This window comes from Salmo salar, unplaced genomic scaffold (genome assembly GCF_965601325.2).
Source record: "Salmo salar unplaced genomic scaffold, fSalSal1 ptg000360l, whole genome shotgun sequence".
NCBI lineage: Eukaryota > Metazoa > Chordata > Actinopteri > Salmoniformes > Salmonidae > Salmo > Salmo salar.
The window spans coordinates 1,746,170-1,818,258 of NW_027675360.1; the positions used below are offsets into that span (position 1 = coordinate 1,746,170).

The 72,089-nt window shown below is 41.3% G+C and overlaps 1 protein-coding gene and 1 pseudogene across 2 annotated transcripts; one reads left to right on the forward strand and one right to left on the reverse strand.

Annotated features, from left to right (window-relative positions):
• Positions 1–19,090: 19,090 nt before the first annotated feature.
• LOC123734126 (NLR family CARD domain-containing protein 3-like) lies at positions 19,091–29,462 on the reverse strand. Of its 2 annotated transcripts, XM_082971652.1 has the most exons (7): positions 29,261–29,462; positions 28,476–28,574; positions 22,697–22,813; positions 22,291–22,375; positions 21,933–22,161; positions 19,807–21,571; positions 19,091–19,530 (listed from the first exon to the last, which is right to left on the reverse strand). In XM_082971652.1, the coding sequence occupies exons 2-7, from the start codon at positions 28,556–28,558 to the stop codon at positions 19,341–19,343; spliced, it is 2,469 nt and encodes an 822-aa protein (XP_082827778.1). In that variant the 5' UTR covers positions 28,559–28,574; positions 29,261–29,462; the 3' UTR covers positions 19,091–19,340. The 2 variants fall into 2 exon arrangements, with proteins under 2 accessions (XP_082827778.1, XP_082827779.1); XM_082971653.1 differs by lacking the exons at positions 22,697–22,813; positions 28,476–28,574; positions 29,261–29,462 and adding an exon at positions 22,674–22,694.
• Positions 29,463–49,757: 20,295 nt separating this feature from the next.
• LOC145875832 (uncharacterized) overlaps positions 49,758–72,089 on the forward strand; it is a 36,365-nt pseudogene continuing 14,033 nt past the window's right edge.

The window sequence follows — 72,089 nt, forward strand, 5'->3', positions numbered from 1 at the left end:
CTCCATGCAGATCTCCTCTAGAGCAGTGATGTTTTGGGGCTGTCGCTGGGCAACACAGACTTTCAACTCCCTCCAAAGATTTTCTATGGGGTTGAGATCTGGAGACTGGCTAGGCCACTCCAGGACCTTGAAATGCTTCTTACGAAGCCACTCCTTCATTGCCCGGGCGGTGTGTTTGGGATCATTGTCATGCTGAAAGACCCAGCCACGTTTCATCTTCAATGCCCTTGCTGATAGAAGGAGGTTTTCACTCAAAATCTCACGATACATGGCCCCATTTATTCTTTCCTTTACACGGATCAGTCGTCCTTGTCCCTTTGCAGAAAAACAGCCCCAAAGCATGATGTTTCCACCCCCATGCTACACAGTAGGTATGGTGTTCTTTGGATGCAACTCAGCATTCTTTGTCTTCCAAACACGACAAGTTGAGTTTTTACCAAAAAGTTCTATTTTGGTTTCATCTGACCATATGACATTCTCCCAATCCTCTTCTGGATCATCCAAATGCTCTCTAGCAAACTTCAGACGGGCCTGGACATGTACTGGCTTAAGCAGGGGGACACGTCTGGCACTGCAGGATTTGAGTCCCTGGCGGCGTAGTGTGTTACTGATGGTAGGCTTTGTTACTTTGGTCCCAGCTCTCTGCAGGTCATTCACTAGGTCCCCCCGTGTGGTTCTGGGATTTTTGCTCACCGTTCTTGTGATCATTTTGACCCCACGGGGTGAGATCTTGCGTGGAGCCCCAGATCGAGGGAGATTATCAGTTGTCTTGTATGTCTTCCATTTCCTAATAATTGCTCCCACAGTTGATTTCTTCAAACCAAGCTGCTTACCTATTGCAGATTCAGTCTTCCCAGCCTGGTGCAGGTCTACAATTTTGTTTCTGGTGTCCTTTGACAGCTCTTTGGTCTTGGCCATAGTGGAGTTTGGAGTGTGACTGTTTGAGGTTGTGGACAGGTGTCTTTTATAGTGATAACAAGTTCAAACAGGTGCCATTAATACAGTTAACGAGTGGAGGACAGAGGAGCCTCTTAAAGAAGAAGTTACAGGTCTGTGAGAGCCAGAAATCTTGCTTGTTTGTAGGTGACCAAATACTTATTTTCCACCATAACTTGCAAATAAATTCATAAAAAATACTACAATGTGATTTTCGGATTTTTTTTCTCATTTTGTCTGTCATAGTTGACGTGTACCTATGATGAAAATTACAGGCCTCTCTCATCTTTTTAAGTGGGAGAACTTGCACAATTGGTGGCTGACTAAATACTTTTTTGCCCCACTGTACACCTTAGCCAAATACATTTAACCTGTTTGGGCTAGGGGGCAGTATTGAGAATTTTGGAAAAAATATGTGCCCATTTTTAACTGCCTCCTACACCAACTCAGAAGCTAGAATATGCATATTATTGTTCAGGTTTGGATAGAAAAACACCCTAAAGTTTCTAAAACTGTTTGAATGGTGTCTGTGAGTATAACAGAACTCCTATGGCAGGCAAAAACCTGACAAGGTTTCATGCAGGAAGTGGCCTGTTTGACAAGGAGTCGTGCGTCTTGCATCTGTTTATTGAAGAGTAAGGATCTTAGCTGTAACGTGACAATTCCCAGGGCTCCAATAGGCTCTCAGGACCCGGGAAAATCATGAAGGTTGACGAGGCAGCCTCAGGCTGAAACAGATTATCACCTTATCCAAGTGTCCCATTAGGTGACAATGGAATGAGGCGCGTGCGCGATTAGCCCCCGTGGAGTATTTTAATTCGTCTGTTTGGTTTATTGCAGATTCCCGGTCGGAATATTATCGCTTTTCTACGAGATAAATGGCATAAAAATTGGTTTTAACCTGTTTAGGATAGGGGGCAGTATTGACACGGCTGGATAAAAAACATACCCGATTTAATCTGGTTACCACTCCTACCCAGTAACTAGAATATGCATATACTTATTACATATGGATAGAAAACACCCTAAATTTTCTAAAACTGTTTGAATGGTGTCTGTGAGTATAACAGAACTCAAATGGCAGGTCAAAACCTGAGAGATTCCTTTACAGGAAGTGGCCTGTCTGACCATTTCTTGAACTTCTTTTCCATCTCTATCATTTACTAAGGATCTCTGCTCTAACGTGACACTTCCCACGTCGTCCATAGGCGCTCAGAGCCCGGGAAAAAACAGAATGTCGTCATTCCAGCCCCAGGCTGAAACACATTATCGCCTTTCTCAAGTGGCCGATCAAGGGACACTGGGCTTATGCTCGTGACCCGACCGCCCCCGCCTTTGGGATTTTTTCCTCTGTTTGCCGAAAAGGAGATTCCCTGTCGGAATATTATCGCTTTTCTACGAGAAAAATGTCGTAAAAATTGATTTTAAACAGCGGTTGACATGCTTCGAAGTACGGTAATAATTTAGTAAAATGTTAGCGAATTCCCCGGAAGTATGCTAGTTCTGAACGTCACATGCTAATGTAAAAAGCTGGTTTTTGATATAAATATGAACTTGATTGAACAAAACATGCATGTATTGTATAACATAATGTCCTAGGGTTGTCATCTGATGAAGATCATCAAAGGTGAGTGCTGCATTTAGCTGTCTTCTGGGTTTTGGTGACATTATATGCTGGCTTGAAAAATGGGTGTCTGATTATTTCTGGCTTGGTACTCTGCTGACATAATCTAATGTTTTGCTTTCGTTGTAAAGCCTTTTTGAAATCGGACAGTGTGGTTAGATTAACGAGAGTCTTGTCTTTAAATAGCTGTAAAATAGTCATATGTTTGAGAAATTGAAGTAATAGGATTTTTAAGGTTTTGAAAATCGCGCCACAGGCTGCCAGTGGCTGTTACGTAGGTGGGACGAATTCGTCCCGCCTAGCCCAGAGAGGTTAAACAGCGGTTGACATGCTTCGAAGTACGGTAATGGAATATTTAGACATTTTTTGTCACGCCATGCGCCATGCGCACGACCGTGGATTACCATTCGTATAGTGTCTAGAACGCACGAACAAAACGACGCTATTTGGATATAACTATGGATTATTTGGGACCAAACCTATATTTGTTATTGAAGTAGAAGTCCTGGGAGTGCATTCTGACGAAGAACAGGAAAGGTAAGAACATTTTTCTTATAGGAAATGTTATTATGGTGAAGGCTAATCTTGCCGGGTGTCTAAATAGCTAGCCGTGATGGCTGGGCTATGTACTTAGAATATTGCAAAATGTGCTTCATCCGAAAAGCTATTTTAAAATCGGACATATCGAGTGCATAGAGGAGTAATGTATCTATAATTCTTAAAATAATTGTTATGCTTTTTGTGAACGTTTATCGTGAGTAATTTAGCAAACTGTTAGTTATTTCCCCGGAAGTTTGCGGGGGGTATGCTTTTTCTGAACGTCACATGCTAATGTAAAAAGCTGTTTTTTGATATAAATATGAACTTGATTGAACAGACATGCATGTATTGTATAACATAATGTCCTAGGTGTGTCATCTGATGAAGATCATAAAAGGTTAGTGCTGCATTTAGCTGTGGTTTGGGTTTTTGGTGACATTATATGCTAGCTTGAAAAATGGGTGTCTGATTATTTCTGGCTGGGCACTCTCCTGACATAATCTAATGTTTTGCTTTCGTTGTAAAGCCTTTTTGAAATCGGACAGTGTGGTTAGATAAACGAGAGTCTTGTCTTTAAATAGCTGTAAAATAGTAATATGTTTGAGAAATTGAAGTAATAGTATTTCAAACGATTCAAAAATCGCGCCACTGGATTAGACTGGCTGTTACGTAGGTGGGACGAATTCGTCCCGCCTAGCCCATAGAGGTTAAACTCAATTTTTACAATTCCTGACATTTAATCCTCGTTAAAATCCCCTGTTTTAGGTCAGTTAGGATCACCACTTTATTTTAAGAATGTGAAATGTCAGAATAATAGTAGAGAGAATGATTAATTTCAGCTTTTATTTCTTTCATCCCATTCCCAGTTGGTCAGAAGTTTACATACACTCAATTAGTATTTGGTAGCATTGCCTTTAAATGGTTTAACTTGGGTTAAACGTTTCGGGTAGCCTTCCACAAGCTTCCCACAATAAGTTGGGTGAATTTTGGCCCATTCCTCCTGACAGAGCTGGTGTAACTGAGTCAGGTTTGTAGGCCTCTTGTTCGCACACACTTTTTCAGTTCTGCCCACACATTTTCTATAGGATTGAGGTCAGGGCTTTGTGATGGCCACTCCAATACCTTGACATTGTTGTCTTTAAGCCATTTTGCCACAACTTTGGAAGTATCGTTGGGGTCATTGTCCATTTGGAAGACCCATTTGTGACCAAGCTTTAACTTCCTGACTGATGTCTTGAGATGTTGCATCAATATATCCAAGTAATTTTCTTCACTCATGATGCCATCTATTCTCTGAAGTGCACCAGTCCCTCCTGCAGCAAAACACCCCCACAACATGATGCTGCCACCCCCGGGCTTCACGGTTGGGATGGTGTTCTTCGGCTTGCAAGCCTCCCCCTTTTTCCTCCAAACATAACGATGGTCATTATGGCCAAACAGTTCTTGTATTGTTTCATCTGACCAGAGGACATTTATCCAAAAAGTACGATCTTTGTCCCCATGTGCAGTTGCAAACCGTAGTCTGGCTTTTTTTATGGTGGTTTTGGAGCAGTGGCTTCTCCCTTGCTGAGCAACCTTTCAGATTATGTCGATATATGACTCGTTTTACTGTGGATATAGATACTTTAGTACCTGTTTCCTCCAACATCTTCACAAGGTCCTTTGCTGTTGTTCTGGGATTGATTTGCACCAAAGTAAGTTAATCTCTAGGAGACAGAACGCGTCTCCTTCCTGAGCGGAATGGCGGCTGTGTGGTCCCAAGGTGTTTAGACTTGCGTACTATTGTTTGAACAGATGAACGTGTTACCTTCAGGCGTTTGGAAATTGTTCCCAAGGATGAAACATACTTGTGGAGGTCTACACATTTTTTTCTGAGATCTTGGCTGATTTCTTTTCATTTTCCCATGATGTCAAGCAAAGAGGCATTGAGTTTGAAGGTAGACCTTGAAATACATACAAATTATGTCAATTAGCCTACCAGATGCTTCTAAAGCCATAACATAATTTTCTGGAATTTTCCATGCTGTTTAAAGGCACAGTCAACTTAGTGTATGTAAACTTCTGACCCACTGGAATTGTGATACAGTGAATTATAAGTGAAATAATCTGTCTGTAAACAATTGTTTCAAAAATTACTTGTGTCATGCACAAAGTAGATGTCCTAACCGACTTGCCAAAACTCTAGTTTGTTAACAAGAAATTTGTGGAGAGGTTCAAAAACACGTTTTAATGACTCCAACCTAAGTCTATGTACACTTCCGACTTCAACTGTATGTGTTTCACGATTAAAAATTTAATTCTGATGATGCCATGATTAAGAAAAATCATGAATGAATCATGAATCAGAATGAGTGAGAAATTTACAGAGGCCACAACAAAACATGCTAACCTCTCACCAGTACCAATAAGAGAAGCTACAACAAAACAGCTAATCTCTCACCATTACCAATAACAGAGGCTACAACAAAACATGCTATCCTCTCACCATTACCAAAAACAGAGGCTACAACAAAACATGCTAACCTCTCACCATTACCAATTACAGAAGCTACAATAAAACATGCTAACCTCTCACCATTACCAATAACAGAGGGGGTATGATCCTTGTGCCGCTGTAACTTTCTCATTCATCATCATTCTCGATTCATTCTTATTCTTACTGACAATACAAGTGAAGTGACTCCAAAATGACAGGACATTATTCACCAATCAGTTTCTATTAGGAAAAACATAATCCAAAATATAACCAAAACAAACTGCAAATGATTTCAACAAGTTTGTAGAATCACAAGCTTGATGTAATCACTGCAGGCATGGAATATGGTACAACTACTAAACTTATGACTACTTTAATACAATATAAGTGAATTTGTCCAAATAATTAAGACTTCTTCAAATGGGAGAACTACGTACAGAAAGTGCTTTAATTTCTAAATGGTAAAACAGATATGTGTGAAAATACCCTCAGATAAAACGTGACATTCTGTAAGGTCACCTAATATGAAACAACTCAAATCCAAAATGCTGGAGCATAGCACCAAATTTAAAACTGTAAGCTTCACTGTCCAAACACATATGGCGTGGACTAAGTGTGGCTGGTAAACACATGTGGATCTGGTGAACAGTTATCACTTGTTGACCAACTACAGGAATACTGACCTCAGAGTCTCCAGTCTGCAGTGTGGATCCTCCAGTCCAGCAGAGAGCAGCTTCACTCCTGAATCCTTCAGGTCATTGTTACTCAGGTCCAGCTCTCTCAGGTGTGAGGGGTTTGACCTCAGAGCTGAGACCAGAGAATCACAGCCTTCCTCTGTGACTCCACAGCCTGACAGCCTGCAAAGAATCAAATCATATTAAAATCACACTGCTATGCTTTGGTGGTGAAAATAGTGGCAGTATAATTTTTCAACATTTTTCAGATATCAGTGTCCTGAAACCTTCCATATCTATTCGGAAATGAATGTATCATCATTAAAAATGACAAATGATCAAAGTATTGCCTGCAGATAGAAACATATATAGTATGAATATTTGAGTAGACTGACCAGACCAGTTTAAAAAGCAGTATCAGTCAGAAGACAGACAGTGAGGTATCAGATTTAGATTGTATTGAGTATACAGTCCACACCATAGCTATTTTGACAGTGAAGCAAACATTTTAAATGTGGCTCTAAACTCCAACATTTTGGATTTCAGATCAAATGTTTCATATGAGGTGACAGTGTATAATGTCACCTTTTATTTGAGGGTATTTTAATACATACAGTTGAAGTCAGAAGTTTACATACACCTTAGCCAAATACATTTAAACTGAATTTTTACAATTCCTGACATTTAATCCTAGTAAAAATCCCCTGTCAAAGGTCAGTTAGGATCACCACTTTATTTTAAGAATGTGAAATGTCAGAATAATAGTAGAGAGAATGATTAATTTCAGCTTTTATTTCTTTCATCACATTCCCAGTGGGTCAGAAGTTTACATACACTCAATTAGTATTTGGTAGCATTGCCTTTAAATGGTTTAACTTGGGTTAAACGTTTCGGGTAGCCTTCCACAAGCTTCCCACAATAAGTTGGGTGAATTTTGGCCCATTTCTCCTGACAGAGCTGGTGTAACTGAGTCAGGTTTGTAGGCCTCTTGCTCGCACACACTTTTTCAGTTCTGCCCACAAATGTTCTATAGGATTGAGGTCAGGGTTTTGTGATGGCCACTCCAATACCTTGACTTTGTTGTCCTTAAGCCATTTTGACACAACTTTGGAAGTATCGTTGGGGTCATTGTCCATTTGGAAGACCCATTTGTGACCAAGCTTTAACTTCCTGACTGATGTCTTGAGATGTTGCATCAATATATCCACATAATTTCCCTCCCTCAGGATGCCATCTATTTTGTGAAGTGCACCAGTCCCTCCTGCAGCAAAACATCCCCACAACATGATGCTGCCACCCCCGGGCTTCACGGTTGGGATGGTGTTTTTTGGATTGCAAGCCTCCCCCTTTTTCCTCCAAACATAACGATGGTCATTATGGCCAAACAGTTCTTGTATTGTTTCATCTGACCAGAGGACATTTCTCCAAAAATTACGATCTTTGTCCCCATGTGCAGTTGCAAACCGTAGTCTGGCTTTTTTATGGTGGTTTTGGAGCAGTGGCTTCTTCCTTGCTGAGCAACCTTTCAGATTATGTCGATATAGGACATGTTTTACTGTGGATATAGATACTTTTGTACCTGTTTCCTCCAACATCTTCACAAGGTCCTTTGGTGTTGTTCTGGTATTGATTTGCACCAAAGTAAGTTCATCTCTAGGAGACAGAACGCGACTCCTTCCTGAGCGGAATGGCGGCTGTGTGGTCCCATGGTGTTTAGACTTACGTACTATTGTTTGAACAGATGAACGTGTTACCTTCAGGCGATTGGAAATTGTTCCCAAGGATGAACCATACTTGTGGAGGTCTACAATTTTTTTTGTGAGATCTTGGCTGATTTCTTTTCATTTTCCCATGATGTCAAGCAAAGAGGCACTGAGTTTGAAGCTAGGCCTTGAAATACATCCAAATGATGTCAATTAGCCTACCAGACGCTTCTAAAGCGATAACATAATTTTCTGGAATTTTCCATGCTGTTTAAAGGCACAGTCAACTTAATGTATGTAAACTTCTGACCCACTGGAATTGTGATACAGTGGATTATACGTGAAATAATCTGTCTGTGAACAATTGTTTAAAAAATTACTTGTGTCATGCACAAAGTAGATGTCCTAACCGACTTGCCAAAACTATATAGTTTGTTAACAAGAAATTTGTGGAGAGGTTCAAAAACACGTTTTAATGACTCCAACCTAAGTCTATGTACACTTCCGACTTCAACTGTATGTGATTCACGATTAAAAATTAAATTCTGATGATGCCATGATTAAGAAAAATCATGAATAAATCATGAATCAGAATGAGTGAGAAAGTTACAGAGGCCACAACAAAACATGCTAACCTCTCACCATTACCAATAACAGAGGCTACAACAAAACATGCTAACCTCTCAACATTACCAATAACAGAGGATACAACAAAACATGCTAACCTCTCACCTTTACCAATAACAGAGGCTACAATAAAACATGCTAACCTCTCACCATTACCAATAACAGAGGCTACAACAAAACATGCTAACCTCTCACCATTACCAATAACAGAGGCTACAACAAAACATGCTAACCTCTCACCATTACCAATAACAGGGGCTACAACAAAACATGCTAACCTCTCACCATTACCAATATCAGAGGCTACAACAAAACATGCTAACCTCTCACCATTACCAATAACAGAGGCTACAACAAAACATGCTAACCTCTCACCATTACTGTCACGTCCTGACCATCAGATGGAGCTGTTGTAGTAGTTTTGGGGTCAGGACGTGGCAGTCTTGTGTGTGTGTGAATGTTCTGTGTTGGTCTTGTGACTCCTGATCAGGAACAGCTGGGGATCGTTGTTCCTGATTGGGAGTCATATATGTAGGAGTATGTTTGTCACTTGGTTTTGTGGGTAGTTGTTTTTGCACTGCGTTGGTGAGCCTGAAAAACTGTTTCGTGTCGTGGGTATCATTTATTGTTTTGTCAAGTGGATGCTTTACTCTTTTTTTGGTAATTAAAATATGAGTATCCACAACTCCGCTGCATTTTGGTCTTCCCTGCAACACCACGACATAATCTGTGACAGAACTACCCACCACCAAAGGACCAAGCAGCGGAGAAGAGGACAGAGGCAAGTGAGGGAGGAATGTTGGAAGCAGCGCGCTCGGGAGGTGATGGATTCCTGATCGCTGGAAGTATTGACGGAAAGGATTGACTGGACATGGGAGCAGTTGCGGGTCCACTGTGACAACCTGCCTGGGAGGCAGGTAGAACCCGAGAGGCAGCCCCAATAATTTTTTAGGGGGGGGCACAAGGGCTATTTGGTGGGGCGAGATTGGAGCCCCAGGCCAGCTCCCCGTACCCTTGTAGGGCAGACTGGACAGGTCCCGTGGGTTGGGGCTGTGGTGAACCCTGGGATTTTCAGGCCGGTAAGCACAGTACCAGCGCCCCGCATGTGCCAGGGTGAAGTAGGCTTCGAGCCGGAAGGGGTAATGCCAACCCTGCGCTCAAGACCGCCAGTGCGCCCTTTCGGTCCGGTGTTTCCCGCTAGACGCACTAGCATGGAGGTGCGTGTCTCCAGGCTGGCACGTCCAGTACCATAACCACGCATCATGAGTCTAGTGCGTCAGCCCAGCCTCGCCAGTCAACAGTCACCAGAGCTGCCCGCCAGTCGTAAGTCGCCAGAGCTGCCCGCCAGTGGTAAGTCGCCAGAGCTGCCCGCCAGTGGTAAGTCGCCAGAGCTGCCCACCAGTCGTAAGTCGCCAGAGCTGCCCGCCAGTCGTAAGTCGCCAGAGCTGCCCGCCAGTCGTAAGTCGCCAGAGCTGCCCGCCAGTCGTAAGTCGCCAGAGCTGCCCGCCAGTCGTAAGTCGCCAGAGCTGCCCGCCAGTCGTACGTCGCCAGAGCTGCCCGCCAGTCGTAAGTCGCCAGAGCTGCCCGCCAGTCAACAGTCACGAGAACTGCCCGCCAGTCGTACGTCACGAGAACTGCCCGCCAGTCGTACGTCACGAGAGCCGCCCGCCAGTCGTACGACACGAGAGCCGCCCGCCAGTCGTACGTCACCAGAGCCGCCCGCCAGTCAGGAGCCGCCAGAGCCGCCAGCCAGTCAGGAGCCGCCAGAGCCGCCTGCCAGTCAGGAGCCGCCAGAGCCGCCCGCCAGTCAGGAGCCGCCAGAGCCGCCCGCCAGTCAGGAGCCGCCAGAGCCGCCCGCCAGTCAGGAGCCGCCAGAGCCGCCCGCCAGTCGTAAGTCACCAGAGCTGCCCGCCAGTCGTACGTCGCCAGAGCTGCCCGCCAGTCGTAAGTCGCCAGAGCTGCCCGCAAGTCAACAGTCACGAGAACTGCCCGCCAGTCAACAGTCACGAGAACTGCCCGCCAGTCGTACGTCACGAGAGCTGCCCGCCAGTCGTACGTCACGAGAGCCGCCCGCCAGTCAGGAGCCGCCAGAGCCGCCCGCCAGTCAGGAGCCGCCAGAGCGGCCCGACTGCCCCCCGAGCCGCCAGAGCGGCCCGACTGCCCCCCGGCCCAGCCCGAGGGGCCCTCCTGTCCTCCGGCCCAGCCCGAGGGGCCCTCCTGTCCTCCGGCCCAGCCCGAGTGGCCGTCTGCCTGCACCTGAGCCACCTCCAGGATAGGTGGGTTGGGGAGGGAGGGAGGGTGTAGCACAGTGCCGTCATTGACGGCAGCCACCCTCCCTTCCCTCCCTTATTGTTTAGGGGTTATTGTTTATGGGTTTTGTTGGGGATTTTGTTTGTTGGTGTTTTTTGTTGTTAGGTGCATTCCGGGGTCTGCACCTTGAGGGGGGGGCACTGTCACGTCCTGACCAGCAGATGGAGCTGTTGTAGTAGTTTTGGGGTCAGGACGTGGCAGTCTTGTGTGTGTGTGAATGTTCTGTGTTGGTCTTGTGACTCCTGATCAGGAACAGCTGGGGATCGTTGTTCCTGATTGGGAGTCATATATGTAGGAGTATGTTTGTCACTTGGTTTTATGGGTAGTTGTTTTTGCACTGCGTTGGTGAGCCTGCAAAACTGTTTCGTGGGTATCATTTATTGTTTTGTCAAGTGGATGCTTTACTCTTTTTTTTGGTAATTAAAATATGAGTATCCACAACTCCGCTGCATTCTGGTCTTCCCTGCAACACCACGACATAATCTGTGACAATTACCAATAACAGAGGCTACAACAAAACATGCTAACCTCTCACCATTACCAATAACAGAGGCTACAACAAAACATGACAACCTCTCACCATTACCAATAACAGAGGCTTCAACAAAACATGCTAACCTCTCACCATTACCAATAACAGAGAATACAACTAAACATGCTAACCTCTCACCATTACCAATAACAGAGGCTACAACAAAACATGCTAACCTCTCACCATTACCAATAACAGAGGCTACAACAAAACATGCTAACCCATCACCATTACCAATAACAGAGGGGGTATGATCATTGTGCCGCTGTAACTTTCTCATTCATCATCATTCTCGATTCATTCTTATTCTTACTGACAATACAAGTGAAGTGACTCCAAAATGACAGGACATTATTCACCAATCAGTTTCTATTAGGAAAAACATAGTCCAAAATATAACCAAAACAAACTGCAAATGATTTCAACAAGTTTGTAGAATCACAAGCTTGATGTAATCACTGCAGGCATGGAATATGGGACCAAATACTAAACTTATGACTACTTTAATACAATATAAGTGAATTTGTCCAAATAATTAAGACTTCTTCAAATGGGAGAACTACAGTGCCTTGCAAAAGTATTCATCCCCCTTGGCGTTTTCCCATTTTGTTGCATTACAACATGTAATTTAAATTGATTTTATTTGGATTTCATGTAATGGACAAACACAAAATAGTCCAAATTGGTCAAGAGAGAAAAAAAAAAGACTTGTTTAAAAAATAAAGTTAAAAACAGAAAAGTGGTGCGTGCATATGTATTCACCCCCATTGCTATGTAGCCCATAAATCATATCTGGTGCAACCAATTACCTTCAGAAGTCACATCATTAGTTAAATGAACTCCACATGTGTGCAATCTAAGTGTCACATGATCTGTCACATGATCTCAGTATATATACACCTGTTCTGAAAGGCCCCAGATTCTACAACACCACTAAGCAAGAGGCACCACCAAGCAAGCGGTACCATGAAGACCAAGGAGCTCTCCAAACAGGTCAGGGACAAAGTTGTGGAGAAGTACAGATCAGGGTTGGGTTATAAATAAATATCAGAAACTTTGAACATCCCATGGAGCACCATTAAATCCATTATTAAAAAATGGAAAGAATATGGCACCACAACAAACCTGCCAAGAGAGGGCCGCCCACCAAAACTCACAGACCAGGCAAGGGGGGCATTAACCTGTTTAGGATAGGGGGCAGTATTTTCACGGCCGGATAAAAAACATACCCGATTTAATCTGGTTATTACTCCTGCCCAGAAACTAGAATATGCATATAATTAGGAAATGTGGATAGAAAACACCCTAAAGTTTCTAAAACTGTTTGAATGGTGTCTGTGAGTATAACAGAACTCATGTGGCAGGCCAAAACCTGAGAAGATTCCATACAGGAAGTGCCCTCTCTGACCATTCCTTGTCCTTCTATAGCCTCTTTATGTAAAATAGAGGATCTCTGCTGTAATGTGACATTTTCTAAGGCTCCCATAGGCTCTCAGAAGGTGCCAGAACGCGGAATGATGACTCTGCAGTCCCTGGGCGAAAAACAGTAGGACATTTGGAAAGTGGTCGCTCTGAGAACAATGACACGAGGTGCGCGTGCGTGTGAAGACTCCATTTTCAACTTTCAGTGTTTGAACGAAAACAAGGTCTCCCGGTCGGAATATTATCGCTATTTTACAAGAAAAATCGCATAAAAATTGATTTTAAACAGCGTTTGACATGCTTCGAAGTACGGTAATGGAATATTTAGAATTTTTTTGTCACGATATGCGCCGGCGCATCACCCTTCGTTACCCTTCGGATAGTGTCTTGAACGCAAGAACAAAACGCCGCTATTTGGATATAACTATGGATTATTTGGAACCAAAACAACATTGGGTGTTGAAGTAGAAGTCCTGGGAGTGCATTCTGAAGAAGAACAGCAAAGGTAATCCAATTTTTCTTATAGTAAATCTGAGTTTGGTGAGTTCAAACTTGGTGGGTGTCAAAACATCTAGCCATGATGGCCGGGCTATCTACTCAGAATATTGCAAAATGTGCTTTCCCCGAAAAGCTATTTTAACCTGTTAGGGCTAGGGGGCAGCATTTGCACGTCTGGATAAAAAAATGTACCCGATTTAATCTGGTTACTGATCCTACCCAGTAACTAGAATATGCATATACTTATTATATATGGATAGAAAACACTCTAAAGTTTCTAAAACTGTTTGAATGGTGTCTGTGAGTATAACAGAACTCATTTGGCAGGCAAAACCCTGAGACATTTTCTGACAGGAAGTGGATACCTGATGTGTTGTATTACCTTTAAACCTATCCCATTGAAAAACACAGGGGCTGAGGAATATTTTGGCACTTCCTATTGCTTCCACTAGATGTCACCAGCCTTTACAAAGTGTTTTGAGTCTTCTGGAGGGAGATCTGACCGAACAAGAGCCATGGAACGATGATGTCCCATTAGACACCTGGCGCGCGAGTTCATGTTGGGTACCCTCGTTCCAATACGTTATAAAAGAGTATGCATTCGTCCACCTTGAATATTATTCATGTTCTGGTTAAAAAAGGCCCTAATGATTTATGCTATACAACGTTTGACATGTTTGAACGAACGTAAATATATTTTTTCCCCTCGTTCATGACGAGAAGTCCGGCTGGCTTAGATCATGTGCTAACAAGACGGAGATTTTTGGACATAAATGATGAGCTTTTTTGAACAAAACTACATTCGTTATGGACCTGTGATACCTGGAAGTGACATCTGATGAAGAGAATCAAAGGTAATGGATTATTTACATAGTATTTTCGATTTTAGATCTCCCCAACATGACGTCTAGTCTGTATTGCAACGCGTATTTTTCTGGGCGCAGTGCTCAGATTATTGCAAAGTGTGATTTCCCGGTAAGGTTATTTTTAAATCTGGCAAGTTGATTGCGTTCAAGAGATGTAAATCTATAATTCTTTAAATGACAATATAATATTTTACCAATGTTTTCTAATTTTAATTATTTAATTTGTGACGCTGACTTGACTGCCGGTTATTGGAGGGAAACGATTTCCTCAACATCAATGCCATAGTAAAACGCTGTTTTTGGATATAAATATGAACTTGATAGAACTAAAAATGCATGCATTGTCTAACATAATGTCCTAGGAGTGTCATCTGATGGAGATTGTAAAAGGTTAGTGCATCATTTTAGCTGGTTTTATGGTTTTGGTGACCCTGTCTTTGACTTGACAAAACATTACACACAACTCTTGTAAATGTACTGTCCTAACATACTCTAAATTTATGCTTTCGCCGTAAAACCTTTTTTGAAATCGTAAAACGTGGTTAGATTAACCTGTTGGGTCTAGGGGGCAGCATTTGCACGTCTGGATAAAAAAAATGTACCCGATTTAATCTGGTTACTAATCCTACCCAGTAACTACAATATGCATATACTTATTATATATGGATAGAAAACACTCTAAAGTTTCCAAAACTGTTTGAATGGTGTCTGTGAGTATAACAGAACTCATTTGGCAGGCAAAACCCTGAGACATTTTCTGACAGGAAGTGGATACCTGATGTGTTGTATTGACTTTAAACCTATCCCATTGAAAAACACAGGGGTTTAGGAATATTTTGGCACTTCCTATTGCTTCCACTAGATGTCACCAGCCTTTACAAAGTGTTTTGAGTCTTCTGGAGGGAGATCTGACCGAACAAGAGCCATGGAACGTTGATGTCCCATTAGACACCTGGCGCGCTAGTTCATGTTGGGTACCCTCGTTCCAATACGTTATAAAAGAGTATGCATTTGTCCACCTTGAATATTATTCATGTTCTGGTTAAAAAAGGCCCTAATGATTTATGCTATACAACGTTTGACATGTTTGAACGAACGGAAATATATTTTTTCCCCTCGTTCATGACGAGAAGTCCGGCTGGCTTACATCATGTGCTAACGAGACGGAGATTTTTGGACATAAATGATGAGCTTTTTTGAACAAAACTACATTCGTTATGGACCTGTGATACCTGGAAGTGACATCTGATGAAGAGAATCAAAGGTAATGGATTATTTACATAGTATTTTCGATTTTAGATCTCCCCAACATGACGTCTAGTCTGTATCGCAACGCGTATTTTTCTGGGCGCAGTGCTCAGATTATTGCAAAGTGTGATTTCCCAGTAAGGTTATTTTTAAATCTGGCAAGTTGATTGCGTTCAAAAGATGTAAATCTATAATTCTTTAAATGACAATATAATATTTTACCAATGTTTTCTAATTTTAATTATTTAATTTGTGACGCTGACTTGACTGCCGGTTATTGGAGGGAAACGATTTCCTCAACATCAATGCCATAGTAAAACGCTGTTTTTTGATATAAATATGAACTTGATAGAACTAAAAATGCATGCATTGTCTAACATAATGTCCTAGGAGTGTCATCTGATGGAGATTGTAAAAGGTTAGTGCATCATTTTAGCTGGTTTTATGGTTTTGGTGACCCTGTCTTTGACTTGACAAAACATTACACACAACTCTTGTAAATGTACTGTCCTAACATACTCTAAATTTATGCTTTCGCCGTAAAACCTTTTTGAAATCGTAAAACGTGGTTAGATTAAGGAGATGTTTATCTTTCAAATGGTGTAACATAGTTGTATTTTTGAAAAATTTGAATTTTTACATTTATTTGGATTCAAATTTGCCGCTCTTGAAATGCACCTGCTGTTGATGGAGTGCACCACGGGTGGCACGCTAGCGTCCCACCTAGCCCCAAGAGGTTTTAAGGAGATGTTTATCTTTCAAAGGGTGTAAAATAGTTGTATGTTTGAAAAATTTGAATTTTTACATTTATTTGGATTCAAATTTGCCGCTCTTGAAATGCACCTGCTGTTGATGGAGTGCACCACGGGTGGCACGCTAGCGTCCCACCTAGCCCATAGAGGTTAAAATCGGACACCGCAATTGCATAAAGGAGTTCTGTATCTATAACGCTTATCGTGAGTAATTTAGTAAATTCACCAGAAGTTTTCGGTATGTTTGCTAGTTCTGAACGTCACATGCTAATGTAAAAAGCTGGTTTTTGATATAAATATGAACTTGATTGAACAAAACATGCATGTATTGTATAACATAATGTCCTAGGAGGGTCATCTGATGAAGATCATCAAAGGTCAGTGCTGCATTTAGCTGTGGTTTTGGTTTTTGAGACATTATATGCTAGCTTGAAAAATGGGTGTGTGATTATTTCTGGCTGGGTACTCTCCTGACATAATCTAATGTTTTTCTTTCGTTGTAAAGCCTTTTATAATCGGACAATGTGGTTAGATAAAGGAGAGTCTTGTCTTTAACCTGTTAGGGCTAGGGGGCAGTATTTGCACGGCTGGATAAAAAAAATGTACCCGATTTAATCTGGTTACTAATCCTACCCAGTAACTAGAATATGCATATACTTATTATATATGGATAGAAAACACTCTAAAGTTTCTAAAACTGTTTGAATGATGTCTGTGAGTATAACAGAACTCATTTGGCAGGCAAAACCCTGAGACATTTTCTGACAGGAAGTGGATACCTGATGTGTTGTATTACCTTTAAACCTATCCCATTGAAAAACACAGGGGCTGAGGAATATTTTGGCACTTCCTATTGCTTCCACTAGATGTCACCAGCCTTTACAAAGTGTTTTGAGTCTTCTGGAGGGAGATCTGACCGAACAAGAGCCATGGAACGATGATGGCCCATTAGACACCTGGCGCGCGAGTTCATGTTTTGGTTACCCTCGTTCCAATACGTTATAAAAGAGTATGCATTCGTCCACCTTGAATATTATTCATGTTCTGGTTAAAAAAGGCCCTAATGATTTATGCTATACAACGTTTGACATGTTTGAACGAACGTAAATATATTTTTTCTCCTCGTTCATGACGAGAAGTCCGGCTGGCTTAGATCATGTGCTAACAAGACAGAGATTTTTGGACATAAATGATGAGCTTTTTTGAACAAAACTACATTCGTTATGGACCTGTGATACCTGGAAGTGACATCTGATGAAGAGAATCAAAGGTAATGGATTATTTACATAGTATTTTCGATTTTAGATCTCCCCAACATGACGTCTAGTCTGTATCGCAACGCGTATTTTTCTGGGCGCAGTGCTCAGATTATTGCAAAGTGTGATTTCCCAGTAAGGTTCTTTTTAAATCTGGCAAGTTGATTGCGTTCAAGAGATGTAAATCTATAATTCTTTAAATGACAATATAATATTTTACCAATGTTTTCTAATTTTAATTATTTAATTTGTGGTGTTGACTTGACTGCCGGTTATTGGAGGGAAACGATTTCCTCAACATCAATGCCATAGTAAAACGCTGTTTTTGGATATAAATATGAACTTGATAGAACTAAAAATGCATGCATTGTCTAACATAATGTCCTAGGAGTGTCATCTGATGGAGATTGTAAAAGGTTAGTGCATCATTTTAGCTGGTTTTATGGTTTTGGTGACCCTGTCTTTGAATTGACAAAACATTACACACAACTCTTGTAAATGAACTGTCCTAACATACTCTAAATTTATGCTTTCGCCGTAAAACCTTTTTGAAATCGTAAAACGTGGTTAGATTAAGGAGATGTTTATCTTTCAAAGGGTGTAAAATAGTTGTATGTTTGAAAAATTTGAATTTTGACATTTATTTGGATTCAAATTTGCCGCTCTTGAAATGCACCTGCTGTTGATGGAGTGCACCACGGGTGGGACGCTAGCGTCCCACCTAGCCCATAGAGGTTAAAATGGTGTAAAATAGTCATATTTTTGAAAAATGGAAGTTTTTGGATTTTTGAGGAGTTTGTAATTCGCGCCACGCTCTATCATTGGATATTGGCGAGGCATTCCGCTAGCGGCACATCTAGATGTAAGAGGTTAATCAGAGAGGCAAACATAACCCTGAAGGAGCTGCAATGCTACACAGCAGAGATTGGAGTATCTGTCCATAGGACCACTTTAAGCCATACACTACATAGAGCTGGGATTTATGGAAGAGTGGCCAGAAAAAAAGCCATTGCTTATAGAAAGAAATAAGCAAACATGTTTGGTGTTCACCCAAAGGCAGGTGGGAGACTCCCCAAACATATGGAAGAAGGTACTCTGGTCAGATGAGACTAAACTTCTGCTTTTTGGCCATCAAGGAAAACACTATGTCTGGCGCAAACACAACACCTCTCATCACCCCGAGACACCATCCCCAGCAGCATCATGCTGTGGGGATGTTTTTCATCGGCAGGGACTGGGAAACTGGTCAGATTTGAAGGAATGATGGCTGGGGCTAAATACAGGGAAATTCTTGAGTGAAACCTGTTTCAGACTTCCAGAGATTTAGAGACCACTAAAGCAACACTCGAGTGGTTTAAGGGGAAAAATGTAAATGTCTTGGAATGGTCAACTCAAAGCATAGACCTCAATCCAATTGAGAATCTGTGGAATGACTTACAGATTGCTGTACACCAGTGGAACCCATCCAACTTGAAGGAGCTGGAGCAGTTTTGCCTTGAAAAATTGTCAAAAATCCCAGTGGCTAAATGTGCCAACCTTATAGAGACATACCCAAGAGACTTGCAGCTGTAATTGCTGCAAAAGGTGGCTCTACAAAGTATTGACTTTGGGGGGGGGGGGGGGGGGGGGGGGGTGAAGCCACTGTATATACATACAATTCTTTCATTTGTAAATGGTAAAACATGAATACTCTCAAAAAAAAGGTGACATTCTGTACTGTCACCTAATATGAAACATTCGATCTCAAATCCAACATCCTGGAGCATATCACCAAAATGTAAACTGTAAGCTTCACTGTCCAAACACATATGGTGTGGACTATGTGTGCCTGGTAAACACATGTGGATCTGGTGAACAGTTATCACTTGTTCACCAACTACAGGAATACTGACCTCAGAGTCTCCAGTTTACAGTGGGGATTCCCCAGTCCAGCAGAGAGCAGCTTCACTCCTGAATCCTTCAGGTCATTGTTACTCAGATCCAGCTGTCTCAGGTGTGAGGGGTTTGACTCCAGAGCTGAGACCAGAGAAGCACAGCCTTTCTCTGTGACTCCACAGCCTGACAGCCTGCAAAGAGATCATCATGACTTCACAAACACACTGTTAATTTAACGAGTAGTGTAGAAGGACAATGGTAGATGCATTTGGTTTATTTTCCCAAACAACACATATATTCTTCTTCCGTCTCCTAGAATTGTATGGTCATATTGTTATAATAAATTTAATATCTGATTCAATATGTTGTTCAATATAATATTATATACATATTACAATACATATTTTTCTCTAAACTGAATATTTCTTCCTGATGATAAGTTCTTAAATGTCATTTCATTTACTCACAGAACAGCTCTGGAGGCTTTGACCACTGGCAGCAGCCTCAGAAGACCTTCCTCTGATATGGAGTATTTCTTCAGGTCAAACACATCCAGCTCCTTTTCTGAAGTCAGCAACACAAAGACCAGAGCTGACCACTGTGCAGGTGACAGGTTGGGTTTTGAGAGACTTCCTGAGCTCAGGAAGCTTTGGATCTCCTCCACTAGAGAATGGTCATTCAGTTCATTCAGACAGTGGAACAGATTGATGCTCCTCTCTGGAGAGGGAATCTCCCTGATCTTCTCCTTGATGTACTTGACTGTTTCTTCATGGCTCTGTGAGGTGCTTCTTGTCTTTGTCAGTAGACCTCGTAAGAGCTTCTGATTGGACTCCAGTGAGAGGCCCAGAAGGAAGCGGAGGAACAGGTCCAGGTTTCCTGTCTCACGTTGTAAGGCTTTATCCACAGCACTCTTGTAGAAAGTAACTTCAGGCTCGTCTTTTGTTTTCAGTTTGTCCATTAGATTCTCATTGTTGTTGATGAATGAGAGGAAAACATATACAGCAGCCAGAAACTCCTGAATGCTCAGATGAACAAAGCAGTACACCTTGTCCTGGAACAGCCCACATTCCTCTTTAAAGAGCTGTGTGCACAATCCTGAGTACACTGAGGCTTCATTGACATCAATGCCAGCCTCTTTCAGGTCTTCTTCATAGAAAATCAGATTGCCATTCACAAGCTGTTGAAAAGCCAGTTTTCCCAGTGACAGAATGCTCTCGTTATTCAAGTGTGGATCTGTCTCTTCTTTCCCAAGATACTTTTCATTCTTCTGTTTGGTATGAAACACCACAAGGTGTGTGTACATCTCAGTCAGAGTCTTGGGCATCTCTTCTCTCTTATGTTTCAGCATGTGTTCGAGGACTGTTGCAGAAATCCAACAGAAGACTGGAATGTGGCACATGATGTGGAGGCTCCTTGATGTCTTTATGTGTGAGATGATTCTGTTGGCCAGGTCCTCATCACTGAATCTCTTTCTGAAGTACTCCTCCTTCTGTGGGTCATTGAACCCTCGTACCTCTGTCACCTGGTCAACACACCCTGAAGGGATCTTATTGGCTGCTGCAGGTCGGGTAGTTATCCAGAGGAGAGCAGAGGGAAGCAGATTTCCCTTGATGAGATTTGTCAGCAGAACATCCACTGAGGTTGACTCTGTGACGTCACAACAGATCTTGTTCTTCTGGAAGTCTAGGGGCAGTCGACACTCATCCAGACCATCAAAGATGAACAGAACTTTGTACTTGTTGTAGTTGGAGATTCTTGATTCTTTGGTTTCCATTGAGAAGTGATTGAGAAGTTCAATCAAAGTGTGTTTGTCCCCTTTCATCAAATTCAGCTCCCGAAAAGGGAATGAAAACACAAATTGAACATCCTGATTTGCTTTTCCTTCAGCCCAGTCCAGAATGAACTTCTGGACAGAGACTGTTTTTCCAATGCCAGCGACTCCCTTTGTCAGCACAGTTCTGATGAGTTTGTCTTGTCCAGTTAAGGGTTTGAAGATGTCGTTACATTTGACTGCAGTCTCTGGTCTTGCTTGTTTCCTGGTTGTTGTCTCAATCTGTCTCAGCTCATGTTCATTATTGACCTCTCCTGTTCCACCCTCTGTGATGTAGAGCTCTGTGTAGATCTTATTGAGAAGTGTTGGGTTTCCTTGTTTCGCGATCCCCTCAAATACACATTGAAACTTCTTCTTTAGATTAGATTTGAGTTCACGTTGGCAAATCACAGCAAGTTCATCTGAATGAAGAAATAACAAGGAGGATATTAATATTACATTTGTTTTAATGCCTACAGTATTGTAGGACTGTTATAAAGTTAAATTATAATCATTTATTCTCTTAATTAACTGTCTGTATAAATGTGTAAATGTTTTCATAATGCATTACAGACTGGTGTGACTGATTATAATAATATTGGTGTTATTGATGGTATTATTAATGTTGTCTCTCTCTCTCTCTGCTGCTACATGATGAGGTCACTAGGTGTTGTGTTAAGGCTGCTACAATATCATTGAGTTACACAGCTACTTTAGCTGTACTTTAGCTACAGCTTTTAAATGTTATAAAACAGCATTCAACATGAGGCAGACAGATCTTACATTTCTCCAGTGTGTCAGCAAGCTCCTTCTGGTTCATTTTCCTCAGGACGTGCAGTGTGATCTTCAGAGCCCCCTCTCTGGCACTGCTCTCCTGCTTCTCATCTTCAGCATCCACCACTTCCTTATCCTGCTTCTGACTCTCAAAGCCTTCTGGGAGTTCTGGACTAAGAATCCTCTTGAACATCTTCAGCTCGTTCTTCACAAATGTCATAATATTCTCTTCAAGCATCTGAAATAAATAAATAAAATAAGTTAAGCAAGAGAAGAAATGCTTTCTCATTAACACATTATTGAATGCTTGACAGATCAACTTTACTCGAGGTTAACAAAAACAAATGTACATAACAGGACCACATACATTGAATATGGAGGCCAGGTCTGTTTGATGACTCTGGGAAGACTGACCACTGAGAATCTCTGACTCTGATCTGTCCTGTTGGTTTCTGTGGACAAAACATGAGATTACATCTCCTCATCCAGGGAGTACACACACACACACACACACACACACACACACACACACACACACACACACACACACACACACACACACACACACACACACACACACACACACACACACACACACACACAGGGAGGGAACGTTGTGTTTGTTTAATATTGTTTTAGGACTATGAAAATGGACAAAAGTATTAGCCTATGGATTATGAAAACAACCAAAAGAAACGGGAAAATGGGAGAGGAGAAATGTCTAGAGACAGTGTTGTTTAACTCACTGACCATGACCCATGAGTTCTTCTTACCTTTGTTCAGTAGAAACGTCTCCCTCTCTAAAGTTTGGAGGACGACCCATAGACCGGTCACTCTTCATGGACACACAGCTGGGAACAGGGGAGGCTGGTCTCTCCTGCTTGATTGGACTTCAACACAAGAGAGACAAACATTACATCTCTCATCTACTCTGATCTCAGATGGGGAATCATAAGAAGAGTTTCATTACAAAACGCTATGTATCACTTTCAGAAACGTTCATGTATTAGCTTTTAGGGTAGGGGCAGAATTTTGAAGTTTCGATGACAAACGTGACCAAAGTAAACTGCCTGTTACTCAGGCCCAGAAGCTAGGATATGCATATGCATGGTAGTATTGGATAGAAAACACCCTGACATTTCTAAAACTGTTTAACTTCTATGGGCTACGTGGGACGCTAGCGCAAAAATCTAATAATTTCAATTTCTCAAATATATGACTATTTTACACCATTTTAAAGATACACTTCTCCTTGATGTAACCACATTGTCCGATTTCAAAAAGGCTTTACAGTGAAAGCAAAAGATTAGATTATGTTAGGAGAGTACATAGACAAAAATAATCACACAGCCATTTTCCAAGCAAGGACATGTGTCAATAAAACCCAAAACACAGCTAAATGAAGCACTAACCTTTGACGATCTTCATCAGATGACACTCCTAGGACATTATGTTACACAATACATGTATGTTTTGTTCGATAAAGTTCATATTTATATCCAAAAACAGGATTTTACATTGGCGCGTGATGTTCAGAAAATGTATTCCCACCAAAACCATCGGTGAATGTGCACATCAATTTACAAAAATACTCATCATAAAAGTTGACAAAATATATAACAATTATTTAACTTCTTGGGGCTAGGGGGAAGTATTTTCACGGCCGGATGAAAAACGTACCCAATTTAAACTGGTTACTACTCTTGCCCAGGAAATAGAATATGCATATTATTAGTAGATTTGGATAGAAAACACTCTGAAGTTTCTAAAACTGTTTGAATGGTGTCTGTGAGTATAACAGAACTCATACTGCAGGCAAAAACCTGAGAACATTTCAACCAGGAAGTGTAAGGTCTGAGAATTGTAGTTCTTATTTCTAGTCCCATTTCGAAACTACAGTATCTGTGGTTCAGGACGTGCACTCTGCCTTCTCGAGCAAAACGAGGGGCATGTTGAGATAATTTTCTAACCACGAGGGTTGTACGATGTAATTTATTGGCAGGATGGAAGATGCAGTCTTGTCTTTTCTATTCCGAGGTTGTTTACTCACAATATCAGATATTTAAAATGATTTTCTATAATGTATCCTAATCCCAGTGCTAAGGTTGAGGTTCTGACTAGTGATTATTTACCCGGGGTTCAATACCTGCTATAGTCACTGTTTATTTGCTCTCCCAAAAGCAACACAGCCCTAATACCAGATATATAGCTACCTAAAGTAATGAGTGACCATTTTAGAAAATCATGGGACATATAGTCTGGGGTTGCATGCTATTTTATGTCAATCATATTGCTGCTTGTAGCCTATAACTGATGCTTCGTGGTCTTATGCTGCCATCTATGGGAAATATTTAGCATTTAAAAGTTATTAATTCACATAAAGACGTAGGTGAGGCAGCTGAGAAATAAAGTGTATTTTTCTTGTAAATTCATTAGATCAGTCTCAAACCTGCCTCACCTATCCCACACCAATTGCTTGCTTGCGCGCCAGGAGGCTAGTTCCTTTTGGCCATTTATGCAAGTATATGGCGAAGCGCGTTACGCATATCTATGAGTTATGAAAGTTATGAAAACAAAGTGTTTTGCAAATTTTGAACTTACAATATGGCTACTAATACTGGAAAAGCTAAATCAATGTCCAAGCATAGAGATTTTTGACGATATTCTTGCATACATTTTTTTTGAGACAACAGCTAAAGGAGAGGACGCTAACGTTACCTGCTAACGTTACATTAGACTGGTAAGTGAAATACGAGTCTTCATATTTATATTCTTTTATATTGAAAGCCACAACATGTCAAAGTCAACATACAATATACATTGGCACCCGACTGGCACAGTTGTCTAACACACTGCAAGTACCTGGTTCGAATCCGTCCGTGATTGGGAGTCCCATAGGGAGGCGCACAATTGGCCCAGCGTCGTCCGGGTTTGGCCGGGGTTTGTAAATAAGAATTTGTACTGACTTGCCTAGTTAATACGTTTCACATATTAGTTTGCAAACAATGTAAAACAAATGATAATAAAGCTGCATACAAACATGCTCTTTTTTGTTGTCTTGAGTTAGGCAGCTCCTAAATGCAGGTGTTTCAGCCTAGCTCAGTGCTTTCTGTGGTGGTGGGGCAGCCAGAGGAAAATACTGAGCGTAGGGGTTGGTAATGATCTGTAGTTGCGCCTTGATTGGCTCAGTGTTCTGTCACTCATGGAGACACTACGTCACCGTAAAATCTACAGGGAGAGCTCAAAAATTCAAGCCCATTGGGTGCTGCCATAGAGTTACATTAGAAGTGCCCATCCAAAAGGCTCAAGGTCATTGGCCACAGATAAAATTGTCAAATCACGTTATATCTACCTTAGCTTTGATTGGACTGATCATGTCAACATCATACGTTCAAAATCTTAGCTAGCAATGAGTGGTTTGGAAGGAATCAGTGGCTAACTGCACGCATTGCAAAGCAGTCACTAGCCAGCAATTCAGTGGAGAGGGTGTGTGGTCCAATTCTGAGTTTAAGGGTCTCTTTTCCAAGCTTAAAAATATAAATATTTACATGCAACACCATGGGACAGAAAAGGCTGAATACATTGGCCGTGCTGTGAATCCAGCATGAATTCTGCTTCCTTCAAAACAACTGGAAACCTGGAAATCTCAGACTTCAGTGAGTTCAGGACAACTAGAAACTCTGAAAAAAACGAGCTCCGACTGAGAAAATACGGTTTGAACAGTCATCCAACTCGAAATTCCAAGTGGGGATCTCGGCCTCTTTCTAGAGCTCCAACCCGAAGATCACTGACGTCATCATTAGATGACGTCAGTGAAAACACCATAAATCCAGAGAATGACATACTTTGATGACAGAATTTGCCCACAAGGACCGCCGCGCCACCCCACCCTATACGAAACACATCCCTTATTTGAAGTGTTTCTACAATTCCCTATGGGAAAACTGTACGGTAGAAAAATGTTTGGATTTTGACAGCAATGCTAAGAAGTTACAGATAAATTCAAAATGAGAGGCTAAAAGGACAGAACTCTTGATGCAGCAATGATGAAAATATCTCAAAAACCAACAGAGGAATTGCTAAAAACTCGACCAAATAAGAAAAACAACCGTCTTTTGCACCAAGTACACCAAGTATTCTGATAGATAGCAATACTGGAAAAGCACTGGAATATTCTACAATCAGACAAAAATAAACACACACCTCTTCAAGGAACCCCACTGGTGGTCTATAAGGAACCCCCACTGGTGGTCTATAAGGAACCCCCACTGGTGGTCTATAAGGAACCCCCACTGGTGGTCTATAAGGAACCCCCACTGGTGGTCTATAAGGAACCCCCACTGGTGGTCTATAAGGAACCCCCACTGGTGGTCTGTAAGGAACCCCACTGGTGGTCTGTAAGGAACCCCCACTGGTGGTCTATAAGGAACCCCCACTGGTGGTCTGTAAGGAACCCCACTGGTGGTCTATAAGGAACCCCCACTGGTGGTCTATAAGGAACCCCCACTGGTGGTCTGTAAGGAACCCCCACTGGTGGTCTATAAGGAACCCCCACTGGTGGTCTATAAGGAACCCCCACTGGTGGTCTATAAGGAACCCCCACTGGTAGTCTATAAGGAACCCCCACTGGTGGTCTATAAGGAACCCCCACTGGTGGTCTATAAGGAACCCCCACTGGTGGTCTATAAGGAACCCCCACTGGTGGTCTATAAGGAACCCCACTGGTGGTCTATAAGGAACCCCCACTGGTGGTCTGTAAGGAACCCCCACTGGTGGTCTATAAGGAACCCCCACTGGTGGTCTATAAGGAACCCCCACTGGTGGTCTATAATGAACCCCCACTGGTGGTCTATAAGGAACCCCCACTGGTGGTCTATAATGAACCCCCACTGGTGGTCTATAAGCGTGGTCACAATATTGGAGATAACTTGGTGAGATCTGACCTGCCCCCTGAGCCCATTCAGACACTCTTGACACCCATCCCAAATGGGAACTACAAACGTGGCTCATGAGCACAGTGCAACAGCACTATAAAAACATCCATCTTCAGACATCAACATACAGGTGGAAAAATCCCTGTTAGAGGGATCATCTCATGCAAGACCAAGGGAGTAATCCATCTCATCACCTGTTCATGTGGGAAAGCCTACGTAGGACAAACGAAAAGACAATTAAAACAACTCATAGCTGAACACAGCAGCTCAATCAGGTGTAAGAACATTGACTGTCCAATAGCAGCTCACTTTGTTGAAGCTGACCATCCAATCTCCTCCCTCCAATACACAGGCATTGAGCATGTTGCTCTACCAAGGAGAGGAGGTAACATGGAGATCCTACTACTACAAAGGGAGGCTTACTGGAGATCCTGTCTAAAAACATGGACCCCTAGTGGTCTGAATATTGACTTTGATCTCTGGCCCTTATGAACAGTTCTCTGTTTTAAATGTATATATTCTTTCTACAGCTTATCAGAGTACATCCAATATGTTCCCCTGTTGATGATGCTCATTATGCATTATGGTTGAACCAAAACATTACATGGAACAAACGTTTTTATTGAAATAGGAAACAATTAAATATGTGAAATTGAATTAAACAATAATGTATGTTGACGCTAATGTTATGTACAATTATCAGTTATGTTTCTATATGATAACAATAGCCTGATATATTCAATATGCCAGAAACTATTGTTTTTTTAACAGTTTCATTCAATTCATTCTAATTAACTTAATAATCATGACACACCCCTCTCTATTGTCATTGGTTGCACTAATTGCACTGTTTGTCTACATAACCTGGTTCAAGTATTGATGACATCACCCTGAAGAAGGCACAGTGATGCTGAAACGTTGGTAAATACCCAATAAATTACTGGGAGTTTATATATGGAGTGTGGGACTCTATTTTTGTATAGCTTATAGTTTAGCCGTTAGTCAGAACCTCCACATAAATAAACATTATCTGGGTGTGCGACAGCTCATGTTTTTTATTGGAAAAACTATTGGAACCATTTCCCTGTTTGACCACTAGGTGTTATGGGTATTATGACACCTCCATCGTGGGGCTCTATAAAACTATTGGAACCATTTCCCTGTTTCACCACTAGGTGTTATGGGTATTATGACACCTCCACTGTGGGGCTCTATAAAACTATTGGAACCATTTCCCTGTTTGACCGCTAGGTGTTATGGGTATTATGACACCTCCACTGTGGGGCTCTATAAAACTATTGGAACCATTTCCCTGTTTGACCGCTAGGTGTTATGGGTATTATAACACCTCCACTGTGGGGCTCTATAATGCAAATGAAATGTGAGAATCTGGTGAATGCAGAATCTAGAGAATGCAACAATATTTGTGTCATCTTGCTGTGATGTTCTCAGTAAAATGTCATACGCTAAAATCTATGAATTTTAAATCTTAGAACAGTAATATTTTACACACCCATAAGCCTTAATTTCTGTAGAAAAAAACACAAATGAGAAGAAATGGTGGATATAGTGTTTTGGATATAAACTCTTCATAAATTCTTTACAAAACTAATCTTACCTCTTAGATTTGGTGCCATGTTCCCCAGAGACACTCCTTTTAGAGGCAGGGCCCCCCTTCTCTCTCTTCCAAGAGAGACTCATTTTAGAGCAGTGACCCCTAAACAGAGATCCAGCATGTTGGTTGTGATTAACACAGTGACAACTAATTATTGAATGTCAATTGTTGTATTTTATTCATTATCTCTTAGAAATAAAACATTTCCTAACAGATACATCCCAACAGTCAGGTGATTTAATGCATCACATGAACATGTAGTCGTGACTGATATTTTAACCTTTTCTCCATGTAGTTTAACTAATAATAATAATAACAACAATATAATATTAATAAGTCACTTTCTCTTTTAATAATTTCTCTCATTCTAGTGTGTTGCTTTGTTTAACAGGTATGATATTATTATGCTGTTACTGAATTCAGTTCATAATAACAATGTTAAGAAAAGTATGTTCAGTGGTTTCAAACCAGATTACACAGGAAAGAGGAGCTCATTGTAGTTTAGAAAACAAATTTTACGATATTTTGAAAGACGATTTACAACTTATACATAAAAATATACAAATTGTAAAATAACCACAATATATGAATATATGAACAATATGTTTTTGAATTTGACTTGCCTACGCCCAGTTAGCGCCATTTTGTATGATTGAACTGTCACATAACTGTCCCAGGTGAAATGGACTGTTAGATCTGATTGTTTTACTGTCATTCACTATACTAAAATAACACCATACATTTAATTTCTCTACACACTTTACAATAATCCCTGGGAAGATTCTTACCTTGTAGCCTGAATTCACAACCAGAACATGTCAAGTCATTGAGATATTTTCCGTTGTGCTGAGAGAGCAGCTTCCTGATAACAAGTGGCTCTGTATCTATGTTCTAGGTACAGTTGATCTTTGGATGCAATAATATCTGGTCAAAGTCTAGTGACACAACACCATAGTATATCATAAACATAACAGCAGTTGGCCAGTAAAGGCCATGACATACTATAAAACAGGGTTCATCAACAACACCATAGTATATCATAAACATAACAGCAGTTTAACCTTTGGCCAGTAAAGGCCATGGCATACTATAACATGTAGAATCATTATGATGGATCCAGGTTCATACTATAACATGTAGAATCTTTATGATGGATCCAGGTTCATACTATAACATGTAGAATCATTATGATGGATCCAGTTTCATACTATAACATGTAGAATCATTATGATGGATCCAGGTTCATACTATAACATGTAGAATCATTATGATGGATCCAGGTTCATACTATAACATGTAGAATCATTATGATGGATCCAGTTTCATACTATAACATGTAGAATCATTATGATGGATCCAGGTTCATACTATAACATGTAGAATCATTATGATGGATCCAGTTTCATACTATAACATGTAGAATCATTATGATGGATCCAGTTTCATACTATAACATGTAGAATCATTATGATGGATCCAGGTTCATACTATAACATGTAGAATCATTATGATGGATCCAGGTTCATACTATAACATGTAGAATCATTATGATGGATCCAGGTTCATACTATAACATGTAGAATCATTATGATGGATCCAGGTTCATATTATAACATGTAGAATCATTATGATGGATCCAGGTTCATACTATAACATGTAGAATCATTATGATGGATCCAGGTTCATACTATAACATGGAGAATCATTATGATGGATCCAGGTTCATACTATAACATGTAGAAACATTATGATGGCTACAGGTTCATACTATAACATGGAGAATCATTATGATGGATCCATGTTCATACTATAACATGTAGAATCATTATGATGGATCCAGGTTCATACTATAACATGGAGAATCATTATGATGGATCCAGGTTCATACTATAACATGTAGAATCATTATGATGGATCCAGGTTCATACTATAACATGTAGAATCATTATGATGGATCCAGGTTCATACTATAACAATTAGAATCATTATGATGGATCCAGGTTCATACTATAACATGTAGAATCATTATGATGGATCCAGATTCATACTTTAACATGTAGAATCATTATGATGGATCCAGGTTCATACTATAACATGTAGAATCATTATGATGGATCCAGGTTCATACTATAACATGTAGAATCATTATGATGGATCCAGGTTCATACTATAACATGTAGAATCATTATGATGGATACAGGTTCATACTATAACATGTAGAATCATTATGATGGATCCAGTTTCATACTATAACATGTAGAATCATTATGATGGATCCAGGTTCATACTATAACATGTAGAATCATTATGATGGATCCATTTTCAGCCTTTACCCATTGCCCTTCATTCTCTAGACTTCCAGGTAATACATAGATCTCCACCAGGTGAATCTCCTTGCTGGATTCATGTTGAAACAGCTATGAACAGGTGATCTTGGTTGGCCACTTGTATATTACTCTAAATTATAAAGCCTGTCTTGTTGTTCTTCTTCTCTGCTGCAGATATAATGTCCAGCTTCTTGGACGTCTGAGACACGTGTGCTGTACAATGTATCACTGTGGCTTTAAATGCCATAAAATCCACTTTCTACACAAAGAGTGTATCCCAGTGCCGGAATTATAACATATATTGGGGGGACACATCCAATATTCAAATATGCTCAAAATATCCCCCAAATATATTGATATAAATAATATAAATAAATAAAAGATTTGCTGTGCTATTTCATTACTTTCAAATGTATTAAAAAGTGTAAAACTAGAATGTAATATGAGTGTTACGTAGGCTATATCACTGTCGATTGTGATGTTTTAACGTCAACGTCAATACGTCATTTTGCGCTGGAACTGTAATTGTGGAAATAAATAATATTTTGCTAAAAAGTGTCAGTAATTGCATGGAGTGGAAACAAAAGTTTTTGGTGAAAATGGACCGATTTGCGAGTGCTAATCAATCAACCATCACTAAAGTTAGCTATCATAGCTAAGTTACCTGGAACGTTAATTATCCACACATTCACCTAGCGACCACTAACGTTAGCTATCATAGCTAAGTTACCTGGAAAGTTAATTATCCACACATTCACCTAGCGACCACTAACGTTAGCTATCATAGCTAAGTTACCTGGAAAGTTAATTATCCACACATTCACCTAGCGACCACTAACGTTAGCTATCATAGCTAAGTTACCTGGAACGTTAATTATCCACACATTCACCTAGCGACCACTAACGTTAGCTATCATAGCTAAGTTACCTGGAAAGTTAATTATCCACACATTCACCTAGCGACCACTAACGTTAGCTATCATAGCTAAGTTACCTGGAAAGTTAATTAGCCACACATTCACCCAGCGACCAACAATGGTGCTCACGGACGTATTCAACTAACGTTAATGTCTTTATTACGTTCTATTGGTCAGAAAGCCCAGGTGAAGTCTGAGTAAAGTGTCAATCATTTATGTTGTGCTGCATCTGTAATTTATGTAGACAGTAGTAGCTTTAATTTATTACATATTCCTATAGTATACTGTATAGCTGTTCTGTATAACTGTACTGTATAGTATACTGTATAGCTGTTCTGTATAACTGTACTGTATAGGATACTGTATAGCTGTACTGTATAACTGTACTCTATAGTATACTGTATAGCTGTTCTGTATAACTGTACTGTATAACTGTACTGTATAGTATACTGTATAGCTGTACTGTATAGGATACTGTATAGCTGTACTTCCTTATGATAAATAGCATTATTAGTGTTTGTTTGATTAAAGTGAAATCAGTTTTATTACAGTCAGCTTTCATTCACAGTGATGTCATCATGAGGAAGAGGAAGGGTGGCAGTGACCTTCATCAGTTTAGTAGAACAAGAGATGAGTCAACGTTTCTATAATAATCACCTGTCAGATGATAGAAGTCTACAGTAGAACAAGAGATGAGTCAACGTTTCTATAATAATCACCTGTCAGATGATAGAAGTCTACAGTAGAACAAGAGATGAGTCAATTTGTCTATAATAATCACCAGTCAGATGATAGAAGTCTACAGTAGAACAAGAGATGAGTCAACGTTTCTATAATAATCACCAGTCAGATGATAGAAGTCTACAGTAGAACAAGAGATGAGTCAATGTTTCTATAATAATCACCAGTCAGATGATAGAAGTCTACAGTAGAACAAGAGATGAGTCAATGTTTCTATAATAATCACCAGTCAGATGATAGAAGTCTACAGTAGAACAAGAGATGAGTCAATTTTTCTATAATAATCACCAGTCAGATGATAGAAGTCTACAGTAGAACAAGAGATGAGTCAACGTTTCTATAATAATCACCAGTCAGATGATAGAAGTCTACAGTAGAACAAGAGATGAGTCAATGTTTCTATAATAATCACCAGTCAGATGATAGAAGTCCACAGTAGAACAAGAGATGAGTAAATTTTTCTTGATATAATAATCATTGCCGTTCAGATTAGAAATGGTTAGTAATCCATTCCACATCATGGCAAGAAACACCACTTGTTTACTGATAATAATTATTTCATGTTCACTCTGGTGCGTTCAGAGAAAAGAGAGAGAGGGAGAGAGAGAGCATGAGGATGGTGACAGGGCAGGGAGAGAGAGAGCATGAGGATGGTGACAGGACAGGGAGAGAGAGAGAGCATGAGGATGGTGACAGGACAGGGAGAGAGAGAGCATGAGGATGGTGACAGGACAGGGAGAGAGAGAGCATGAGGATGGTGACAGGACAGGGAGAGAGAGAGAGCATGAGGATGGTGACAGGACAGGGAGAGAGAGAGAGAGAGCACGAGGATGGTGACAGGACAGGGATAGAGAGAGCATGAGGATGGTGACAGGACAGGGAGAGAGAGATCATGAGGATGGTGACAGGACAGGGAGAGAGAGAGAGCATGAGGATGGTGACAGGACAGGGAGAGAGAGCATGAGGATGGTGACAGAACAGAGAGAGAGCATGAGGATGGTGACAGGACAGGGATAGAGAGAGAGCATGAGGATGGTGACAGGACAGGGATAGAGAGAGAGCATGAGGATGGTGACAGGACAGGGATAGAGAGAGAGAGAGCATGAGGATGGTGACAGGACAGGGAGAGAGAGAGAGCATGAGGATGGTGACAGAACAGAGAGAGAGAGAGCATGAGGATGGTGACAGGACAGGGAGAGAGAGAGCATGAGGATGGTGACAGGACAGGGAGAGAGAGAGAGAGCATGAGGATGGTGACAGGACAGGGAGAGAGAGAGCATGAGGATGGTGACAGGACAGAGAGAGAGAGAGCATGAGGATGGTGACAGGACAGGGAGAGAGAGAGAGCATGAGGATGGTGACAGGGCAGGGAGAGAGAGAGCATGAGGATGGTGACAGGACAGGGAGAGAGAGAGCATGAGGATGGTGACAGGGCAGGAAGAGAGAGAGAGAGCATGAGGATGGTGACAGGACAGGGAGAGAGAGAGCATGAGGATGGTGACAGGACAGGGAGAGAGAGAGCATGAGGATGGTGACAGGACAGGGAGAGAGAGAGCATGAGGATGGTGACAGGACAGGGAGAGAGAGAGCATGAGGATGGTGACAGGGCAGGGAGAGAGAGAGCATGAGGATGGTGACAGGGCAGGGAGAGAGAGATCATGAGGATGGTGACAGGACAGGGAGAGAGAGAGCATGAGGATGGTGACAGGGCAGGGAGAGAGAGAGCATGAGGATGGTGACAGGGCAGGGAGAGAGAGAGCATGAGGATGGTGACAGGACAGGGAGAGAGAGAGCATGAGGATGGTGACAGGACAGGGAGAGAGAGAGCATGAGGATGGTGACAGGACAGAGAGAGAGAGAGAGCATGAGGATGGTGACAGGGCAGGAAGAGAGAGAGAGAGAGCATGAGGATGGTGACAGGACAGGGATAGAGAGAGAGAGAGCATGAGGATGGTGACAGGACAGGGAGAGAGAGAGCATGAGGATGGTGACAGGACAGGGAGAGAGAGAGCATGAGGATGGTGACAGGACAGGGAGAGAGAGAGCATGAGGATGGTGACAGGACAGGGAGAGAGAGAGCATGAGGATGGTGACAGGACAGGGAGAGAGAGAGCATGAGGATGGTGACAGGACAGGGAGAGAGAGAGCATGAGGATGGTGACAGGACAGGGAGAGAGAGCATGAGGATGGTGACAGGGCAGGGAGAGAGAGCATGAGGATGGTGACAGGACAGGGAGAGAGAGAGCATGAGGATGGTGACAGGACAGGGAGAGAGAGATCATGCGGATGGTGACAGGACAGGGAGAGAGAGATCATGAGGATGGTGACAGGACAGGGAGAGAGAGCATGAGGATGGTGACAGGACAGGGCAGAGAGAGAGCATGAGGATGGTGACTGGACAGGGAGAGAGAGAGCATGAGGATGGTGACAGGACAGGGAGAGAGAGATCATGCGGATGGTGACAGGACAGGGAGAGAGAGAGAGAGCATGAGGATGGTGACAGGACAGGGAGAGAGAGAGCATGAGGATGGTGACAGGACAGAGAGAGAGAGAGCATGAGGATGGTGACAGGACAGGGAGAGAGAGAGAGCATGAGGATGGTGACAGGGCAGGGAGAGAGAGAGCATGAGGATGGTGACAGGACAGGGAGAGAGAGAGCATGAGGATGGTGACAGGGCAGGAAGAGAGAGAGAGAGCATGAGGATGGTGACAGGACAGGGAGAGAGAGAGCATGAGGATGGTGACAGGACAGGGAGAGAGAGAGCATGAGGATGGTGACAGGACAGGGAGAGAGAGAGAGAGCATGAGGATGGTGACAGGACAGGGAGAGAGAGAGCATGAGGATGGTGACAGGACAGAGAGAGAGAGAGCATGAGGATGGTGACAGGACAGGGAGAGAGAGAGAGCATGAGGATGGTGACAGGGCAGGGAGAGAGAGAGCATGAGGATGGTGACAGGACAGGGAGAGAGAGAGCATGAGGATGGTGACAGGGCAGGAAGAGAGAGAGAGAGCATGAGGATGGTGACAGGACAGGGAGAGAGAGAGCATGAGGATGGTGACAGGACAGGGAGAGAGAGAGCATGAGGATGGTGACAGGACAGGGAGAGAGAGAGCATGAGGATGGTGACAGGACAGGGAGAGAGAGAGCATGAGGATGGTGACAGGGCAGGGAGAGAGAGAGCATGAGGATGGTGACAGGGCAGGGAGAGAGAGATCATGAGGATGGTGACAGGACAGGGAGAGAGAGAGCATGAGGATGGTGACAGGGCAGGGAGAGAGAGAGCATGAGGATGGTGACAGGGCAGGGAGAGAGAGAGCATGAGGATGGTGACAGGACAGGGAGAGAGAGAGCATGAGGATGGTGACAGGACAGGGAGAGAGAGCATGAGGATGGTGACAGGGCAGGGAGAGAGAGCATGAGGATGGTGACAGGACAGGGAGAGAGAGAGCATGAGGATGGTGACAGGACAGGGAGAGAGAGATCATGCGGATGGTGACAGGACAGGGAGAGAGAGATCATGAGGATGGTGACAGGACAGGGAGAGAGAGCATGAGGATGGTGACAGGACAGGGCAGAGAGAGAGCATGAGGATGGTGACTGGACAGGGAGAGAGAGAGCATGAGGATGGTGACAGGACAGGGAGAGAGAGATCATGCGGATGGTGACAGGACAGGGAGAGAGAGATCATGAGGATGGTGACAGGACAGGGAGAGAGAGCATGAGGATGGTGACAGGACAGGGCAGAGAGAGAGCATGAGGATGGTGACAGGACAGGGAGAGAGAGAGCATGAGGATGGTGACAGGGCAGGGAGAGAGAGATCATGAGGATGGTGACAGGACAGGGAGAGAGAGAGCGTGAGGATGTCGACAGGGCAGGGAGAGCAGGTAACATGGAGGTGAGTGAGAAAAGGAGCAAATATTGATGGTTAAGACCGAATAATGACATCACAACAGTCTAATTCTAACATTAATTTAAGCTGAGATATTCCTCTAAGTATGGCTCCTCATGTGTATTTCAGATAATACAATCAAGCAGGGAGAGAGAGTTTGAGACAATGAGAGACAAAGAGAGAAGACAAGAGAGAAGAGAGAAGACAGGCAGGTGAAGATGAAGGTGCAGGAGAGGGAGGGGAGGAGCTTGGACCAAATCAGCCAAATGTGAATGTCATACCTAGTCAGACCCTGTCAAATAGAACACTCTACTTTCAGGAGTAATTGTATAAAGATTATACTGGGCTCCATTACAGACCCTCCTTAAGGTATTTGAAAATCGTGCCACAGGCTTCAACTGGCTGTTACGTAGGTGGGACGAATTCGTCCCGCCTAGCCCATAGAGGTTAACCTTTGACGATCTTCATCAGATGACACTCCTAGGACATTATGTTACACAATACATGTATGTTTTGTTCGATAAAGTTCATATTTATATCCAAAAACAGCATTTTACATTGGCGCGTGATGTTCAGAAAATGCACATATCCAATCCCTTTGTTGCCAGGCAGTCCACTCAGAAACTGAGCTCCTATACTCTGCCCAGTGACAGGAGAATGCTCAAACCACTTTCTGAAGGCTTTAGACAGCTAATGGAAGCCTTAGGAAGTGCAACGTAACCCCACGGATACTGTAGTTTTGAAAGGGACTACAAAGAAGAACTACAATTCTCAGATCCTCCACTTCCTGGTTGACTTTTTCTCAGGTTTTTGCCTGCCATATGAGTTCTGTTATACTCACAGACACCATTCAAACAGTTTTAGAAACGTCAGAGTGTTTTCTGTCCAAACCTATTAATAATATGCATATTCTATTTTCTGGGCCAGAGTAGTAACCTGTTTAAATTGGGTATGTTTTTCATCCGGCCGTGAAAATACTGCCCCCTAGCCCACACAGGTTAAAGAACAAATTCTTATTTACAATAACGGCCTATCAAAAGGCAAAAGGTCTCCTGCAGGGACGGGGGCCGGGATTAAAAACATAGGTTACAAAACACACATCACAACGCAACACTACATAAAGAGAGAACTAAGACAACAACATAGCATGGTAGCAAAATAACATGGTAGCAGCCCAACACGGTAGGAGCCCAACATGGTAGCAGAACAACATGGTAGAAGATCAACATGGTAGGAGCCCAACATGGTAGCAGAACAACATGGTAGAAGAACAACATGGTAGGAGAACAACATGGTAGGAGAACAACATGGTAGAAGAACAACATGGTAGGAGAACAACATGGTAGGAGCACAACATGGTAGAAGCCCAACATGGTAGGAGCCCAACATGGCAGCAACACAACATGGTAGCAACACAACATGGTAGAAACACAACATGGCAGCAACACAACATGGCAGCAGCACAACATGGTAGCAGTACAACATGGTAGCAACTCAACATGGTAGCAACACAACATGGCAGCAGCACAACATGGCAGCAACACAACATGGTAGCAACACAACATGGTAGCAATACACCATGGTAGAAGCCCAACATGGCAGCAACACAACATGGTAGAAACACAACATGATAGAAACACAACATGGTAGCAGCACCAACATGGTAGCAACACAACATGGTAGCAGCCCAACATGGTAGCAACCCATAATGGTAGCAACACAACATGATAGCAACACAACATGGTAGAAACCCAACATGGTAGCAACACAACATGGTAGCTGCATTAAACATGGTACAAATATTATTGGGCACAGACAACAGCACAAAGGGAAAGAAGTTAGAGACAACAATACGTCACGCAAAGCAGTAGGTCAGACAACACGGAAAATGTCAAGAACTTTGAGAAGTAAAGTCGCAAAAACCATCAAGTGCTATGATGAAACTGGCTCTCATGAGGACCGCCACAGGAAAGGAAGACCCAGAGGAAGACTGCTACAGAGGACAAGTTCATTAGAGTTACCTGAAATAGCAGCCCAAATAAATGCTTCATAGAGTTCAAGTAACAGACACATATCAACATCAACTGTTCAGAGGAGACTGAATCAGGCCTTCATGGTTGAATTGCTGCAAAGAAACCACTACTAAAGGACACCAATAAGAAGAAGAGACTTGCTTGGACCAAGAAACACAAGCAATGGACATTAGACCGGTGGAAATCTGTCCTTTGGTCTGATGAGTCCAAATTTGATATTTTTGGTTCCAATCGTCCGGTCTTTGTGAGACGCAGAGTAGGTGAACGGATGATCTCCGCATGTGTGGTTCCCACCGTGAAGCATGGAGGATGAGGTGTGATGGTGTAGGGGTGCTTTGCTGGTGACACTGTCTGTGATTTATTTAGAATTCAAGGCACACTTAACCAGAGGGTGAGAGAGAGAGCGCCAGAGAGTGACAGACACTATAATATTTGCTAATCGTTATCCTCTGTTCTATGAGTCACCATCAGTCATTGTGTATTATTATGCCCTCGACAGCATGGAAACACCATCATCCTACACGTTTGTTTTGGCAGCGTTAGAGACGATGTCTCATCATACTAATAAAGTTGATTTGAATTTAATTGAAAATGTGAGAGAGATGGTAGAGATGGAAGGATGGAGGGAGAGATGGAAGGATGGAGGGAGAGATGGAAGGATGGAGGAAGAGATGGAAGGATGGAGGAAGAGATGGAGGAAGAGATGGAAGGATGGAGGAAGAGATGAAAGGATGGAGAGATGGAGGGGGAGATGGAGGGATGGAGGAAGAGATGGAAGGATGGAGGGAGAGATTAAAGGATGGAGAGATGGAGGGGGAGATGGAGGGATGGAGGAAGAGATGGAGGAAGAGATGGAAGGATGGAGGGAGAGATTAAAGGATGGAGGGAGAGATAGAAGGATGGAAGGATGGAGGAAGAGATATAAAGAGAGGGGGATTACAGTAATGTTTTGAAGGAAGAAAGATGGAGAGAGTTGAGGAACCATTTTGAGAGGTGAAGAAAAATATGTCCCTTGAGGTGTGAGGGGGAGAGGGATGGAAGGAGACTGAAGGATGGAGAGAGAGAGATGACGAGGAATAGAGAGATAGAGGGAAAGATGGTACGATGTTGCTGGAGGTTTGCATGGGAGTAAGAGAAAAGATGGAGGGAGGAAGAGAGATGACAGAGGGAGGAAGATGGACGGATGAAAGGAGATGACAGAGGGAAGAAGATGGAGGGATGAAGGGAGATGACAGAGGGAAGATGATGGAGGGATGAAAGGAGATGACAGAGGGAAGAAGATGGAGGGATGAAAGGAGATGACAGAGGGAAGAAGATGGGGGAGGGAGGGAGATGACAGAGGGAGGAAGATGGAGGGATGAAAGGAGATGACAGAGGGAGGAAGATGGAGGGATGAAAGGAGATGACAGAGGGAAGATGGATGAAGGGAGATGACAGAGGGAAGAAGATGGAGGGATGAAGGGAGATGACAGAGGGAGGAAGATGGAGGGATGAAGGGAGATGACAGAGGGAGCAATATGGAGGGATGAAGGGAGATGACAGAGGGAGGAAGATGGAGGGATGAAGGGAGATGACAGAGGGAGCAATATGGAGGGATGAAGGGAGATGACAGAGGGAGGAAGATGGAGGGATGAAGGGAGATGACAGAGGGAGGAAGATGGAGGGATGAAGGGAGATGACAGAGGGAGCAATATGGAGGGATGAAAGGAGATGACAGAGGGAGGAAGATGGAGGGATGAAAGGAGATGACAGAGGGAGGAAGATGGAGGGATGAAAGGAGATGACAGAGGGAGGAAGATGGAGGGATGAAAGGAGATGACAGAGGGAGGAAGATGGAGGGATGAAAGGTATAATTTTTTTATTCATTTTGACATTGTTTTGGGACCACTTTTTTTGCTCTGTTTGAAGGCTGTCAGCTTCTTCTCAGGAAGAGAATCACTTAGCCTTTCGACTAATGATCTCAGGTTCAGCCACCAGGGGGCATCCACCCTCCATGAAAACTTTCATAGGCTCTCTTTCACTCAGTAATCATGTAACAAGTCGACAGGCTCCCAGAGGCAGGGCAATCAAAGGCTCCAACTCACTGAACTGCCCATCAGCCCAGCCATTGTTATTATTCATACTGTTTGGAAACAGGTTCTATTCACAACCTCTCAGACTAGAAAATATAAATCATATTTACTATAGTGTTTTAAATTGTGTGCATCTGTGATAACTTTATGTAATATATCCTCTCTCTCTCTCAGGATATGAAAAAAGGCCGACCACCTCTCGCCCAGCCATTCTAACAGTGGAAGCCAGGATCTGTGAGAAAATATGATAATAAACTATATAGATCACAGTGGTGTGGAGACCAGCCATAGGACATTATGTTATACAATACATGCATGTTTTGTTCAATCAAGTTCATATTTATATCAAAAAACTGCTTTTTACATTAGAATGTGATGTTCAGAACTAGCATACCCCCCGCAAACTTACGGGGAATTTACTAAATTACTCTTCATAAACCTTCACAAAATACATAACAATTATTTTAAGAATTATAGATACAGAACTCATTTATGCAATCGCGGTGTCAGATTTTAAAATAGCTTTTTCAGCGAAAGCGTTGAGGTCATTAATAGCACAGAGGTGTGCTATTAATGACTCTGATGAGTGTCCAACTGCAATCACCTAGGCAACAACCTTGCATGGGCAATCTATGTGAAATATAATAACCAGGGTGACTATAGAGTGGGCAAAAGTTCAACACTCAGGAGTCAATGTCATGTCTGTTGTCTTTTTTCAGAGAGAGAGAGAGAGAGAGAGAGAGAGATTACATAAAGTTATCACAGATGCACACAATTTAAAACACTATAGTAAATATAATTTATATTTTCTAGTCTGAGAGGTTCTGAATAGAACCTGTTTCCAAACAGTATGAATAATAACAATGGCTGGGCTGATGGGCAGTTCAGTGAGTTGGAGCAGGGACGGAGCTAAACCCTGCAGTTGAATTAGGATGTTACGTCTGTCTGTCTGTTCAGTAACACCTCCTAACCCTAACCTGTCTGTCTGTCTGTCTGTTCAGTAACACCTCCTAACCCTAACCTGTCTGTTTGTCTAGTAACACCTCCTAACCTGTCTGTCTGTCTGTCTGTACAGTAACACCTCCTAACCTGTCTGTCTGTCTAGTAACACCTCCTAACCTGTCTGTCTGTCTGTTCAGTAACACCTCCTAACCCTAACCCTAACCTGTCTGTCTAGTAACACCTCCTAACCTGTCTGTCTGTTCAGTAACACCTCCTAACCCTAACCTGTCTGTCTGTCTAGTAACACCTCCTAACCTGTCTGTCTGTCTGTACAGTAACACCTCCTAACCTGTCTGTCTGTCTAGTAACACCTCCTAACCCTAACCTGTCTGCCTGTCACACGGGGTGTGATCGTTCTACAGTGGTCCCTGAAGCGCCGTGTGATTAGAACACTAAATTGTGCACTACAATTAACTGTGGACCTTGGTCAAACATAGTGCACTATATAGCCTAACACTCATTTAGAACCCTCATTTACAACGCTCATTTAGAACGCTAATTTTGAACACTAGTTTAGAACCCTCGTTTAGAACTCTCTTTTAGAACTCTCTTTTAGAACACTTTTTTAGAACACTCGTTTAGAACGGACAGTTTCCAATGACGCAACAATCAGCGTTTGAGCTGGACACACTTTTTTCAGAAACTATTTACACAAAACACACAGTCCTTACAAAGTTTATCTCCAGAATGTGAGCAGTTTATTTTTGGATGTAGGTTATTCATTAATTATTAATTATTCATTAATTATTCATTATTCATGATTTTTCTTAATCATGGCATCATCAGAATTTAATTTTTAATCGTCACAGAAGTGTATATATATATATATATATATATATATATATATATATATATATATAGCACAACACAATCATCCTAACAGGAAAAAATGTAGGCTACATTTGTCGTAGCGCTAAGTGAGGATAGATTGACCCAACACAAGCAGTCATATTTTCTAACTCTCGGCTGACGTAAACTACAATATGAATTAGCTAATTGCAATTACTATGTCTAATTAATCACATCACGGGGTGAGCTCACCATTGATCGAAATAATTAGGTAAAACGCTTTCTAGAAATCGACATTAATCCGACGATTAGTTTCAGCGAGCAGCCATGCATTTTTCCCTCACAGAAACCGAAGATAATAAAAGACAAGATGAGTTTGGTCTGTTTATAGTGTTGAAGGGGTGTGTCATCTACCGTCGTTCACATCCCACCATTCATTTCCGGAAGTCCTCAAAAAATGAGTGAACTCTTTACTCACCTCATTTTGTTATAACATCTTTGGTCAAACGGATGATTACGTGAAACCCAGAATGCATTGTATGTCAACAAACATGGCTCCATACACATAGCTGGAATTAGCTTAGCTCATCATAATCAGTATAACCTTCAAATAAGTATTTTACACACATAATATGAGCCCATTACAATCTATGCAAGAATCGGAATGCATGATTTGTCACCCAGAATTGAAAACTTATGAATAAAACAATAAATACACAAATAATTACCTCACAAAACATTTTCTGATGGTGATTTATTGATACAAGTGACGCATGCCGGCAGTCAATCACGTCCCCTCTCACTCTGAGCCATTCAGTGTTGTTGTTTATGTATGTAGCTAGTGAGCTAAGCTGTAGCATTAGCAATGTCTTTCAAAAGGAGACAACTCACAAATGTGGAAATTATGGAGATTTTTTTATTTTTATTCTGACAATGAGTCTGAAAGTCAGGAATCAGATTCTGACAGTGAGGAGCTGCCCCCCCCCCCCCCCCAACCTTGTAGCCATTGAGAACCCTGAATCTGAGGTTCCCTTGTCCACTGACCAAGTACCAGGTCCCTTTGAAGATGCTGGTGGTGATGGAGGGAGACCGACAGTGGATGAAGTACAGGAGTTCTGTGGTAGCTGGAAACCAACCAGTCATTTCACCCCTCCTGGCCCTGCTGTTTGTTTTGATGAGTCCCAGCCTGGAGTCCATTTCCATCTGAGGCAGAGTGCTTCAAGTTGTTTCTGACAGAGGAGCTGGTGGGAAACATAGTACAGGAGACCAATCAAATCATCAAATGTATTTATAAAGCCCTTTTTACATCAGCCGATGTCACCAAGTGCTGTACAGAAACAGTCTATGTTATGGAAAGAGCAGGTGTCCTTAATGTTTTGTACACTCAGTATATGTTGTGTCTACAAGCTCATTCCCACAGAAAACTGCAGAGGGAAGCAGTACCACCCAGTCAACCATCAGACTCCATTGTGAGACGCCTCACAGAGGATATTCAACCATCATTGCAAATCCAAGATGTCAATATCAACAAGGTGCTGATCAGTAAAGAGAAGAGAGACTAACATTCTAGAATGATCCCTTTTTTCTGCAGGGTTCTCACAGTGAGAAACAACAGTATTACAATAGAGTGTTCTACGCTGTCTTCATCTGATCCAATTCAAAGATGACAATTATTTTATGGGATGAGAATTAAGTGGAGTGACTCATCTTAGCTGGTCTGAGAAAACTGATGAGACTTCTCTCCTTTATGTATACATTGGGCCATTTAAAAAAGACACCAATCTGTAAGGCTTCTCTCAAGTGTGTATCCGTTGGTGTGTTTTTACATTTCCCAATCGGGAGAAACTCTTGCCACATTTAGAGAAGAAGTAAGGCTTCTCTCCTCTGTGTGTTCTCTGACGACCCTTTTAGCTCAGCTGTTGATAAAAAACTAAATCTACAGTCAGATCTGTGATAAGGCTTCTCTCCTTTATGATTACCTTGGTGTCTTTTTAACTGGGCCAGTCGAGAGAAACTCTTTCCACAGTCAGAGCAGGAGTAAGGCTTCTCTCCCGTGTGTGTTCTCTGGTGAACTTTTAGGTCAGTTGATGTTGTGAAGCATTTTACACAATCAGAGCAGGAGTAAGGCTTCTCTCCTGTGTGTATACGTTCATGTCTTTTTAAGTTTCCCTGTCGAGAGAAACTCTTCCAACAGTCAGAGCAGGAGTAAGGCTTCTCTCCTGTGTGTATTCTCTGATGAACTGTCAGAGACCTTGATGTTGTGAATCTCTTCCCACAGTCATTACAGGGATACAGATTCTCTCCAGTGTGTGTTTTAAGGTGTATTTTTAGCTTTGATAGAATTGGGAAAATCTCCTCACAATGTGGGCAGTGGTGAGACCTCTTAGCTCTGTGATCTTCCTGCTGTTGCTCTCTGGATGTAGAGAATGGAGACCATGTTGAGACAATCTCCTCCTCCTCTTCTTCTTTAATGTTGACATTCAGCTCCAGTGTTTGACTGCAGTCTTCCAGCTTCACTGATTCCATCTCTGGATCCTGCAGTGCAAACTGGGCTCCACTGTCACAATCAGGACCCAGTGACTGTAGGTTTGGACTCAGTGTGGAAGGAGAGAGACAGGCTGGGATTGTCCTCACTGTTGACGTTACCGACCTCAGACTGTAGTAATAAAGAGAAAAGGACAGCACAGTTCTTGCGTTTTCCTTATTCTAAAGAATGGTGTGCGCCTAGCGGAACTTCCTGTTCCCCCCCACTACTACAGTGCAACAGCGACATCTATTGGACTTCATCCTGAAGTGATTTGTCTGTGTTTCTAGTCTAGAGGTTAACTGATCATTTCATGGTATGACTGTAAACACTGATAAAGTATCATATACATGTTGGTATGACTGTAAACACTGATAAAGTATCATATACATCATGTTGGTGTGACTGTAAACACTGATAAAGTATCATATACATCATGTTGGTGTGACTGTAAACACTGATAAAGTATCATATACATCATGTTGGTGTGACTGTAAACACTGATAAAGTATCATAAACATCATGTTGGTGTGACTGTAAACACTGATAAAGTATCATATACATCATGTTGGTGTGACTGTAAACACTGATAAAGTATCATATACATCATGTTGGTATGACTGTAAACACTGATAAAGTATCATATACATCATGTTGGTGTGACTGTAAACACTGATAAAGTATCATAAACATCATGTTGGTAGGACTGTAAACACTGATAAAGTATCATATACATCATTTCATGGTATGACTGTAAACACTGATAAAGTATCATAAACATCATGTTGGTGTGACTGTAAACACTGATAAAGTATCATAAACATCATGTTGGTGTGACTGTAAACACTGATAAAGTATCATATACATCATGTTGGTATGACTGTAAACACTGATAAAGTATCATAAACATCATGTTGGTGTGACTGTAAACACTGATAAAGTATCATATACATGTTGGTGTGACTGTAAACACTGATAAAGTATCATAAACATCATGTTGATATGACTGTAAACACTGATAAAGTATCATAAACATCATGTTGGTGTGACTGTAAATACTGATAAAGTATCATATATCATAAACATGTTGGTATGACTGTAAACACTGATAAAGTATCATATACATCATGTTGGTATGACTGTAAACACTGATAAAGTATCATATACATCATGTTGGTGTGACTGTAAACACTGATAAAGTATCATAAACATGTTGGTATGACTGTAAACACTGATAAAGTATCATAAACATCATGTTGGTGTGACTGTAAACACTGATAAAGTATCATATACATCATGTTGGTATGACTGTAAACACTGATAAAGTATCATATACATCATGTTGGTGTGACTGTAAACACTGATAAAGTATCATATACATCATGTTGGTGTGACTGTAAACACTGATAAAGTATCATAAACATCATGTTGGTGTGACTGTAAATACTGATAAAGTATCATATACATCATGTTGGTGTGACTGTAAACACTGATAAAGTATCATAAACATAACCAGCCAACACCACTATATGGATCACAGTGGTGTGGAGACCAGCCAACACCACTATATGGATCACAGTGGTGTGGAAACCAGCCAACACCACTATATGGATCACAGTGGTGTGGAGACCAGCCAACACCACTATATAGATCACAGTGGTGTGGAGACCAGCCAACACCACTATATAGATCACAGTGGTGTGGAGACCAGCCAACACCACTATATAGATCACAGTGGTGTGGAGACCAGCCAACACCACTATATAGATCACAGTGGTGTGGAGACCAGCCAACACCACTATATAGATCACAGTGGTGTGGAGACCAGCCAACACCACTATATAGATCACAGTGGTGTGGAGACCAGCCATAGGACATTATGTTATACAATACATGCATGTTTTGTTCAATCAAGTTCATATTTATATCAAAAAACAGCTTTTTACATTAGAATGTGATGTTCAGAACTAGCATACCCACCGAAAACTTCCGGTGAATTTATTAAATTACTCTTCATAAACCTTCACAAAATACATAACAATTATTTTAAGAATTATAGATACAGAGCTCATTTATGCAATCGCGGTGTCAGATTTTAAAATAGCTTTTTCAGCGAAAGCGTTGAGGTCATTAATAGCACAGAGGTGTGCTATTAATGACTCTGATGAGTGTCCAACTGCAATCACCTAGGCAACAACCTTGCATGGGCAATCTATGTGAAATATAATAACCAGGGTGACTATAGAGTGGGCAAAAGTTCAACACTCAGGAGTCAATGTCATGTCTGTTGTCTTTTTTCAGAGAGAGAGAGAGAGAGATTACATAAAGTTATCACAGATGCACACAATTTAAAACACTATAGTAAATATAATTTATATTTTCTAGTCTGAGAGGTTCTGAATAGAACCTGTTTCCAAACAGTATGAATAATAACAATGGCTGGGCTGATGGGCAGTTCAGTGAGTTGGAGCCTTTGATTGCCCTGCCTCTGTATTACTGAATGAAAGATAGCCCAGCCCTGAAATGAATCACCCTGATGTTCCTCTCACCTCAACATAACAATGACGTAGGAAACCACCTTGGATGGACAATCAATGCAAGGTGTTCATCTCATCTCCTGAATGATCAATTTAACACAACTTTAAACCCAGGGTTTTTTCTTGTTTCGATATTTAAATGTTGAAAAAGGGTTGGGCCTATCTGAGTGTGTATATAATGGCCTTCTCCAGAGAAGTCATTCTCAATAGAACTTTATACTGAGAGAGAAAACACTTCCAAGGAGCTGATTTTGGATTGTTACCTTTGCTGTATTCTGAAAACATTTCGTTGAGAAATTACTTGGAGCAAGATGGCATCTGCTACTGGTTCAAGGTAAGATATCTCTTTATTCATTCAATATATATATTACTGTAATTGTCTTGCTGTTAATAAAAATGTTATTAGTAGTTCTGCCAGACTTAGGAAGGTTGGAATTAGGGCAGCAGGCAATGTATTCCTATTGGAAGAGATTTAGAGGTCAAGGCTGCACCCTGTTTTAACTCTTAAAACCTCTTGGGGCTAGGTGGGACGCTAGCGTGCCACCTGTGGTGCACTCCATCAAGAACAGGTGCATTTCAAGAGCGGCAAATTTGAATCCAAATAAATGTCAAAATTCAAATTTTTCAAAAATACAACTATTTTACACCATTTAAAAGATAAACATCTCCTTAATCTAACCACGTTTTACGATTTCAAAAAGGTTTTACGGCGAAAGCATAAATTTAGAGTATGTTAGGACAGTACATTTACAAGAGTTGTGTGTAATGTTTTGTCAAGTCAAAGACAGGGTCACCAAAACCATAAAACCAGCTAAAATGATGCACTAACCTTTTACAATCTCCATCAGATGACACTCCTAGGACATTATGTTAGACAATGCATGCATTTTTAGTTCTATCAAGTTCATATTTATATCCAAAAACAGCGTTTTACTATGGCATTGATGTTGAGGAAATCGTTTCCCTCCAATAACCGGCAGTCAAGTCAGCGTAACAAATTAAATAATTAAAATTAGAAAACATTGGTAAAATATTATATTGTCATTTAAAGAATTATAGATTTACATCTCTTGAACGCAATCAACTTGCCAGATTTAAAAATAACCTTACTGGGAAATCACACTTTGCAATAATCTGAGCACTGCGCCCAGAAAAATACGCGTTGCGATACAGACTAGACGTCATGTTGGGGAGATCTAAAATCGAAAATACTATGTAAATAATCCATTACCTTTGATTCTCTTCATCAGATGTCACTTCCAGGTATCACAGGTCCATAACGAATGTAGTTTTGTTCAAAAAAGCTCATCATTTATGTCCAAAAATCTCCGTCTCGTTAGCACATGATGTAAGCCAGCCGGACTTCTCATCATGAACGAGGGGAAAAAATATATTTCCGTTCGTTCAAACATGTCAAACGTTGTATAGCATAAATCATTAGGGCCTTTTTTAACCAGAACATGAATAATATTCAAGGTGGACGAATGCATACTCTTTTATAACGTATTGGAACGAGGGTACCCAACATGAACTCGCGCGCAAGGTGTCTAATGGGCCATCATCGTTCCATGGCTCTTGTTCGGTCAGATCTCCCTCCAGAAGACTCAAAACACTTTGTAAAGGCTGGTGACATCTAGTGGAAGCAATAGGAAGTGCCAAAATATTCCTAAACCCCTGTGTTTTTCAATGGGATAGGTTTAAAGTCAATACAACACATCAGGTATCCACTTCCTGTCAGAAAATGTCTCAGGGTTTTGCCTGCCAAATGAGTTCTGTTATACTCACAGACACCATTCAAACAGTTTTGGAAACTTTAGAGTGTTTTCTATCCATATATAATAAGTATATGCATATTCTAGTTACTGGGTAGGATTAGTAACCAGATTAAATCGGGTACATTTTTTTTATCCAGACGTGCAAATGCTGCCCCCTAGACCCAACAGGTTAACCTGTTATGGTATTGTTTCAAATCAAAACTCAAATCAAAATGACCCCCACTCTACCCAGGGCTCCATATTGATTTGACCCCTGACCTAGTTGTGGACGGCGAGTGGGCCGTCCTGACCAGTGATCCTTGTAGTGGGATGTGAGTAGGGTGCTTAGAGAGGATATTAGAAATGTATGCATTTCATCTGTTTATGTCACTAGCAAATCATCAATTGATTCTGAGTCAGCAACCCAAATATGGTTTTGTTTACTGACCTACATCTTAGAATTAGCTTGAAAAACAACAAATGGGTATACTACAGGTAACTATGATAAACAACCAGAAATAACCATTGATTTTATGATTCATTAAGAAAGCTAAACATCAATATGTGTTTTTGGTTGTTCAGTCAATTAGACCATGCCCATTTCAAGATTTTTTTTATAAGAAATAAAACATTCTTTAGGAGTATTTAGACAAGTTAGCTGGCTAACTCATTGACCCTGCTTCGTAGTAACACCCTCATGAGTGGTAGGACCCAAGTCAGCATGCGCTAAACAACATGCAATAAACAGCTCAATGTCACCACAACATGAGCTGTGGGTTTTATTAATCTAGATGTCACAAACTGTCTTCATCGTTTTCTCCTCCAGACTTCCCAAAGAACACCTCAGTGTCAGTCACAGTCAGTCCCTCTGGTGAAATAGTGGAGTGCAGATCAGTGACTCTGACCTGCAGCAGTGATGCCAAGCCACCAGTGGACAAATACACCTGGTACAAGAAGAATGAAGAACAGACAGGGTTCTCAGAAACAGGATCGGGTAGAGTTACATCATCCTTAACGCCATCAATGAGGACAGCGGGCAGTACTTCTGTAAGGCTGAGAATCAATACGGACCACTTGACTCAGCACCTGTGAGTCTCAGTATTGTCATGAATCCTGCTTCCTGAGTCTGTTTTCTGCCTGAGTTGCCTGTTAAAGGACAAAGAAGGAAAACCTAAACAAACACGCCGACAAAGAACAGGCCAGTAAGGCACAAAGCTATACACAGCAACAATCTGCCACAAAATCCCCATGACAAACAAACTCCTAATTATAGGACCTTCAATCAGAGGCAACGATAACCAGCTGCCTCCAATTGAAGGTCCAACCCCAATAAACTAAACATAGAACTACAATAGACAAGACATAACATAGAAATACACTAACATAGAACATAGACTAACAAACCCCGGACCACATAAACCAAACACCCCTCAACCTAAATACATAGCCCGAACCACATAAACCAAACACCCCTCTACCTAAATACATAGCCCGAACCACATAAACCAAACACCCCTATACCTAAATACATAGCCCGAACCACATAAACCAAACACCCCTCTACCTAAATACATAGCCCGAACCACATAAACCAAACACCCCTCTACCTAAATACATAGCCCGAACCACAGGATGCCTATTTAAAACCACTTTTTCAACATTTCAAGATAGCAGTTAGTTCAGTTTTATCTTATTAAAGACAGCTGTATCATTTTTTTATTCATTTTGACATATTGTTTGGGACCACTTTTTTTGCTCTGTTTGAAGGCTGTCAGCTTCTTCTCAGGAAGAGAATCACTTAGCCTTTCGACTAATTTTCAAATGATAGGATGCCTATATTAAAACACTTTCTCTACATTTCAAGATAGCAGTTAGTTAATTTTGAGCATATCAAAGACAGCTGCTACTTTATTTAATTAATTTTCACAATTTTTTTTTTTTTACCCAAAATTATTCTAAGTCCACAGTCTCTGTCATTGAACTATGTTGAGCCGTGTGCCTGGTGATTGAACAGGTTACCAGGTGTGTTTTTGAATATAGTTCTTAATGGCTTCAGTGGTGTGTTGGGGTCCATTGCTTGCTAAGGGGGAACCTCCCACCCGGGTTCAGCCAACAGGGGGCGCACCCAACCCCTCTAGTAAAACTGAATGTCTCTCTCTCTCTCAGGCTATGAAAAAAGCCCCACCTCCTCTCGCTCAGCCATTCTAACAGTGGAAGCCAGGATCTGTGAGAAACTATGATAATAAACTGTGAACAATAATGAAGCCATGTTTGTCTGTGTGAGTGAGGATTTATTATTTAATTGTGTGATAACTTTAATTCTGTGATAACTTTATGTAATACATCCTCTGTTTCCTAACTGAATAAACATTTTAAGATAGCAGTTGGTTCAGTCTGATCATCTCATGTACTGTTGGAACTTTATTTTAATCCTTTTTCACTATTTTTATTTTTTTAATGACAAATTCCAGAGCCTCTGTATACATTTTTACACAGTTTGTCCCCCACTCTCTACTTTGTACAATGACAGAGAAGTGGGACTCTGTCGTTTTTCTGACAAGTTCTCTCATTGATCTCAGGTTCAGCCACCAGGGGGCACCCACCCTCCATGAAAACTTTCATAGGCTCTCTTTCACTCAGTAATCATGTAACAAGTCGACAGGCTCCCAGAGGCAGGGCAATCAAAGGCTCCAACTCACTGAACTGCCCATCAACCCAGCCATTGTTATTATTCCTACCAGCCGTTCTACATTGAAGCGAGTGAGGTGAGGAAGAAGTGAAGTGAAGTGAGGGAGATCTGAAATGAGGAGAGAGGGAGTAGATAAGGAGAGCTGGAGAAGGAGCGAGAGAGTGAGAGTAACAGTAATTGGTTGGATAGGGAAAGGAAGGGGTGGGTTTCTACTCAAGGCCAAAGCCGGACAATGAACAAAACACATACACACACACACACACACACACACACACACACACACACACACACACACACACACACACACACACACACACACACACACACACACACACACACACACACACACACACACACACACACACGCGCCTGTGTCCATGCGAGTGGGAGTGAGTTTCGGCTTGATTTAGTTGGTCAGTAAAGAAATGAAAGCAGTTTAGAAAAAAATCTAACAAACTCCTCTTTAGCTCCCTACGAAATATTTTACATGACCAAGTCAGTATAACATAAGAAGTTTAAGTATAAGAAGTTTAAGTCATTTGATCTACACTGTAGAAAATAATTTGTTTCAACTTATTATTTACAGTCATAAAGTTGCATGGCCTTTTTAAGCTCTATCAACTTTACATGTCAAGCTATCCTTACTTACACAACATTTACTTTGACTAATAAATGATAGTAAAGTCAACTTCAACATTTGTCAGTATAACCTACTATTCCTAGTTGAATCAATTTCAACTTTAGTTATATCAACTTTATCCTAACTAACACCTAATTTAATAAAACAAAGTCAAGTCAACTTTACAGTTTGTCAGTATAATGTAGTATTTATTGTTGAATCAATGGAGGTTTTAGTAGAGATAACTAGCCTCCATTTTGAAAAATGATGTAATATTTTCAATTAATCTAACTTACTATCCAGTTAAGTAGACTATATATGCATTGACTAAACAACCATAACTCTAGCAATGATATAGAGGTTTCAGTGGGGACCATTATACCCCCATCTGCCTCTTAATCATGTGTGAGCTTTTTCACCAGCCAACAGGCCACTTTAACTACAATAACATGACCAGTTTCCGTTTTACTTGTTACTTTTTACATGTGATTGTTTATCTACCTGCATTGAATGCACTAACTGAAGTCGCTCTGGATTAAAGCATCTGCTAAATGAGCCATGGTCAAAAGTAGTGCACTATATATCGCTGAATGATGTCTTGTCGTAGAGATCCGGCATTTACAATAAGGGCGCTATAGTAATCAACTGAAATGGCAGACTTTGAACAAGAAGATGTCCTGTTTGAGCTACAGTCATGGCATTTTGTACATAAATTAATATCCTCATGTGAATCAAGTTTATCATAAGGATCGATAAGCTCCGCCCCTTCAAGTCACAACAGGGAATCGATTTGAATATTTCACAGTCAATTCATTGACATCGACTATTCTGTTACTATAAGTATAGTCTAGCGAGACTACTATCAGTATAACTGTCCCTTGTCTGCACATAAAAATAGTGTTTTATATCAGTGCATCTCTCTTTCAAGCAGTGGAGTCTCTGACATCCCATCCATTGTGAGCTATCATAGTTTTGATTTCCAGTGGGGGAAAAAAAATACTTCATTGTTTTTTTTCTCTCTCTCATCAATCCATGCAACATATGTTTGGATAACGACCTGTTTACTGTTGCCTTGTATAGCATCTAGCATCTCCCACAGTCACACAGTCTTTAGATTAACAAACATTTCCCTTTTTACAACCCCCTTGTCTGTGCTAGCTTGTTAACGTGCAGCTAGGGCTGTGGCGGTCATAACATTTTGTCAGGCGGTGATTGTCAACCAAATATGTGCTGATTTCACGGTAATGTGACATAAACACATTTAGCATCTCCTGTCCTCCACGCATAGCCTACAAGCCACTGATGCAGACCTTTTGGAACATCTACATTTTAAAAAGTCTAAATCCATGTAATATAGCCTACACCATCACAATAAATACGTTATTTATTTTAGACCGGTCTAAAGAAACATGATATGAAGAAAATGTAGTCTTTTTGAGAAGAATAGAATAGCATACTCTGCGTTGTCCTTATGTTAGGCCCTGATCTGCCTATGCCATATGGCTGTGGGCTACACTAGTTCATTTAGCAAACAAGATTTGTTTAGAATTCCGTAGCATTATTTTATAGTATGAAGAATACAATTGAACAAAGCTGAATAAAATAGAAAGGATATTTTCTCAATGATTTGAGGGAGTGCGCACATGCAGCTATTCTGTGTTGAGCGCTTAACAAAGAAACAGGTCCTCCTAAATGTTTAATTTTAATACATTCTAAGGCTGCATGATACGACTCTAATGATGTAAGTCGCTCTGGATAAGAGCGTCTGCTAAATGACTAAAATGTCATGTAAATGTAAGCGGGTTGATTAGTAGGTTAGAACCCCGTTACAACGGACACTTTACAATGACGCAACAATCAGCGTTTGAGCTGGACACACTTTTTTTTTTCAGAAACTATTTACACAAAACACACACAGTCCTTACAAAGTTTATCTCCAGAATGTGAGCAGTTTATTTTAAAATTTTTTTTGGATGCAAATGGTTCAGATATTCACAGAAGTACAACAAAACCAAGGAAATGTGAAGATTGCTCTTAATTTAAGAGACGCAGTGTTGGTCATTATTGTATTTCTTTTATATTTAAAAGTCAATATAAGTCGCTCTTCTTTTTTGTTCACTTCTTTGTTTCCATCCAAGAATCCACAACTTTATATTTAAACACTCTTCCAGCTATATATATATATATATATATATATATATATCATCCTAACCGGAAAAAATGTAGGCTACATTTGTCGTAGCGCTAACTGAAGAAAGATTGACCCAACACAAGCAGTCATATTTTCTAACTCTCGGCTGACGTAAACTACAATATGAATTAGCTAATTGCAATTACTATGTATAATTAATCACATCACGGGGTGAACTCACCATTGATCGAAATAATTAGGTAAAACACTTTATAGAAATGGAAAGTTATCCGAGATTAGTTTCAGCGAGCAGCCATGCATTTTTTTCCCCTCACAGAAACCGAAGATAATAAAAGACAAGATGAGTTTGGTCTGTTTATAGTGTTGAAGGGGTGTGTCATCTACCGTCGTTCACATCCCACCATTCATTTCCGGAAGTCCTCAAAAAATGAGGACGATGACGGATGATTACGTGAAACCCAGAATGCATTGTATGTCAACAAACATGGCTCCATACACATAGCTGGAATTAGCTTAGCTCATCATAATCAGTATAACCTTCAAATAAGTATTTTACACACATAATATGTGCCCATTACAATCTATGCAAGAATCGGAATGCATGATTTGTCACCCAGAATTGAAAACATGTGAATAAAACAGTAAATACACAAATAATTACCTCACAAAACATTTTCTGATGGTGATTTATTGATACAAGTGACGCATGCCGGCAGTCAATCACGTCCCCTCTCACTCTGAGCCATTCAGTGTTGTTGTTTATGTATGTAGCTAGTGAGCTAAGCTGTAGCATTAGCAATGTCTTTCAAAAGGAGACAACTCACAAATGTGGAAATTATGGAGATTTTTGTTAAAATTCTGACAATGAGTCTGAGTATGAAAGTCAGGAATCAGATTCTGACAGTGAGGAGCTGCCCCCCCCCCCCCAACCTTGTAGCCATTGAGAACCCTGAATCTGAGGTTCCCTTGTCCACTGACCAAGTACCAGGTCCCTTTGAAGATGCTGGTGGTGATGGAGGGAGACCGACAGTGGATGAAGTACAGGAGTTCTGTGGTAGCTGGAAGGCCACCAGTCATTTCACCCCTCCTGGCCCTGCTGTTTGTTTTGATGAGTCCCAGTCTGGAGTCCATTTCCATCTGAGGCAGAGTGCTTCAAGTTGTTTCTGACAGAGGAGCTGGTGGGAAACATAGTACAGGAGACCAATCGCTATGCCTTGGAGCTACAAGAGAAGAGAGAGCCAGGAGTGAGGGGGGAAACTCGCTAAATGGGTGACAACCACAATTAGTGAAATGTATACCTTCCTGGTGACAGTCCTCCTCATGGGGATAGTAAAGAAGAACTCCCTAAGAGAATACTGGAGCACAGATCCTATGTTTGCAACTCCCTTCTTTGCCACCCTCTTTTCCCAAGACCGCTTCCTAATTCTGCTGCGATGCCTGCATTTCGTCAACAATGCTACTGCCATCCTAAGTGACCCGTTATACAAAATAAGAATTGTTCTTATCAGCCTGACTAGGGCTGGGCGATATATCGATATAAAAAATATATCGATATATATTTTAAATGTGATATGAAATTAGACCATTTCGCATATATCGATATAGTTGAAATTTGCGCTTTGATCCTTGCTCCAAGCAAGCTGCAGACCCGGAGCTCTCTGCGCTGCTCCCCGCGCCTCCTCTTTCATGCACAGAGGGCGGAGGGGCAGGAACAGACACTTCAACAAACATGGAGGAAGCAACAGCGTCTGCGGAGCGTTTTGACGAGGAATTGGTTAGTAAAAGAAAAAGCATTGGCTCAGTAATTTGGAGATGGTTCGGATTCAAAGTATCAGATGAGCAACAAAATCACGTTATATGTAGGCAGTGCCATAAAAAAAGTTACAGCCAGGGGTGGAAGCACTACCAATCTTTTTCACCACCTAAAACAGTGGCACAAACTGCAATACGAAGAGTGTGTGAAACTGCGAGCTGCAGAAGCCCCAGCCGCAAGCCGTCGACAACCCGAAAAAGCCCCGAAACAAAGCTCACTGCAAACTTCATTTTCCCGCAGTGTGCCTTTATGAAAATAAAATTGGCAAGTGGTGTACTATAACTACAGCGGTGTCCTATCACATTGCTAAAGATGTGGTCCCTGTTGCAACTGTGGAACAAGTCGGATTCAAAAAAGCTACTGAAAACTATGGACCCGAGATATGAGCTTCCCAACTACTTTACACGAGAAGCACTGCCACAAATGTCCACTGAAGTCAGGCAGAGCCTTGCTGACCGGCTCGCTAACGGGACCCATTTTGGCGTTGACCAGCGATATGTGGGTCGAGCAGGACAATGTGAGCCTTTACATGAAGCGTGACATGTTCACTTCATTCAACGACTGGGGGAGATGAAAACAGCGTCGTGTCTCCAAAACAAGTTATTTCCCCCCAGGATCACACCGGTGAGCATATAGCTGAGGCCTCGCAGGACGCAAGCTGGGAAACTCCAAGAAAAGCATCCGGTTGCTATAACAACCGCCAACGGGAGCGACGTCGTCAGAGCGGTGGAGCTGAACGATGAGGATGCAGTGCTTCGGTCAGACTACACTTGGCTATTGGGGAGTGCAGTGTTTTATTAAGGACTATTCACATATTTTACTTTAAATAAAAAACATTATTTTCCTTTGTGTCTGTCTGCAACTTGTTTTGTTTTATGCTGCTGTCTTGGCCAAAGATTGATTAATAAAACACAAAACATAAAGTGCTAAAAGTAAAATCACTTACAATACAGGATGGTAGATTTCAGAACCATATTTATTAGGTTATTGGATAAGAATTAGTGATGCATTGATGTGTTTACCACTTTAATGTTACAGCTGGTAAAGGTGATGTAATTATGACTTTAAAATGCTGGTTAGCCTGTTGATATCATCAAGGTAACATATTTAGTTATTATGATAGACTATAGTTTTTTCTCTGGATTGAAGAGCCAACTGCAAAGTAACTAGAAACTAATGTTGACACGTAGGTAGGCCTAAACATTGTGGAGTTTTTAGTGGAGTAGAAATATGAAGTAGCATTAAATACTAAACATAAATACTAAGAACAAGAACGAAAAATCAGTAAATGTACATACAGTATAGTCATCATTTATAAATTATACACAAATAATAATACATACAAATCACTTACAGGATTAAAATTCACAAAATAAATGAATATAATATTTGATATTTATGATTAGGACTGGCGTTGATTTAAAAAAAATAAACTATGAAACAAGAAAATATTAATGTAGAATATTTCTAAAGCTTGATTTTGGAAAGCACTTAGTTGTATGAGTGTGTTAAAGTGAAAACAGAGTCAAATTCTCACATAAGCACATTTGTTTAATAGTTTTTTTTATGTTTCTGACAGGACATGGCATGAATGACAAGCGCGTCACCCGGGCCATTTCTCTGTGCAAGAGAATTGTAAGCTGTTTTTGGTACAGCTGGAAGAAAAGGAGACATCTTGCTGAAGTCCAGATTCAGCTGGGTCTGCCAAGTCACCAACTCATAACCGAGTCTGCCACACGCTGGGGATCAAGGCAGCAGATGATAGAGAGAGTCCTGGAGCAGGAAGGAGCACTGGCCAAAGTCCTGTCTAATGACAAAAAGACCAGGCACCTTGTCCCTACCTGGCAGGACTTAGAGGTCCTAGAAGCAGTCCAAAAGGTCCTGAAACCTCTCCAGGACTTTACCGATGCTTTGTCAGGTGAGGAGTACGTCACTCTATCATATGTAAAACCTGTGCTGCACCTTTTTAACGACAGTCTCCTGGCATGTGAAGAGGGTGATAGCGAGCTTTGCAAATCGATCAAGACCAGCATTGTTGAGTACCTCAACCACAAGTATTCTGACCCAGCCACTACTGACCTATTGGAGATGGCTTCATTTGTGGATCCACGCTTCAGGGCCACCTATATCCCAAGTGAAAAAGTTGATGCATTGAAGCACAGAGCTGTCTTGGAGGTGGAGACGCTACTGGCTGATCAGAGCAGCTGTCAACCGCCTTACCTACGTGTGCCAACTGTGCCTGAGCCTGCAGATGGAGAAGCAGCAGTGGCACCAAAAGCTAAGACACTGGCAAGCTTCTTCAAGCAGCGCACAGCCACCACCACTGCGCCATCAACCAAGAGGGAGGCTATTGAAAATGAACTGTCAAGTTACTTGCAGTCAGCAAGTGTGGAGAGTGACACTGATCCCCTCAAGTGGTGGAAGGATCATGAAGTTGTCTTTCCAGCTCTGAGCCACCTGGCAAAAAAAGTATCTCTTGGTACCAGCTACCAGTTCACCCTCCGAAAGGGTTTTCAGCTGCAGTGGCAATATCGTGACCTGCCACAGAGCATCTCTGAAGCCGGATGCCGTTGACAGGCTGGTGTTTCTCGCACAAAATCTTTAAACGAAGGAGGACACGCTTGTCTTCTAATGTCTACCTCAAGACAGCATTACTGTTTATCAAAGTAAAAAAAGAGGGGGAAAATGTTTATTGAGTTGATAGTCTGTTTCTTGTGCAACTGGTTGAGGCTGTTCAGATAAGAAATTGAGTTAACAAAAAGCAAATGGTAATCTCAGGCTGATGTTTAAAACACATTTTCTCAAACTGAGCACTTTACTTTGTTCTTTATTTATATATAATTGCTGCCCTTACTAGGGTTTGTCATATTTTATTATTTTGTAATGTTCGTTATTTGCATCTGTGGATTTGTTAGAAAGGAGAAGAAATCTGTAATTTGATTTTAATAAGCCATTTAAAAGTTGTCAAACTAAAAAAAAAGTTGACTTTTCTCATAAATATATATAATATTTATTTCAGAAAAAGATAGGCCTATTTTATTTTATAGGCTATTTTTGTTTAAGATATTTGTATTTATTTTTAAATGTGCACCTTATGGAGCTTTGATTTCAAAAAGGTCGTCCTGTTGTTCTACAGTGTTTATGTTTACATGTTATTGTTATTTGAACAGCTGAGCATTTAATCTGAACCAGGTGAAGAGCCCTGTTTATTATTTATTCATTTGATTTTTCAACTGTTCACTGAAATAGCCGCTTTCAATAAAACTACTTGAGACATGTCATATCTGGCTTTGACTTTGACATTTGCTCTCACTTTGCGGAAAAAATATCGGGATATATATCTTATATCGATATTCAGCCTAAATATATCACACACAGGAATACACACTCTGAGCCTGCACTTGCATGTTTTGCTCACCTCATTCTTTAAAAAAAAACTAGGTTTGAGTTGTGGTATCCACTCAGATTAAAGGTGGGTCCATCTGCTCTGTTCCCCAAGTGTGGTCTCCCTCAGATCCCAAGTTAGAGGGATCCCTCGTGCACCATTTACCCAGGTCGTCAGGAGCCAGGTCATTTACCCAGGTCGTCAGGTCATTTACCCAGGTCATCAGGAGTCAGGTCATTTACCCAGGTCATCAGGAGCCAGGTCATTTACCCAGGTCGTCAGGTCATTTACCCAGGTCATCAGGAGCCAGGTCATTTACCCAGGTCATCAGGAGCCAGGTCATTTACCCAGGTCGTCAGGAGTCAGGTCATTTACCCAGGTCATCAGGAGCCAGGTCATTTACCCAGGTCGTCAGGAGCCAGGTCATTTACCCAGGTCGTCAGGAGCCAGGTCATTTACCCAGGTCATCAGGAGCCAGGTCATTTACCCAGGTCGTCAGGAGCCAGGTCATTTACCCAGGTCATCAGGAGCCAGGTCATTTACCCAGGTCGTCAGGTCATTTACCCAGGTCATCAGGAGCCAGGTCATTTACCCAGGTCGTCAGGTCATTTACCCAGGTCATCAGGAGCCAGGTCATTTACCCAGGTCATCAGGAGTCAGGTCATTTACCCAGGTCGTCAGGAGCCAGGTCATCAGGAGTCAGGTCATTTACCCAGGTCATCAGGAGCCAGGTCATTTACCCAGGTCATCAGGAGCCAGGTCATTTACCCAGGTCATCAGGAGCCAGGTCATTTACCCAGGTCGTCAGGAGTCAGGTCATTTACCCAGGTCGTCAGGAGACAGGTCATTTACCCAGGTCATCAGGAGCCAGGTCATTTACCCAGGTCGTCAGGAGTCAGGTCATTTACCCAGGTCGTCAGGAGTCAGGTCATTTACCCAGGTCGTCAGGAGCCAGGTCATTTACCCAGGTCATCAGGAGCCAGGTCATTTACCCAGGTTGTCAGTCACCAAGTCAAGATTCACGTTCCGATCGCCAAATGTGGTTGTTAATTTCTTTAATATCAAATGAGACAAACTTATCACACAAGTCAGAGTTATACTTAAACTAAATCTTTATTCAATTAATAATAAGGGAGCAGGTCAATACAACATACAATTATAAAGTGAATCAATTGAGTGCTCTACGATAATGATGGCTGGTCGACGAATCACCCCCAGATGATTCATTGAGAGCCATGAGACAAAAGTACCAAGGTCTTTTGCACCCCTTTCAACCTACATGACCAACAACAGATGTATAGAACGGGTCACAAGGTTAAGATTTGTATGAAAGATACTTATAATTCTCAGCAGACAGTATCTGCTGTAAAAACAGTACTCTTTGTGTAGAGACCAGGGTCTGGCCCTGGGGTCATCTCTCCCTGGTACCATATAGAACAGAAACATTAACTCATGCTCTGGAATGCAGTCTCTTTAGGTTTTATCACCCAAAAGACATTGTAAATCTCCTGTCAGTGTTTTCTCCCAGAGGCCCATCCTCAGTAGAACACAGACACAATAGTTTTAAGAACCCTCTATTGTGTTGCATAAAACAAACATTTGATGCAATAAAAGTATTATAACATAATCTTGCAATTTTGCTCTCAGTGTCCACTGAAAGTTGACTAGTAACAACAACTGGGACCTAAAAGACACCCACCATGAGACCCACTAAATCTGCCCAAGAAGAGGAAAACAAAAGAAAAACCCACACCAAACTTAAAGACAGGAAGCAAACCAAAAAGGTGGAGCAACTAAAGGTGTTGACTCTCCACATGTATCAAGACAACTGGAGCACTGGGCCAGACACTCTTAAATAGAACCTGGACCAGCTCAGGTGAAACACCTTCCCACTAACGAGATGGACAAGCCAGCACAGGTGTAACACATACTGACTAACGAGGTGACACCAATCAATGTGTCCTACGTGCTAACGAGCTAGACGTGCTAACGAGCTAAACGGGCTGACGAGCTAGACGTGCTAACGAGCTAGACGTTCTAACGAGCTAGACGTGCTAAAGTCCAACCTCAAAACATAAATGGAAAAACCAAAGCCTGTAACACCTTCCCCCTTAAGACAACAAATACATCCTACATTTCTTTTGGACAAGTTTGCCTACCACCAACAGAAAACAACTTAATTTCCCAATATAATCAACTACAATGTTTCACTTTCACCAATATAAACATGGTGTCTACTGGATGTCAACAATTAAAAATAAGAAAAAAAACACGTATTTCTAAATAATAATATACAATAGTATCTTTTGTCCTTTTTCTTTCCATAGAATCCTTCCTAAATCCCACTAGCTTCTAGAACTCTCGTCTTCCTAAAACTCACTAGCTTCTAGAACTCTCGTCTTCCTAAAACTCACTAGCTTCTAAGAACTCTCGTCTTCCTAAAACTCACTAGCTTCTAAAAACTCTCATCTTCCTAAAACTCACTAGCTTCTAGAACTCTCATCTTCCTAAAACTCACTAGCTTCTAGAACTCTCGTCTTCCTAAAACTCACTAGCTTCTAGAACTCTCATCTTCCTAAAACTCACTAGCTTCTAGAACTCTCGTCGTCCTAAAACTCACTAGCTTCTAGAACTCTCGTCTTCCTAAAACTCACTAGCTTCTAGAACACTCGTCTTCCTAAAACTCACTAGCTTCTAGAACTCTCGTCTTCCTAAAACTCACTAGCTTCTAAAAACTATCGTCTTCCTAAAACTCACTAGCTTCTAGAACTCTCGTCCCCTTGGAACGAGTCCAAACAAAACTCATCTCCAATACGGAAAAACATGCAGTCAAAATAAATTGTGATCCATGGCAACGGACTGGCTAAACGCAAAACACAAATCTTTTTGACTGCCCACCCTTGAGACAATCAGAAACCAAGTTGTCCTTACCACAGACATGTCTGATATTCTGCCTAGCAACAGGGACATGTGATAGATGCTGATATTCTGCATGGCTACAGGGACATGTGATAGATGCTGCTATTCTGCCTAGCAACAGGGACATGTGATCGATAAGCCTGACTTCTCCCCTCTCTGGACTCAAGGTGACTGAGGCCCATTTGAGGGAGGAAGTGCAGCTGCCAACACCAGAGTTAGAAAGGAGACATTCTAATAGCAAGAGGTCAATAGTTCATATCAGCATATTCTGCAGATAAGACATCTTAATTATCTATGTTCCTTAGCTAATTCTGATTTCTCCACCACAATCCTTCCCCAGAAACAGGCTCCAGAACAATAGCTGTGTTACTGGTGTGCAGGATATAACCTTTACTCTGTGGAGGATCAAGAGGAACCAGTCAGTTTCTGTCATATTCTTGGCTGACAGTCCGAACATCATGGGTTCATTCTACACACCCAGAACAGTTAGAACATCATGGGTTCATTCTACACACCCAGAACAGTTAGAACATCATGGGTTCATTCTACACACCCAGAACAGTTAGAACATCATGGGTTCATTCTACACACCCAGAACAGTTAGAACATCATGGGTTCATTCTACACACCCAGAACAGTTAGAACATCCTGGGTTCATTCTACACACCCAGAACAGTTAGAACATCATGGGTTCATTCTACACACCCAGAACAGTTAGAACATCATGGGTTCATTCTACACACCCAGAACAGTTAGAACATCATGGGTTCATTCTACACACCCAGAACAGTTAGAACATCATGGGTTCATTCTACACACCCAGAACAGTTAGAACATCATGGGTTCATTCTACACACCCAGAACAGTTAGAACATCATGGGTTCATTCTACACACCCAGAACAGTTAGAACATCCTGGGTTCATTCTACACACCCAGAACAGTTAGAACATCATGGGTTCATTCTACACACCCAGAACAGTTAGAACATCATGGGTTCATTCTACACACCCAGAACAGTTAGAACATCATGGGTTCATTCTACATACCCAGAACAGTTAGAACATCATGGGTTCATTCTACACACCCAGAACAGTTAGAACATCATGGGTTCATTCTACACACCCAGAACAGTTAGAACATCATGGGTTCATTCTACACACCCAGAACAGTTAGAACATCATGGGTTCATTCTACACACCCAGAACAGTTAGAACATCATGGGTTCATTCTACACACCCAGAACAGTTAGAACATCATGGGTTCATTCTACACACCCAGAACAGTTAGAACATCATGGGTTCATTCTACACACCCAGAACAGTTAGAACATCATGGGTTCATTCTACACACCCAGAACAGTTAGAACATCATGGGTTCATTCTACACACCCAGAACAGTTAGAACATCATGGGTTCATTCTACACACCCAGAACAGTTAGAACATCATGGGTTCATTCTACACACCCATAACAGTTAGAACATCATGGGTTCATTCTACACACCCAGAACAGTTAGAACATCATGGGTTCATTCTACACACCCAGAACATCATGGGTTCATTCTACACACCCAGAACAGTTAGAACATCATGGGTTCATTCTACACACCCAGAACAGTTAGAACATCATGGGTTCATTCTACACACCCAGAACAGTTAGAACATCATGGGTTCATTCTACACACCCAGAACAGTTAGAACATCATGGGTTCATTCTACACACCCAGAACAGTTAGAACATCATGGTTCATTCTACACACCCAGAACAGTTAGAACATCATGGGTTCATTCTACACACCCAGAACAGTTAGAACATCATGGGTTCATTCTACACACCCAGAACAGTTAGAACATCATGGGTTCATTCTACACACCCAGAACAGTTAGAACATCATGGGTTCATTCTACACACCCAGAACAGTTAGAACATCATGGGTTCATTCTACACACCCAGAACAGTTAGAACATCATGGGTTCATTCTACACACCCAGAACAGTTAGAACATCATGGGTTCATTCTACACACCCAGAACAGTTAGAACATCATGGGTTCATTCTACACACCCAGAACAGTTAGAACATCATGGGTTCATTCTACACACCCAGAACAGTTAGAACATCATGGGTTCATTCTACACACCCAGAACAGTTAGAACATCATGGGTTCATTCTACACACCCAGAACAGTTAGAACATCATGGGTTCATTCTACACACCCAGAACAGTTAGAACATCATGGGTTCATTCTACACACCCAGAACAGTTAGAACATCATGGGTTCATTCTACACACCCAGAACAGTTAGAACATCATGGGTTCATTCTACACACCCAGAACAGTTAGAACATCATGGGTTCATTCTACACACCCAGAACAGTTAGAACATCATGGGTTCATTCTACACACCCAGAACAGTTAGAACATCATGGGTTCATTCTACACACCCAGAACAGTTAGAACATCCTGGGTTCATTCTACACACCCAGAACAGTTAGAACATCATGGGTTCATTCTACACACCCAGAACAGTTAGAACATCATGGGTTCATTCTACACACCCAGAACATCATGGGTTCATTCTACACACCCAGAACAGTTAGAACATCATGGGTTCATTCTACACACCCAGAACAGTTAGAACATCATGGGTTCATTCTACACACCCAGAACAGTTAGAACATCATGGGTTCATTCTACACACCCAGAACAGTTAGAACATCATGGGTTCATTCTACACACCCAGAACAGTTAGAACATCATGGTTCATTCTACACACCCAGAACAGTTAGAACATCATGGGTTCATTCTACACACCCAGAACAGTTAGAACATCATGGGTTCATTCTACACACCCAGAACAGTTAGAACATCATGGGTTCATTCTACACACCCAGAACAGTTAGAACATCATGGGTTCATTCTACACACCCAGAACAGTTAGAACATCATGGGTTCATTCTACACACCCAGAACAGTTAGAACATCATGGGTTCATTCTACACACCCAGAACAGTTAGAACATCATGGGTTCATTCTACACACCCAGAACAGTTAGAACATCATGGGTTCATTCTACACACCCAGAACAGTTAGAACATCATGGGTTCATTCTACACACCCAGAACAGTTAGAACATCATGGGTTCATTCTACACACCCAGAACAGTTAGAACATCCTGGGTTCATTCTACACACCCAGAACAGTTAGAACATCATGGGTTCATTCTACACACCCAGAACAGTTAGAACATCATGGGTTCATTCTACACACCCAGAACAGTTAGAACATCATGGGTTCATTCTACACACCCAGAACAGTTAGAACATCCTGGGTTCATTCTACACACCCAGAACAGTTAGAACATCATGGGTTCATTCTACACACCCAGAACAGTTAGAACATCATGGGTTCATTCTACACACCCAGAACAGTTAGAACATCATGGGTTCATTCTACACACCCAGAACAGTTAGAACATCATGGGTTCATTCTACACACCCAGAACAGTTAGAACATCATGGGTTCATTCTACACACCCAGAACAGTTAGAACATCATGGGTTCATTCTACACACCCAGAACAGTTAGAACATCCTGGGTTCATTCTACACACCCAGAACAGTTAGAACATCATGGGTTCATTCTACACACCCAGAACAGTTAGAACATCATGGGTTCATTCTACACACCCAGAACAGTTAGAACATCATGGGTTCATTCTACACACCCAGAACAGTTAGAACATCATGGGTTCATTCTACACACCCAGAACAGTTAGAACATCATGGGTTCATTCTACACACCCAGAACAGTTAGAACATCATGGGTTCATTCTACACACCCAGAACAGTTAGAACATCATGGGTTCATTCTACACACCCAGAACAGTTAGAACATCATGGGTTCATTCTACACAACCAGAACAGTTAGAACATCATGGGTTCATTCTACACACCCAGAACAGTTAGAACATCATGGGTTCATTCTACACACCCAGAACAGTTAGAACATCATGGGTTCATTCTACACACCCAGAACAGTTAGAACATCATGGGTTCATTCTACACACCCAGAACAGTTAGAACATCATGGGTTCATTCTACACACCCAGAACAGTTAGAACATCATGGGTTCATTCTACACACCCAGAACAGTTAGAACATCATGGGTTCATTCTACACACCCAGAACAGTTAGAACATCATGGGTTCATTCTACACACCCAGAACAGTTAGAACATCCTGGGTTCATTCTACACACCCAGAACAGTTAGAACATCATGGGTTCATTCTACACACCCAGAACAGTTAGAACATCATGGGTTCATTCTACACACCCAGAACAGTTAGAACATCATGGGTTCATTCTACACACCCAGAACAGTTAGAACAGGCCTCTATCAACACACTTTTCTATGTTATAGGAGTTAGGTTCTTTACCAATCTCAAGCCCAATGCCTCGGCTTAAACAATTATATTTTACTGCACATGCATTAGTAAGGTTTAACAGAAATTTCCCTCACAGTGCTAACGAGCTATACGGGCTAACAAGCTATACGGGCTAAAGTCCAACCTCAAAACATAAATGGAAAAACCAAAGCCTGTAACACAACAAACAAGTTCTCACCACCAACAGAAAACAACTTCCATTTCACATTATAATCAACTACAATGCTTCACCTTCACCAATATAAACATGGTGTCTACTGGCTGTCAACAATTAAAAACAAGAAAAAACACATATTTCTAAATAATAATATACAATCTTATTAGTTCTCCTTTTTCTTTCTAGAATCCTAAAACTCATTTTGAAATTATAATCAACTGAAGCACCTTCTACAATATGAACATGATGTCTACTTGCTGTCAACAATTAAAAACAAATGAAAAAATATTTTCCTAAAACTCACTAGCTTCTAGAACTCTCGTCTTCCTAAAACTCACCAGCTTCTAGAACTCTCGTCTTCCTAAAACTCACTAGCTTCTAGAACTCTCGTCTTCCTAAAACTCACCAGCTTCTAGAACTCTCGTCTTCCTAAAACTCACTAGCTTCTAGAACTCTCGTCTTCCTAAAACTCACTAGCTTCTAGAACTCTCGTCCCCTTGGAACGAGCCCAAACAAAACTCATCTCCAATACGGAAAAACATGCAGTCATAATAAATTGTGATCCATGGCAACGCACTGGCTAAACGCAAAACACAAATCTTTTTAACTGCCCACCCTTGAGACAATCAGCAACCAAGTTGTCCTGACCACAGACATGTCTGATTTCAAGAGGAAACTCCTGCAATATCCATAGTAACTTTCCACCTCACTGCGGAGCTTCTCTCTCTTTTCAGGGTTCACTAGATAGGCATGTTGTTGGATCAGGGCCCAGTCCCCAATGTCATGCTCTAGTACATTTGGGTTGGCACATCTGAGAATGAACCCTGATATTCTAAAAGCAGGGCAACAATGTCAATATAATTGTACCCAAAAATTGTCAGTTGGTTGCATGAATAAGTATTACATGAATTGTAAATATGAAATATCAAAACCAAATGTACACCCCATTGTTAATACATATTGACAATAATGAACCTAATGGTGAGGCAGGAAATAATAAAAAAAATCTGATTTTGTCAGGCTGAATGTTTGAATTTTTTTACATTTTACATTTTAGTCATTTAGCAGACGCTCTTGTCCAGAGCGACGTACAGTAGTGAATGCATATATTTCATTAAAAAAAAAAATTGTACTTTTTTATTTTATTTTTTATAAATATGAGGTGATTTGAGTCATGCTTCTTCAGTAGTGGAATAAAGACAATTAGCACTTGAATGTTGTAAATAAATACTGGAGTGATGTAGGATTGTTAATAAAATTGATTATAGACCAATTTATTATACTGCGTCCATGTGTATAGGCTGCAAGTACGTTGAAATGAAGCTGTTTTCAAGTCATTGAAAAAACGACCAGAAAAGACCTCTTTTCAACTTTCACTTTCAACTACAACGAACATATATTGGATGTCGGGCATAGTCTTATTTTCAACGTCTTTTCAATGACATGTTGCTAGGTGGGATATCCCCAATGTCAAAACACAGTTTTAACGTGTCCAAATCAATAACCAATAAGCAGAAACAGTTGGTGATATATTGAAAACCTAAACATTTCGAAGTGTTGCATTTTGATTCAAGTGGGTCACCAACATGGTAAGTGTAATACATTTTTTTTGTCACTTTTTGTTAAATCTCATAAATAGTAACTCTTCCATTTCAGAGCCTGGATTTTCCCCCTGAGGCTAATATCCATATCATGTTGAAATCAATAGAACAGGGGACAAACGTTTAGGGTTCTACATTGTGACATCATTAAAATACACCTACTACAATGTTTAAACATTCTACATTGTGACATTATTTCATTGATATCATGGAACAACTCCTTCATGTATTTTCTGATGTTTGATCAGAGATCTTTTATCAAAGTATCTCTTGTCACACTGATCACAGCCATAAGGTTTCTCTCCTGTGTGTGTTCTCTGGTGTTTAGTCAGACTGCTAGATGTAGTAAAACTCTTCCCACATTGATCACAGCTAAAAGGTTTCTCTCCTGTGTGTGTTCTATGGTGTCTCTTCAGATGGCTAGAACGAAAAAAACTCTTCCCACATTGAGTACAGCTATATGGTTTCTCTCCTGTGTGTGTTCTATGGTGTATCTTCAGATGGCTAGAACGAAAAAAACTCTTCCCACATTGAGTACAGCTATATGATTTCTCTCGTATCTTTCCTGTGTGTGTTCTATGGTGTACCTTCAGACTGCTAGAACAAAAAAAACTCTTTCCACATTGATTACAGCTAAAAGGTTTCTCTCCTGTGTGTGTTTTCTGGTGTTTCTTCAGACAGCTAGAACGAAAAAAACGCTTCCCACATTGAGTACAGCTAAAAGGTTTCTCTCCTGTGTGTGTTCTCTGATGTGATTTCAGGCTACCTGACTCTCTATAACTCTTTCCACATTGATTACAGCTAAAAGCTTTCTCTCCTGTGTGTGTTATCTGGTGTCTCTTCAGACAGCTAGAATTAACAAAACTCTTCCCACACTGAGTACAGCTAAAAGGTTTCTCTCCTGTGTGTGTTCTCTGATGTGATATCAGGCTACCTGACAGGGCATAACTCTTCCCACATTGAGTACAGCCAAAAGGTTTCTCTTCAGTGTGAATTCTTTGATGTATTTTAAGTTTTACTGAGGAGTTGAATCTTTTCCCACAGTCAGAGCAGCAGTGAGTTCTCTTCCCTGTGGATCTCTGCAGGTGTTTATTGAGGTGTTCTAATGTGGAGAGACTCTTCTCTGCCTCTTCAGCATCATGAGGTTGCTGAGGATCCCCAGAGGATCCACGATAGTCACGTCTCTCTCCTGTGTGAACAACAAAGTCATACAGATGGTTAAATGCCCACAACAGCAGAAATCCACTGTTTATTTGAGGTAAAAAGGGATGACCAGAGAGTACCCATGAAGTTGTACAACATTTGACAAGACAGTCAAGACCTAAGCAGTGTGCCAGATGACCTTTGGCCTCCAATATAGGCCCCTTTCTGTGTTTGCTAAAATTGCAGCAATGCACACGCAATTTGGTTGTAGAAACTCCTCCATTCTAATGAGGAAACCACTAGTTATGGATGTAGTATATCTGGTAATGAGGAAACCACTAGTTATGGATGTAGTATATCTGGTAATGAGGAAACCACTAGTTATGGATGTAGTATATCTGCTAATGAGGAAACCACTAGTTATGGATGTAGTATATCTGGTAATGAGGAAACCACTAGTTATGGATGTAGTATATCTGGTAATGAGGAAACCACTAGTTATGGATGTAGTATATCTGGTAATGAGGAAACCACTAGTTATGGATGTAGTATATCTGCCTGGAGCAAAAATGGTGAGCGAAGATGATCGTTTTTCACAATGTATTCTGAATATTACAGCGCACTATCAGGACAAGATCAGGAGTGCTACTCAAGTAAACTCACATTAAGTTCTGTCTATTCACTAATTCAGCACTGTGGGGGAAAACTCAGGAGAGTTCTCATAGGCTGACAGCAAAAATAGCCTCCATTTACAGGTTGCATATGAGTGCATTTCACATTACTTTTGGATTATAATTGTAAAGCTCGTTTGAACCTCCTGCTTAATATGTTTGTGTTATTGTCGCAAATCAACTGCTTTACACTTAAAAAACACTTCAACCAGTAAAATGCTCTTTGGCTAGCTTTAACATCAGCCTGACAATGAGGGTTTGTACACTAAGTGTTTAACAAATTGGCCCATAACTTCACCTAACAATAACATAGACCTACTGTAGGACCCATAACTTTATCTAACAACGACATAGACGTAGGACTATAAATCATTTAATATTTCAGGTGAAACATGGACACTAAAATGTCTGTCGTGACGTTTCATAACCTGATCACCAGATAATTTTGTGAATAATCCTATTAGGCTACTCTGTAATGTGTTGTCATTCTAAATGTCCTGAATAAAGGAAAATAGCTCTGTGTGTTGAACAATAGCCTATCCATCAAGGAACAGTTCTCTACACATTATGAGCAAAGTAGGGATGATGGATCCAACGTGGAGTGTATCTCTGTGCACAAACAGACTAACGAGACCCTACTGTAAATCAGCCAGACAGTAACACATTATAAACATCGATTTGTTTGGGATGTTGGATCCAACGTGGAGCACGGCATAACTGTCTTTACCAGAGTAATGAATGAAGAAGCACTTTGGTTGTTGTTGCATGTCGTGATGTTTGTCATGTGACTGTCATTCAGAAAATGATTTCGTGGATCAGCTGATGATAGTTGAACATGTGACTGTAAATAAACAGCTACAGTATTAAGAATTATGTGTAATTATTGAAGAACCACGTTAATGACAGTATCCATTTGGGTGTTGTCAATAAAGTTAAGGTGACTCTTGGTTAGAACCATTGGATTTAGCAACACCTTATAACTGTTATGCCAAGATGTCTGAACTTCTTGACGAGGTCCCTATGAATTTGAGAGTGGTTACATTTCTCCTTCCCCCATCCCTCAGCTGTTTACCAAACCAAGTCTCTGGGCAGCCATTTTGTTTCTGTTTTAAAACTAGGTTGCCCCTTTAAAAAAGCCACACAATCAATCAACCAATCTGCAGTTCATACAATAACAAAGCTGTCATTCCACCACTGTTTTGGTAATAAGATGATGATGGGGTTGGAGAAATGTAACTACTCTCAAATTCATAGACAGACCTATGGATGCAAGGACTGACCATCCATGATATCAACATTATAGTTTTAACCATGTTGAGGCTATACAGTGTTGGTTTACATTGTTTCTAAACATTGGAGTAAAAAAAGTTTCTTTGGGGTTCTGATGGGGTACAACAGTTGAACTAAGCTCATGAGGCATGTGTTATATTCTTCA

Bases quoted from the DNA above. Each gene is read 5' to 3' on its own strand.
- LOC123734126 (XM_082971652.1), bottom strand. From the start codon at position 28,558: ATGAGTCTCTCTTGGAAGAGAGAGAAGGGGGGCCCTGCCTCTAAAAGG. The intron at 22,814-28,475 runs GTAAGATTAGTT...CTTGTGTTGAAG, and splicing joins CATGGCACCAAATCTAAGAG to TCCAATCAAGCAGGAGAGAC. The intron at 22,376-22,696 runs GTAAGAAGAACT...TTTTGTCCACAG, and splicing joins GACGTTTCTACTGAACAAAG to AAACCAACAGGACAGATCAG.